Source organism: Astatotilapia calliptera, chromosome 22 (assembly GCF_964374335.1).
Source record: "Astatotilapia calliptera chromosome 22, fAstCal68.1, whole genome shotgun sequence".
Taxonomy (NCBI): domain Eukaryota; kingdom Metazoa; phylum Chordata; class Actinopteri; order Cichliformes; family Cichlidae; genus Astatotilapia; species Astatotilapia calliptera.
Window position 1 is genome coordinate 7685019 of NC_137442.1, and position 72089 is coordinate 7757107.

Sequence of the window (72089 nt, forward strand, 5' to 3'; positions counted from 1 at the left end):
ATAGGTAACGCCCACAAAGAACGGGCTGTCAGAGTTTCTGACGTCATGGCCTGATTCTCTCTTTCCTTTAATGTTTGAAAAAGGCCCGAAAACCATTTTCACCACTTACGCAAAAGCTCTTCTCTGTGGTAGAAAACCTTTAGTTTCCACGCTCTCTTCACTTCTATCCGCCTCTATCACGTCTTTTTGCCCACTCCCAGATTATTGCCTGTGGTCCTGTGGCTTACTCATAATATTTCAAACAAGCGGGCGCACTGATCTATTAATGTTTCCGACACACAGTTTACTTGAAACTGCGCTGATTTTCAACAATGAATAAATGACGTCTTCGTTTTCTGTGTTATAATGAAAAAAGCTGAACTCTCCTCTGTTTAGAAAAGAACGCAATTTTTTAAATCAGCCTTAAAACCAACCACACCGATAAAATATATTTGCTGTTTTAATAACGTTTAATTGCCACTGTATGAGCTCATCTTGTGTTACATCCTTAAGAGAGAGACCTGCGGCTGCCTCCTTCCTTTGGCTCCTTGGGTGTCTTTATCTGAGCATCACTTTTGCTTCCACTATGACGCCCCTGGTAGCAACATTTAACTTTCAAGGCTGTTTACAATCAGAAAAAAAAAGTCTCCGTTTTGAGCGCAATCAGCTCTTAGTTATTCTGACCTCACCACAGCGCCATCGACAAGACGTCTGTGTGCAGACTCATGACCGTCATGTCACACGTAGTAGAACACATGAGAGAGATGCTGGTTCATCACAGCCATAAATATGTTAAAAATGAAGACATTTCACTATGTTCAGATACCGGATTTAGTGCTACATGAGGTATTTTAATAGAAAAGGCTGCGAGACAGTGTTTGGATCCCCGTTTTTTCATGTCTGCAAATCTCAAAAGTGAGTGTTAAACTTTAACCTTACCTATTCGCTGCAATAAAAATACAGATTTGTTAAAAAGTTATGTTTGTTATAACAGTAAGAATATGCTTACCTAGTTTTGCTATGAAAATTTGTAATTGTCATGGTCCTGGGTTGCTGAATCAGTGTTTTGAGTTTATTGTTTTTATTTTCTAGTTTCTTCTGTTTTTGTATTCGTTCTTAGGGGCTGGGTCTTGTGTTTAGTGTTTCTGTCATCCCTACCTGTTTCCTTTCCTGGTGTTTTTACTTTGAATGGTAAATGGCCTGTATTTGTATAGCGCTTTACTTATAGTCCCTAAGGACCCCAAAACGCTATTCAGACATCCGCCCATCCACACACACATTCACGCTGATGGAAGGTCTGTGTCTCGTTATAGCCATTAGTTTCAGCTGTGTCCACCCCTGCGTGTCTTTTCCTAATCACCTGGTGTGTATTTCTACTGTGTGTTTGCTTCTGCTCGTCGTCGCTCCATCTGTGTTGTTTGGTAATCGCGTCTCTCTCTCCAGTCTCCGCTCTCATCCCCATATCAACTCCATATGTTTTCCCCCTGTGTCTTATTCCGTGAGTTATGGTTCCCTCTAGTGATGGCCAAATGAAGCTTTCCGAAGCACTGAAGCTTGTATTGAAAAACGGTTCATTACTCGAAGCTTTTCAAAACAGTCCTCTCCGGTGACATCTGGTGGTGAAAATTTTGAAGAGCAGCTTGAATCTGCAAAATAAAACGGACTGCTCAATTATCACTGCTCACTCAAGAGTGGAGTTCTCTCTGATATTGGGCCACCGTTCCGTTGCTTTGAACATGTAATTGGTTTTGTTTTCTCGATTGGGGGGCTGAAAAAATGTAATGCGTATTTGCGTAATACATTTTGATCAATAAACTTTCCCTATTTAAACATGCACTATGGTGTGGCCTTTCTTTGCTCATAACTCCTTGATGTTGGTAAATACAATAAGTGAGCTATATATAATATACATATGAGAATGCACAGCACATTATGGAGTATGCCCCTGCTGTGAAGTCCTGCCTCCATCTACTTGTCGTTTAATCACTGGACAGCTGGACAGGTTCATACAAAATATTAGATGAGGCCAATTGTCCTATACATATTTTTGACCTAGGGGTGGGATTGATTGTGAACTGGAAAGGGAAAATGCTTAGGGAGCTGAGTACGGCTGCATCGTCACTGATTTGTAGAATCATTTTTGATTCGATACAGGATCCGATTCAATTTGATTGGAATCTGGAAAGTTTTGCCTCAGTCAGAAATATTACAAGTCTGATCATTTAACAGTATATATCCATAATTTCGTATCTATTAAAAGAAAGCTGACACATGTGAGACTTAATTAGAGATGTAAACAGAGAGTTATGAAACCTGCAGCTGCAGAAGCCAGCGGGGAAAAAAAGAGGCAAACACAGCGCGGACCCGACGACACACCAAAATCTGACTCTGACGCGTCGGGTCCGCGCTCTGTGTTCACGTTTGTATGCAGAATCCGTAAACCTGCTCCCAGTTACTGTTTTAGCTGCATGGTGTTTGACGACATGTTGTGAGGTTTAACCTGAGATGCTGGCGTTTCAGGCATAATAACGTTAATTTACAAATCGACACGGGATTTTAATGAATCAATATCACTTTATTCAATTTAGCATGGATTGTAATCAGAAAGGCGATAATCAAAACCCACCCCTAATCAAGAACTTGCAAAGTAAAAACATGCTCTATGTCAGGTAGCCCTTTTGTTATTTACATTTAAAAAGAGGATTAGTGTTACTGTGCGCTGGCTGAGTCTGTTTCTTTTCTTAGAAATAGTTTCTCCTGCCCTGGAGAAAATCCACTTGCATGGAACAGAAGAGGCTGTGGAGTGCAGGAACCACACTGCAAGCTGGTAGATATGCAGGTATTCCTGGGTCCTGCAGACTATCACCTAAAAACAATAAACAAAATGATTTTCTAAACTGTAGCAATGTCATGTACGTATAGTGTCAAATACATTTTTGTAGTCTTCATTAGCTTTAATTCACATGGAAGTGTTCCTAAAGTCATATGCTGTAATGATATTTCCATTATGAAAACATGATTTTGGACATTTCAAGTTTTTCACTTCGGCAGATAAAATGAATTGAGCAAAATCAACTCAAAATATTCCCACACGCCAGAATGTCCTCTCTTCCTCGCTGGCTCCATATCTGTCAGTGGAATGATCACCTCTTCGCTCTCTGTCACCATCAACACACTCCACGAATCCCGTGGATGATTCACTTCCTTATATCCGTTTGAATCAGGTACCGAAGCAGTTACGTGCGTAATGAAGCTTCGGACGTCACTGGTCACGTGACTTTTGCCAAACGAAGCAAGCCTCGACACAGTGCTTCTGAACCAGTGTGTTGTTTTTTTCGACACACGCTCCGGAGCGTCAGCTTCAAGCGGGCCATCACTAGTTTCCTCAGTTTAGGTTTATGTTTAGTTCTGTCCTCGCTTTTGTTATTTTCACCGTCCACAATAAAGCTCCCATGCATCACAGCAAGTGCCTGCATTTTGGGTCCTTCTTTGCAACACCACACGACTGCTGCCCCAGCCATTAATTTTACTTTTGGAAAAGGTTTGTAAAAGTGATTAGTTTGTTTACTTCTGGACCCTCTCATTAATTAAGGGATTAAGAGCACCCTGGAGGGTGTGGTGGAAAAGTTTTATTTACCAAATATCAGCTGGGACGACGGGAGGGTTTAAAATTATTTTATTTTATTTTAGCCACTTTTTGAACTTCTCAAATCAGATTAAGTTAACTTTCGTTTATGTTTGAAATTATTGGATTGATTTTTGTTTATATTTTTCAACGAAATAAACGCCAGAACTTAAAAGGCCGTGACACTGGTACTCATCTCTTCTCGTCTCACTGCCCTCGTTCTTTTCGCCTCCGTGCTACCCTGGTTCATCTTCGCTCACTTCATCTGCACTTGGCTAGTTTTATTCTTCTTCGCTTGCACAGCCAAGACGAACTTCATGGAAAGTCCTTGTGGAGAATGGCTTCATCGAGCTACTGTTGGCCTCATTTGGTATTTCGACTGGTTTCATTTTGCCGAGGTGAAGACGCGGTACAGGACTGCGCCGTTTCACCTGTTTATACTGAGTGATATTTGCATCCTCTGTGCTGTGTGGTGCTGGAAGATGAGCACACATCCTCCTGATTTTGTGAAAGAGCCCATGTCAGCTTTAATTATTGCTGCCAGAATCTCCTCCAATGATTACATCCCGCGGTTAAAGGATTTTTCTGTTGTTTATTGTTTAGTTTAACTGTTGTTAGCTTGCCACATTCTTGCCTTAGTACTAGCAACTGGGAAGATACAATGGGGCAAAAAAGTATTTAGTCAGCCACCGATTGTGCAAGTTCGCCCACCTAAAATGATGACAGAGGTCAGTAATTTGCACCAGAGGTACACTTCAACTGTGAGAGACAGAATGTGAAAAAAAAAATCCATGAATCCACATGGTAGGATTTGTAAAGAATTTATTCGTAAATCAGGGTGGAAAATAAGTATTTGGTCAATAACAAAAATACAACTCAATACTTTGTAACATAACCTTTGTTGGCAATAACAGAGGTCAAACGTTTACTATAGGTCTTGTTAAGGTTCACAATTGAGGAGGGAGAGTACAAACCACTCTTGGTCCAGAGGATCTTGGTCCAACAATGATTTTAATGAACACACGTGTGGGAAGACACTCTGTACGCAGACAGCCAGTAGTCCTCGACTTAATCAAAGCATGAACAGATATTTTATAGCATCAGGGTTTGATTTACTGACGCCCCTTCATGCGTCACAGATACATTTTATACATAGATCAGATCAACACCAGAATGACTTTTCACCTAGAAGATCATCTTCTATTTTTACGGCTGGTACTTTCCGTTCTTATCTTAAAGTGAATTGTTCCTCTTTTTTGTCTAGACATAACTAATCTCTCCTCTAAATAAGTCTGACTAATGTGTGTGTATGTGTTGACCTCACATGCTCTTTGTGTCACCTCTTAACTGTCTGTGTCTCGTCCTCAAATGCTCTTTCTCAATTCACCTGTTGCACTTCTGACCTTTCACTAGACCAGAAGCTCACTGAGACTATGTGTATGTCTTCTACTAAATAAATGTTTTAACCAAGAACCTCTACTTAAAAGCTTAATATAAAATGATCTGATATATAAGTGTTTTGTAAGCATGTATTGCAATTCCTTCTATGTTCTAGTTTTCCCTCAGCATGGATCATCTAGACACTCTCACTAGATGAAGCTTAAGACCTTTAAAGAACCTGAACATCAACTCAAATAAGCACAGATATGCAATATGTATAAAATAGTTATAACTGCACCTGGAATACAAAGTTAATTTAATACCTGTGTGCATAAAACCTTAAAGCCTTCTTAAAGCTATCTGTTACATTGTTAAAGCCTCGTCTTAGCCTGCTGCTCAAAATAACTTCCTGCTTTCACTTCTGCATACAACTTCCTGTCAGCCTGCAACTCAGTCTTTCTGAAAGAGACACTGTTTAACCCCTGAATGCAATATAAACTCCAGATTATATTATTAATGCAATGGTAATGATGACAATTATTTAACAATAGCAGTAAAATAATTTCCCTGCTCCACAGTCTTTACCAGGTTTGCACACACAGTAGCTGGTATTTTGGCCCATTCCTCCATGCAGATCTTCTCGAGAGCAGTGATGTTTTGGGGCTGTCGCCGAGCAACACGGACTTTCAACTCCCGCCACAGATTTTCTATGGGGTTGAGGTCTGGAGACTGGCTAGGCCACTCCAGGACTTTCAAATGCTTCTTACGGAGCCACTCCTTTGTTGCCCGGGCGGTGTGTTTTGGATCATTGTCATGTTGGAAGACCCAGCCTCGTTTCATCTTCAAAGTTCTCACTGATGGAAGGAGGTTTTGGCTCAAAATCCCACGATACATGGCCCCATTCATTCTGTCCTTAACACGGATCAGTCGTCCTGTCCCCTTGGCAGAAAAACAGCCCCATAGCATGATGTTTCCACCCCCATGCTTCACAGTAGGTATGGTGTTCTTGGGATGCAACTCAGTATTCTTCTTCCTCCAAACACGACGAGTTGAGTTTATACCAAAAAGTTCTACTTTGGTTTCATCTGACCACATGACATTCTCCCAATCCTCTGCTGTATCATCCATGTGCTCTCTGGCAAACTTCAGACGGGCCTGGACATGCACTGGCTTCAGCAGCGGAACACGTCTGGCACTGCGGGATTTGATTCCCTGCCGTTGTAGTGTGTTACTGATGGTGACCTTTGTTACTTTGGTCCCAGCTCTCTGCAGGTCATTCACCAGGTCCCCCCGTGTGGTTCTGGGATCTTTGCTCACCGTTCTCATGATCATTTTGACCCCACGGGATGAGATCTTGCGTGGAGCCCCAGATCGAGGGAGATTATCAGTGGTCTTGTATGTCTTCCATTTTCTGATGATTGCTCCCACAGTTGATTTTTTCACACCAAGCTGCTTGCCTATTGTAGATTCACTCTTCCCAGTCTGGTGCAGGTCTACAATACTTTTCCTGGTGTCCTTCGAAAGCTCTTTGGTCTTGGCCATGGCGGAGTTTGGAGTCTGACTGTTTGAGGCTGTGGACAGGTGTCTTTTATACAGATGATGAGTTCAAACAGGTGCCATTCATACAGGTAACGAGTGGGGGACAGAAAAGCTTCTTACAGAAGACGTTACAGGTCTGTGAGAGCCAGAGATTTTCCTTGTTTGAGGTGACCAAATACTTATTTTCCACCCTAATTTACGAATAAATTCTTTACAAATCCTACCATGTGAATTCATGGATTTTTTTTTCACATTCTGTCTCTCACAGTTGAAGTGTACCTCTGGTGCAAATTACTGACCTCTGTCATCATTTTAAGTGGGGGAACTTGCACAATCGGTGGCTGACTAAATACTTTTTTGCCCCACTGTATGTGCTATTTAGCCAACTTCTGGTCTTACAGCGACCCCTTGTGGAACCTACCAATTATAGTATTACCTGTTTCTGTTTCCAGACAACCATGCTTATAGTCACCTATACTGCATCTGCCACGATTATAAGTGCATATCTGGCTGTATCACGGTTGGATTAATCATGGCAAGCCCTGCTGTAACCATTTCTTCTGTGAAGCTTCATTAAAGACGGTGAACTAAACTCCTGGACTGCTGCAGTCTTTCTGACCGAAGACTTAGGCCAGACTTGTATACCCAGCACTTCCAGTACATATATATTCTACACAAATGTTTATCAGTTGAAGAATCAGACTCCCTTTAAACATTATATTTGTACTAAATGTGTATGTAAATATGGTGTCTGTATATTTAATGCCTATATTTGTGACTGTGTTTCTGTTGTAGTTTATTCCTGTATGAATATTAAATACTTGACTGAAAGTATTAAAAATGTATTTGCATTGCTTTACAGAAAAAGGGAAAAATCGTAGGACTGTGGGGGAAAGAGTGATTACCTCAGTTAAACAACTCGTGTAATTATATTAGTTTCATCTTTAAGGAACATTTTTAACCATCATGAAGATTTTTATAACTTTAGTGGATTTGAAAAAAAAAACCCAAGACAAATAAAAAACAGATGACCCTGTTGAAAAATTGATAGAAGCATTTCTTTTTCTTTTTCCTAACAGAATCAAAGCCATGTTCCCAACCTGAAGTAAAAATAAGTAAGCTATGGATTTTGTTTTGACATGTGTGTATCCTCTGATGCAGACCTGGATTTACCCCGCTTTAGGCTGAGTAGGTTATAGATGTGCTATCCTGATCAGTAGGTTGTTGGTCTGAGTTCCTGTTTTGATGATTTCTGAGATTATTGTTTTTACACAATCTCCAACAAAAAAACATATAGTGAATAAAAACTTCACCCAAATAATATTTATATTATACAATTTTTTTACTGATTTATTGGGTCCACATATTGTAGCTGTACAATTTGGGTGTCTGTAGCTCAGGAGGTAATGCAGGTTATCTGCTCATTGGAAGGTTGGTGGTTTGATCACTGGCTTCTCCAGTCTGCACACCAAAGGTATCACACAAGATGCTGAACCCCAGTATGTGGATGTTAGATAGAATGCACTAGGTGTAGAAAAATGTGCTGATATGAATGGGTGAATCAGGCATGTTGTATAAAGTGCTCTGAGTGTTCCAACAGTTCAAAATAAGAATATATATATATATATATTTACATACATACATACGTGTGTGTGTGTGTGTGTGTGTGTGTGTGTGTGTGTGTGTGTGTGTGTGTGTATTATCAGAAACACAGTTAAGAGACAAAGATGAAGGCTCTCTGCACAGTGTGTTACTTCTTTGAAAAGAAGTTCAAATACTGCTGGAATGAATGTGGTCACAGTCAAGCAATTTTTTTTTCATTGTTTCACAAGCAGTAGGGCTGTGTGTGCACGTGCGTGTGTGTGCGTGCATGTGTGCGTGTGTGCGGCATTTACTTCTTCCTGTGAATTCTGAGTTAGCACCACTTCAGATTGGTGGTCTCTTCTTTTTCCGATCTCACCTCAGATTTCACCTCTGTTCATGTAAAGAGAGTGGGTAGTAGAAAACACTGAACCAGGCACACCAAACCACATCTTAGAAACAGTACTCGTGTTTTCTGTCTAATTTTTTTTCTGCTTATCACTTTTTTCAGTTTTTTTAATACAGATTTTTTTTTTCTTTTTATTAGACTGGGTGGGCAAAATGACCTGAGTGGGTTGGCTAGGCCCACCCCTGTTCATACCTTTAACCAGCCTAGCATTGATGACTGAAGTAGTTAGATTGTAATCGCAGAACAGAAATCATTTCCTGTCACATCTAAGGCTACGTTCACAATGCAGGCGAAAGCGCATCAAATCCAACTTTTTTGACCCTATGCGACCCATATTAGATGTTTTAGAATGCAACTGCTATTTAAATGGTCATGTCGCACTAAATCCGTCTTTTACGTCACTGACACAAGACAGACGCCAACAATCAGCGCCCGAGAAGACATCGCAAACGCTTGCTGGCCATCCCGTGTAGATGTTAGTGAAACTGTTGGGAAGACAACGTGAACATTTTATTTGTACTGTATAATCTGCAGATTCTGACAGAAATCTGCAACTATCCAATAAGGATCATTATTAGGCCACATCTAAATAACAAAATAACTTTATAACTTAAAGGAAAATTGGGAAACGTAAAGTCCGAAACAAGTCTTTGTATTAAGGCCATCAGTCAAACAATACTGTTTGGTCTGGGTCTAAACAGAGCGTGTTGTGTGTGACGTCTTCTTGTGCGCATGCGGGCCGCTTTGAGGGTTCACACTAGAGCGCGTTTGCAGTCACATTTTATTTGTAGTGTGAACAACCAAACAAAAAAAATTGGATTTGTTAAAAAAAAAAAAATCGGAATTGAGCATTAAGACCTGCAGTGTGAAGTAGTCTAAATCACACAAACATGCACAGTTCTTTCTTCCACCTAAATGAAATTTTGTGCTCTAACATCTTCAAAGATGAGCCATGTTCTAAATGTGGAGAAGGCTGGGAGCACCATGGAGGAAAGTGCTATTATTTCTCCATCAGTAAATCATCCTGGACTGTGAGCAGAGGTGAATGTAGATCTAAAGAAGAAAGAAAGAAAGAAAGTGTACTTTATTGGTCCCCGTGGGGAAAATCCCTCTCTGCATTTAACCCATTCACTCAGTGAAGCAGTAAAGGAGGAGACCTGGTTAAGATAGACAGCAGGGAGGAGCAGGTACAAGAAGCTGTTGCAGGTTTATGTTCTTACGTCTATTTTATCACATATTTAGAAGTCTTGTAAGGTAATTTTCATCTGAATTTCCTATTCAGAAATTCCTGGATCAAAGACTGAAAGACATAATGAATTATCCTCAGGATAAGTTCTGGTTTGGACTGACTGACTCAGCAGAAGAGGGTAGATGGTTGTGGGTGGATGGCTCGCTACTGGACAAAAGGTTTGATTATTGGGAATATTTTTGTTCATTTACAGCATCAAACTTATCAGTTTTCACTTGAATACCTCTTTCTGTTCTTTTTTTTAGTTTGACTTATTGGGGCTACGACGAGCCAGACGATTGGAAAGGGGATTATCCTGATGGAGAGGATTGTGCAAGAATGGGGGTAAAAGATGAAACCTCTGATCTGAACAGTTGGTTTGATAAATAAAGATAAAATCATTAGTTACAGTTATGTTTCCCTTTGTAACATTTATAAAATGTTTCCTTTAAAAAAGTTCCAGTGATACAGTTTAATAATGTAGAAGAACATTTGCTTACTGGATTTAAAAAAAGGTATGCTGTGTTTACTTGAAATAACGACTCCATAAAGGCAGACAGCAGCAGAATGGGACTGCTCATGTTGCAAAATATACATTTATATTATCAGAATCTTTATTGTAATTGTGCTTTCAAACAATGAAAATTGTATGCAAACCCGTTCAGTACAAGTGAAAAAGAGGGCACTTTTAAGAGAGAGATCTATGTATGTACAATAAAATAAATAAATACATAAATAAAATAAATATAGTATTTACAGGACTGTATATAAGAATGAACAACTGAGAATACAAACAAGTAAGAATACGGTTGTTGCACAGTGATTTAGCATCTGCATTATATCATCTGCACACACAGAAGGGGAAAACTTAGTCCTGCACAGATCACATTCCTTGTTCTGTTACCGTGGAGTTTCTTAATGCATCGTGAGTGTGCCCCTCTGCCTTGAGCAATGTTGGGTGTACAAAATAACACACTATCACATTACATTTTTCAGCAATGAAGTAATATAATGTGTTACTGTATTAAATGCAGTAATCAAATGACAGTTACAATTATGCCATTACTTGCCATGCAAAGGTTCTTCAGTTATCTGAAGGCTGGGTGGATAGAAAGAATATAACATCCAACATGTTTTTTTCCCTGTGCTAAGTTCCAACAATCAGCTGATTTCTGTTCTTTTTTTTTGCCTGTTCCGTTTGGTTCCTTAGCCGTCAGAATTGTTGTCTGAAGCCCAACGAAGATACCCAGTGGATTTACTTTACCAAGTGGATCATCACGACCTTGCCGTATTGGTCCATTTAATCGACCTTTGTTGTTATTATTTATTTATTTTATTATATTTTATTTTCAGTTGTTATAGACGGGACAGACATGGCTGGGGGATAGGAAAGGGAGAAAGAAAGAAGAAGGAAAAGAAAAACAGAGGGGAAGAGGGACAGTGAGAAAGGGTGCTTAAAAAGAAAAAAATCTCCCGGATCACCTGTTAAGAAAAAAAAGAGAAAACAAGCAAAAAAAGAGAGCAACATAATAGCTGATTTCAGTAAATGTGCCATGAGGAGTAAAATGGTGGAGTGAGACAGTTTTTCAGGAGCAGAGATGTGGACACTTTTATATTTATTGCACAAAAGGAGAAGAGCACAGAAACAACTACATTATGCTGCCAACAGAACTTTGTCCTGGGAACAGCAAAGATACTGTGCAGGACCCTCAAGCCCAGGTCTCAGGTAGAGGACACAAGTTTGAAGGATAGACCGCCCGCAGGGGCAGGAGGGATTTTTTTTTTTAATGCATACATATATTACATACATATATCCACCAGTGTGTGAATGTGAGAGTGAATGAATAGTGGCATTGTAAAGCGCTTTGGGTGCCTTGAAAAGCGCTATATAAATCCAATCCATTATTATTATTATGTATACATTTGATTATGTTTGATTATTGATATTTTAATCAGGTTGGTACAAATGCTGTTGGGTTAGTTCTTAGTTGCCCTGTGGCATGTGACAATTAAAAGCCTTAGCTATTAGCACTGGTCATTGTCAAAGTATCCATTGAATCCTTGAATCTCTCTGTTGCGGTCCTGGGTCAGTGACCCAGTGTTTTGTCTTTTGAATTATTATTATTATTATTATTATTATTATTATTATGTTAAATACTCCACCTCAGAGTCCTGCATTTGGGTCACAGTGACACTCCCTAATTATGTCCCTCCATTTAATTTCTAACCACAATAATTTCACCTTCCTCCATATCTTTCTCACTTCTCCACAGCTGGTTCTAGTAGTAGCAGCTGCCTGTGGCAGTGAGGCCTGGTTACTCTTGTTGATGGCTTCACGGTGCAGAAGCCCCAGAAGCATGTTTTCACCACTTCTTCCACACCAAACTTTTTCTTTTTACAAGCCACATGAGCGCACAGCATCGTTTGAGGAAGGGGCGGTTCCCAGTGGCCCTTCAGGTCGGCCCATCAGAAACATGCCCAATATGCCAGATTATCAGTACAGCCCTGCATGTAAATGCAAATGAAGAACATGGTGAGGAGATGGAAGAAGCATCCTGTAATCATGTTATGATGCTGCATAGTTTGTCACCTGGAGAGCACTCTCCACTTCTAATTTGTTCATAGCATCTTCATATTTGTTTCCACTTTATTAACCATAGTTTCTGCTCCCTTTATACATCATTACATAAGCATTAATCTAATGTTACTAAATACAGTTGATTTCAAGCTATTGCTCTGTTATTATTTTTGGAAATTGCACAATCATCCATCTTTACCTCTTTATTTCCACATTATTGTCCTGATTAGGGCTGGGTATCGTTTAGGTTTTATCCGATGCCGGTGCTTAAACGGTGCTCAAACCGGTGCTTAAAGAATGGAGAACACAAAATTGGTCAAAAAACCTCTCATGTTCAGCTGTTTTTTTGTAAAAAGATAACAATGTTAGCCTTTTCTGCAGCTATGGGGCATATATGGTATCACTCTTGGCTGGAAGCAGTGCTTAATCAATGGAAAAAACACAAACTTTGTCCAAAAACCCCTCATGTTTAACTGTTTTCCACTTTTTCTTTGGTCATTTTAGCCTTTTTGGCCAGGGTGAAGGGAGCATCTGCCATCAAACAAGAAGACAGCCGCGTGTAGCTATGATGATGTTTGCTAGTTCACCTTACTGCATTAATGTAATAACGTGGTTAGCCTACTCAACGTAAATTACACACGAACAACATTAAGCTACTCACGCAGAGAAGAACGGCTGCTGCTGCATCATCATCCGTCATCATGGAGATAACGAGCGATCGTGGCTTAAGAGTTGGGAGTTCGCCTTGTAATCGGAAGGTTGCCGGTTCGAGCCCCGGCTTGGACAGTCTCGGTCGTTGTGTCCTTGGGCAAGACACTTCACCCGTTGCCTACTGGTGGTGGTCAGAGGGCCCGGCAGCCTCGCCTCTGTCAGTGCGCCCCAGGGTGGCTGTGGCTACAATGTAGCTTGCCATCACCAGTGTGTGAATGTGTGTGTGAATGGGTGGATGACTGGATGTGTAAAGCGCTTTGGGGTCCTTAGGGACTAGTAAAGCGCTATATAAATACAGGCCATTTACCATTTACCATCATTTCTGCTACACTGGCAGGGCTAGGGGCCAGGACTCTACTCTTCGGGTTTTTGGGGGATGTTGCTAACTCCGGGTCCGATAACAGGCACCACACCCGCAGTAGATGTGCACGGTGTGAGGTCTCGCAGCAAGCTATCAAATACGGCGCATATCTCGGCTTTTAAAAAAAACGCTATGCGTCGCCAGGTGTGTAATCGGATTTGAGGTGTTACCTCCTTTGACAGTATCACAGTATCAGCTTAAAGCACTTGTTGCAGGCAGCTGAGTTTGCATATTTTGCTGTGAAGTACAGCCAGACTTTTGACCGCTTCGCCTTGGGTGTTTTTAATCTGTAGCTCTGCTCTAAAAGAACGTACGTACCTGGACCCGCCTACTATCCTCGGAAACGTAAAATGATTGGCTAGAATCTAAAGTGTATCACATCTCAGGAAAAAAAAAAGCACCGAAATAAAGCACTGAAATATGCGCTGCTTTTCGGTCTGGTTACTATCGTTTATGTCAGAACCGGTGCCATCATGGCACCGGACACCGGTACCCATCCCTAGTCCTGATTCTGCCATGTTATTACTGAGCAATAATATGTTACCAAAATTCATTTATTTACATGTTTCTACACAAACTACAGATTGTATTTGTGTTTGAGACAAATTAATCTTTTTTTCTGCAGCACAATTGATTACAACAAAACTAAAAATTAATACAATACAAAGTTTGATATTTTTTTATGTATTACTTTTATCAAAAACCATGCACATGAGTAAAATACTGAGTGGAAAAAATGCAGTCCTAATTCGACAAACATAAACTAAACCACAGGAGGGCAGCCCACGCTTATCTGTTGGAAATTTTTGATCTATTGTTAAGGTTCAAAATATTGGGGATGGAAACAAGAGAAAAACCACAATAACAACACTGGTCCGGCCGGGTTGAGTCAAACGATGATTTTAATGATCACACGCGTGGGAGATGGACACTGATGCAGACAGCCTCAAAATCTCAAAATGGTGGAGCATTGCTCAAACTTTTATAACCTCTGGTGCCTCCACCTTATCATACAAAGCCTAAACATTCACATGCTTTCTCTCACACAGCGCCTAAGCTACGACCTTGGCTCCCTGTTTATCTGCTCCTGCTGAGATGGGGCAGAAAACTCCAGCACACTCTGTTCTCTTCTACTCAGACAAATTAGATTTCTTATAACTCAGCAGTATAATGCATCATAAAACAATATCATTCATTCACAACAAGTCAGCAGTTTAATGTAATGCAAATCAGTTTAACTAATGTAATAGTTATCAGCTTCTTCTAATTCAGGAGAATAATGCAAACTAAAACTACATAATAATTCACAATCTTTAATTAGGGGTATAACATGGCATAAAATAATATTATAATCTAACAATTCCCCCTGATGAGGTCATTAGAATAATGACCTCACAAACACCCTTCAATTTAGTGTGGCCGGGTTCATCTCTTCTCACTCCTGAGGTCCTTTGTCCCCCTGAGGGGCGAACCATATGTGGGATGACCTCTGTGTTTGCGCAATTCAGATGCAAGAAAAACTATGATTCCAACAGTAGCAGGTCCAGATGACACTCTCTCCTTGTCTCCCACTGCTTTCAGCCTTTATTCTATTGCTGCAGCTACCAGTGTCGTCCAGTTGGGTGATCCTCTGCTCTTCATTCTTCAACCTTAGGGGTTAGACAACCCTTCAGTCGTGACACAGATCAGGGGATTATTCTGCCCCGATTTCAAACAACGATCTGTGTATTCTCCAGAAAAGGAACAGGAAGGTGTCCCCTTTTTGCCCAAAAGCCTCTCGAACTTCGTTGGTCTGGTGTTCCCGGATTTCCGCCAACCCCTTCATGGTTATTGTTGTGTTTATGGGATCCATCCTTTTGTGGTGACTAGCTGGAGCCCAAACGCCATGACCCTTGGACCCAGTTGATGTCTCGGCAGTCACTGTGTCTGTCTCTGCTGCGAAGGATCCTCGCATCTCTGTGACCTCGTCTGGTGTCTGTTCCTTTCTCTGTAAGAGACAGAAAACCAAAACACCTCTCTTCCTAACCCTAATAATCTAATGTTGTTATCTACTGACCTTCTAGTGATTCAGAATTGGTCTAAAACATTCAGAATGTCCCAGGGACTTATTCTAATCATATCTTATGTGTGTGTAAGCGTGTTTGCATTTAGCCCTCTGCACTCAAGGCGTTTCCTACACTTTATCAGTCCGGACAGTCACGCCAAACGAAGCTTCTGACCTTCAAAAGGCCGAGTGCCAACTCGTTATAAGCACATTTGCAAGGTGTGTCTGAAAATTATTGAAAGACAAAATCAAACATTTAAACAATTACAATATTGTCTTTGACCTCAATAACTCACTTTTTCTGAACTCTGTATCTGTATCCCCTGTATCTCACAGATCATATAAAGCCCCTGATACTAAAAACAAAATAAACAGGTTAAAGAATGATAAGAAGATCAAAACTGCTTACTAGACTTTAGCTCCTGATGTAGAATTCACATGAATTAAATAACTCAGGGAGAAAGATACTAAAATTAAACAATACAAACATAAAAGGTACACAGCACATACAGATCTCTGTTTCCTTCATAAAAGGAAGGTCATGTTCAAGATGGCGGCGCACACTGTTGCAGTGGCTTACGGCTCTCAGTCTCGGTACTCCTTTTGTTTAGTTTGTACGTCCTGTTTGACCCACAACAACAATCTCATCATCAAGTTTGCTGATGACACCATGGTAGTCAGACTCATCTCAAACGGAGACGAGGCAGCCTACAGAGAGGAAGTCCTGAATTTGGCAGCATGGTGTTCAGAGAACAACCTGGCACTGAACACCAAGAAAACCCGAGGTCATTGTCAACTTCAGGGGGCACAGCACTGACTTAGCCTCCTTATACATCAACGGGGAGTGTGTGGAGAGGGTCCGCACCTTCGGGTTCCTTGGTGTCCTCATCTCCTCTGACATCTCCTGGACAGACAACATTACAGTGGTCATCACGAAGACCCAACAGGGGCCTTCTCCTGAGGGTCCTCAGAAAGAACAAACTGAACTTCAACCTGTTGCTGACCTTCTACCATTCGTCCATTGAGAGCCTGCTGACATACTACATCACAGTATGGTACGGCAGGTGCACTAAGGCAGATAAAGCGAGGTTTCAGAGTGTAGTCAAGGTAGCACAGAAGATCATCACCTGCCCTCTCCCCTCCCTGATGTACATTTATTCCTCCCACTGCCTCAACAGAGTAACAAACATCATCAAAGACAGTCAAAGGAGCTTGTAAAGAAAAGTATCTGGACTTCTTTAAGTTGCTTGAAGACGTTTCACCTCTCATCCGAGAAGCTTCTTCAGTTCTAAGGTCAAATGGTGGAGAGTCCCAGATTTAAACCTAGTGGGAGTTTCCCCCCACAGAGGGACAAAAGGACCCCTGATGATCCTCTAATCGCCTGAGCCAAGGTGTGAAACTGGGTGTGGGTCCCAATCAGCCAGGGTTTCGGGTGAGCTCATTGTGAAACCTGGCCCCACCTTATCATGCGAATTCCTGAGGTCAGATGGCACTGTGCAGCAGCATACAGGTGTATGCTGTACAGTGCAGCGAGGAATGCTCAGACCTCTACATTGGAGAGACCAAACAGCCACTTCACAAGCGCATGGCACAACACAGAAGAGCCACCTCCACAGGACAAGACTCAGCAGTCCATCTGCATCTTAAGGATAAAGGACACTCTTTCGAGGATGCCAATGTTCACATTTTGGACAGAGAGGACAGACGGTTTGAAAGAGGAGTGAAAGAAGCCATCTATGTCCACTGTGAGCGACTATCTTTGAACAGAGGCGGTGGTTTACGACACCAACTCTATGCCATCTATAATCCAGTTTTGAGATCCCTCCCCAGACGCCTTAACGCCCACCCACATCCTGGGCCATCTGACCTCAGGAATTCGCATGAGAAGATGGGGCCAGGTTTCACAATGAGCTCACCCGAAACCCTGGCTGATTGGGACCCACACCCAGTTTCCCACCTTGGCTAAGGCGATTCGAGAATCATCAGGGGTCCTTTTGTCCCTCTGTGGGGGGAAACTCCCACTAGGTTTAAATCTGGGACTCCCCACCATTTGACCTTAGAACTGAAGAAGCTTCTTGGATGAGAGGTGAAACGTCTTCAAGCAACTTAAAGAAGTCCAGACGCTTTTCTTTGCAAGCTCCTTTGACTACGATGACCTGGATGACTGAGAACCTTCACAGACATCATCAAAGACAGTTCCCAACTTTTTCAACCTGCTCCCCTCAGTTATCAGCACAAAGACCCACAGACTCAAGAACAGTTTCTTTCCAAAAGCCGTAACCACCCTCAACTCACACGTGCACTGATAAACACAGTGCCACTCTCCCTCAATCCAAGGATTCCCTCTATAAACCAACAAGTGCAATAATCCAAACTGTATATACTATTTATTTAGATATTTCATTTCCTTTTTTTAACCCAATTGTACACTTGCACATTTTATATTTTTCTTTCCGTAAATACTGTCCATATGCATATAGAGCTGCAGAAACTGTGCCCCCCCCAACACCCCACCCCACCATGTTTGCTGTGTATCTCATTGTACATCTGTATAGTGACAATAAAGGAGGCATTCTATTGCAAAATAAATTAGATTATCCTCAGTGTTACTGAGTGAAATGAAGTGAAAACAGTTGAAGTAGTACACTGTAGATGAAGCCCCCCCCCCCCCCCCCTCATTATTTAAACTGAACAGGAAGTTTCTGACAAATGTGTGAGTCATGCAAGTGTTGTATAGTAGCTCTTTCAAAGAAGTCTCAGCAAATAGTAGCAAGCAAGCGTATACAGTGAGTCTCAGTGCTTATCTAGCTAACAAAAACATTTCTTTACAAATTACGAAGATATATTTTTCTGTTGTATGTTAAAGCTTGAGCAGATGTTAATATTTATAGAGTAAAAGGGTTTGTTTGTGTTGCAGAGACACTTGTAGTAATTCTGAAGTTGAGATCTTGAAGCCTCAGTGTGATGAGCCGTCCACAGAGCTACACAGAAGGTAAGAACTTGATCATGTAAATACTGTTAGCATGCAGCAAAACTTTTCTTGGGTCTTGAAATATGTTAAAGTTTTGGTTAAGTTTTATGTATAATGGAGGTAACTGTAAATAAATTGCTCATCTCTGGGAACCTGAAATGTCTGCCGAGTCTGCTTACCTACCACCTTTTTCAACACTCTTCTACACTGAGACACTTTGAGATCCACTACATAAGAACACTGAGCTACGTAGACAGTAAAAGCATTAATGTGGGTAAATCAACAGAAAAGTAAAGAAAAGGGGAGCTTCAGTTATAGCTGAGTACTCATTATAACACATCTGGTACTTAACTTACATGTGTGCTTTTTATACAGACAGGACATGTAGGAGAGGTTTAGTCGTTGTGTGGTTTGACAAGTTTCAGTGGACATTTGCATGTTAGCAAACCACAGGTAGAAAAAAACAACCACAGCTCATTTAGCAACTTATTCACATCTGCCTGAGTTCCAAAATGAAATGAAGGATAAAATAAATAAAATGCATCAAAATATTATGTGTAACTCCAGGTTAAAATTGAAGAAAGTAATGATTTGGTTTATCTGTTATCAAGAAAAATACAAGGAAAGAAAAACATTTCATTAAACATAAAGTGGGCTGTAGATAAAGTCTCTTCTCCATTTTTAAATCTAACAGGAAGAGGTTTTTTCTAACACGATGGTGTGAAACATGAAGATGACATAGAGTATTTATTTTGAGAAGATGGGAGGAGGAAAATATTATATTTAGTGCTAGTATCTTTGTACCAGCTCTAAGCACTACAAACAGTTCTTACGCTGTTATCAAACCTTGAGTAAAATATGAATAGTCACAAGATAAATGTTTTTATGATTCAGTTGGACTAACTTGACACTTTGAGCTGTCCACAGAACAACACAGAAAAAGCATTTTGTCTTGTGTATATATTTGTTTCCTCTGGGTACTCCAGCTTCTCCCTTCAGTCCAAAAACACACCTTTTAGGTCAACTGGTGAAACTCAGTTGGTCTTGGTTGTAGATGCAACAAAACAGAAGGTAGACAGAAATTAAAGCCCAATTTGAATCTGTACATAAAAAAGATCGTTGTAAGTTTTAGTCTTTATTGGCAGGAAGGAGCCTTCGATTAGGATGGTTTGAAAGAGGAGTGAAAGAAGCCATCTATGTCCACTGTGAGCGACCATCTTTGAACAGAGGCAGTGGTTTACGACAGCGGTCCCCAACCTTTTTTGCACCACAGACCGGTTTATGCCCGACAATATTTTCACGGACCGGCCTTCAAGGTGTCGCGGATAAATACAACAAAATAAAACTAGTACCGGTACCGAAAAAAAGAAGATTTATTCATAACACATGTGAAAAGACCCAGGAAAACCGAGTTAACGATAAAAACGATAACAAAATAACGCTGAAAACCGATAAAAACCCTGAAAACCATACATTTCACACCTGAGCCTCAACTCTCACGGTACCAAACGACTCACGGACCGGTACCGGTCCGAGGCCCGGGGGTTGGGGACCGCTGGTTTACGACACCAACTGTCTGCCATCTATAATCCAGTTTTGAGATCCCTCCCCAGACGCCTTAACGCCCACTCACATCCTGGGCCATCTGACCTCAGGAATTCGCATGATAAGGTGGGGCCAGGTTTCACAATGAGCTCACCCAAAACTCTGGCTGATTGGGACCCACACCCAGTTTCCCACCTTGGCTCAGGCGATTAGAGGATCATCAGGGGGTCCTTTTGTCCCTCTGCGGGGGGATACTCTCACTAGGTTTATATCTGGGACTCCCCACCATTTGACCTTAGAACTGAAGAAGCTTCTCGGATGAGAGGTGAAACGTCTTCAAGCAACTTAAAGAAGTCCAGACACTTTTCTTTACAAGCTCCTTTGACTATAAATATAGTGTAACTAACTAACATCATATATTAGATGTGCTGTGTTTTTGAGTAATAAACACTTTCAGTCTGTTGACTTCTTGTTGATGTTACTTTCACACATTTTTCCACACAAACAGTGCAGACGAAGATTATGTACTGTGTGGTTTCAGGGCACACTCTCATACTTTTCTCAGTAAAAGATTCCCGCTCTGTCTTATAAATTTAAGCTAAATATACCAGATGTCTAAAAGATATCAGCTTATTGACCAACAAATTGTCTGTATCCTAAAAATGACAGAATACAAATGTTTCATTGATCTGAATTTAAGGAAAATATTTAAGCATGATGAACTCTCAGTCCTTTAAATTCAACAACACGAAGGTGAAGAAAAACAGAGCTTCAGTGAGACGTGAGTGTTCATCATCAAACAACCACCAGTCTGAACAAAACTTCCCAGAATAGAAGAAAAACATGTAATATTTTTACCTGCATAAAACTTAGTTGACATGGTGGTGCAGTGTTTAGCACTGTTGCCTCACATCAAGAGCGTTCTGGGTTTAAACTTTCCTGTGGCTCTCACTGTGAAATTTGCATTTTCTCTGCCTCCACAATCCAAAGACATGTACATAGGTTAACCATTGATTCATGAATTTGATTTCTTTATATTTTTTTTGACAGTGAGACTAGCAAGTTTTATTTATATGCCAGCAAATTGGACGGCCCTGTAGTGTTTTAAGAATACATTCTGAAATGTAAAGAAAGATTAGAACAGTCACATGTTAATAATGAGGCAAAAAGCAGCAGTGAAGGGACTGACTTTTTCTCATGTCTTTATCTGAGTCACATGATCACAGGAGTGGTCCTAGCCTGTTTCGTGCCCTGGGCAAACACTCCCTCCCTTTGACCTTTTCATGCCTATCTTCCATTGGTGTTAATTTTGCACTCCAGTGTCAACACCCATCCCCTAACAGACCTACACCTTAGTGCACCGATTCGGTTTGTATGGGTTTATTTCTTTTCTGGGATTTCACACAACCCAGGGAAAATCATTCATACATAATCTTCTTGATGCATTCTCAATCATCCAGGAAAGTAAATTTCCAAAAGTTGATTCTGATCATCTGGACGTAGCGTTTTGTGGGAGAAACGTTTCGTCTCTCATCCAGGTGACTTCTTCAGCCTCAGCTGACTGCAGGTTTCCCCAAATCTTATAAACAGTACATTTGCATAATGACTGAAACCAGCCCACTGAAGGAACAATGGGCTTCTCATGACCATTGATCAACAACCATTGACCAAAACCCCCTGATCAAAGACCACTGATCAATGGCCATGACTACCATTCACAGAGAGTTGGGGAATGGCTGCAATCACAGCATTGTAAGATGGCGAACGATGTACCCTTAGGCCTCCTCCTCGATTCAGAGATGGTCTTTCCCTTTTCACATAAATGGCCTCTCATACAACTACTTGGTGCTACTTGCAACTGCTTGGTTCTTTGTTCTTTGTAGACGCGACAAGGAGTGGACAGACGTGGCTGTCAGCTGGAGTTTAAGATGCTCAGGTCCATTCAATTATCCAATCCAGCCACAGGAACTTTTACAAACCAATCAGCAGCTCCACCAACACACACACACACCTTCGAGGCAACAGATTATCTTAGGTCATAACAAAAGACATTTCGACATTTTAAGATCTTAACTTTTAAAGGAAAGCATTGCACACTGATTGATTCATTACAGATGAAGAGAATTATTTACAACTTCTTTGTGCTTACGAACAGTTATTCGGTCTGGTCATCTCAATTACCTCTTCGTTTTTTATATATTTATTATTTATTTATTTTATCCACACAAAAAATGGATGTGAAACATTTCTTTTGAAAATGACATGAGATTGAAAAAGTCAGATATTGTGGAGTTGTGGTTTATAAAGCCCTCCCCTTTCTTCCGTTTTACAGGAAGTTGTTTTTCATGTTGTCTGTGTGTTGTGTAACTTCTCTTTCAGTCTCACTGATGGTAGCACAAAGCATTAAAATGCCTGAAGAAGAAGTGCTTTATTCTAATGTGAGGTTTATAAAAGCAAAGAGGGAGACCAATGGTGAGTCTGTATATTCATCTTTCTAATAAGTAATAAGATTTCTCAGAAAAAAAACTCAAAATAGCAGTTTCTTGTGGTTTTCTTGTTTTATTTTTTAAGTACAACCTTGTAGGGAATTTTTAAAATAAAATTTATCAACAGACAAGAATTTCTAACTAACTAAGAGTCTGGTTTCATGTTTTGTGTTGTAGAAAGAGCTTCTCCAGTGGCTAATCCCACTTTCTCTCAAGTCAATATTTCAAGGACTCAGCCGTCCACGACAGATGTGTCTGGTAGGTACAGACGAGGTTTTATTTAACAGGAGGATGAACTTTGAACAGCACTCAGTATCGATCAGGAAGCAAACAGCCATCAGATAAATCTATTTTGTATTTTTTACTTAAAAATAAAAACATGTTCTTAAGTCACACAGAGCGCTGACTTTGGAAACAAAAAATGAGAGTGAATCAATGAAAAAAAAAGGGGGGGGGGGATGAATTAATTTGAATCTCTCCAAAAATCTTGCTGTATGTTACTGTATATAGCATTTTTACAGTTAATGTGTGCACCAAATAGATCAGTTAAATTCCATTTAGTTTTATTTATATGGCAGCATTTCACAAAAACAGCCCCAACAATCAATAAAGACTCTACAAGGAAGAACCCAGAAGAAGGGAGCAATTTGCCAATCGGCTTCAAACATTAAAAGTAGTACTGAAAAAACAGAAAGTTTTTTTTAATCTAAAGTATAATAAGGTAATAGAAGGTAATAAATATCCTTATTAAGTTAAAGAGAAATTACATGGACAGAATTTTATTCAATGGACAGCGTTCCCGTAAAAGGAAAAAAAGATGTGCATTTGTTCACTAACAAACTTACGGTGGTGTCATAGACTGTCAGTGTTAAAATGATGGAAATAAAATTGATATGGATATTGTCTACATGTAACTATAAACATACATATATATATGTATATATATGTATAAAGCATCGAGATATACTGGTGTCTAATTTTCATTTAAGTGGGTGCTGGTTTAGCTCACTGGAATGAGCTGCCAATCGTCTGCTCATCACAGGCCTTGCCACATGTCTTACCCTCTCTCTCCCTCCACTTTCCTGTCACTCTTCACTTCGCCTATTTTATAAAGCCAGAAAAAGGCCAGAAAAAAGGAAACTGAGAAAGTATCTTTAAAGGAGTTTCATCTCACTTCAAGCAGTGAGTAAAGGTAAAATATAAATATACAGGAGCTTTCAGGATCAAAATCACAAAGTGGATCATAAAAATATTAAAAACAAAATCAAACATTTACTCAGAGGTTTTCTTGTGTTCTTTTAACATTTCTCAATAACTCTTAATCTGATGCTAAAGTAGGAGCAATGCTGGAAACCACAGGAAGTGAAGCGTTGTGTTTGAGGTTGTTTGGTTGAGGAGTTCTCAGCTAAAGTTATTTCATGTCTTCCTGGGTGGTACTTAGAGAACCAGTAAACTGCAGCTCAATGAAAGTCCACATGAAGGACTACAGTCTTTATATCTAATATCAGCGACATAAAATTACCTGGGTTATTGTGTTTTATTTTCTAAACTGCCAGCTGTAAGAAGCATCTTATTTGTGACTCTTCTGAGTCAGAAATTCTTGATCACACCTTGTATATTCTAAACTCACGTTGTTGTGACAGCAATCTGTACACGTTTATCTCTCATATCTGTGACATCTCTGTCTTTGCTAACTCTTCAGAGCTTCCTCAACAAGCAGAGCTGAGCGGACATTCGAAGCTACTCTCAGAGAGAGCGGTCCTGCTGGTTGTCATTGCTCTCCTGGCTGCTGCTGTCATTGCTCTGTGTGTTACCTGTGAGCGCTACAATTTTAATTTTCTTTCATAATATTTACAAGGATAGTGTTCTAAAAAAAAATTAAATGAGGGCAAAGTGATAATCTTTCTGTTTAACATTTCTCAAGTGGATGTGTTTACTTGTTTTAACTTTTTAGGGCTCATGTCATAAAATACTTTTTTTAATTTAAGGAATTCAAAAATCTACATGTCTTTTAGTTTGCTGTTGACTGATTTCTTTGTTTTTTGTCTTACACATTTTTAAATCAGCATTCAAGCAAGGACATCACAGAGAGGGAAGAAACAAACAGAAAGGTAAGCATGTGAAACTCCAAAGCTGCAATGCTGGATCGAAGGTGGATTTTTTCAGACATCTAAACTCTCATTTACAACGTTCACAACAGCTGATCTTACATGAATATCCAAACCCTGTTTTGGCTGTAGTATAAGACTTTTGTTAATTTCTGTTCAGTATTTGAAAAACAGAGACATTCTTGATGAACAAGAGATTAATTTTAAAAAAATTGTGCTAAGATGCTATACAATACAATATAGTCCACATGTCCACAGTCTCCTGAAATGAAAAGTAAGTTTTGAATTTTGTCTTTGACATATTTGTACCCTCTGATGATGATTAAATAAACATTGATGGACTGACAGAAAGAGGAAGTTAGAATATAAACGGAGGACAGAAGAAGCCTCCTGCTGCTCCCAAACCACACGAAGACGAGTTTAAATCAGACGGATGACAGTCCGATCCCCTTTTTTCCCCAAAATAGAACCAAAACCATGGAGCACGGTGCAGCCTACATGTTCACAATGTCCTGATGCAAAAAGTAAATTTTCAAGTATTTTTTACATTTACATTTTTATATTTTCTTTTTATTACTTTTATCCTCTGATGATGCTTAAAGAAACATTGACTGTTGGAGTGACAGAAAGAGGACAAAACATGAACAATGACGTTTTCCGCCAGACTGAAGTTGTTGTTGTAATCTCTTCAAAGATCAGACGGGTTGTAAATGTGAAGATGGCTGGGAGAAACATAAAGGAAAGTGCTATTATTTCTCCATCGCTAAAACCTCCTGGAACGAGAGCAGAGGTGAATGTGGAGCTAAAAAAGGAGATCTGGTTAAGATAAACAGCAAGGAGGAGCAGGTATAACACACTGCTGCAGATTCATGTTCTCATGTATTTTATCACATCCTGCTGTTTCATCATCTCATAACAGAAACATCTCAGAATAATTTGAATACAAATTCTTTCAGGAATTCCTGGAGAGTAAAATAAAAGGAACCAATAACTCTGATGATAAGTTCTGGATCGGACTGATATACTTAGCTAAAAACAACACATGGGTTTGGACGGACGGATCACCGCTGAACACAAGGTTCAATTATTGTGAAAATATTTGTATTCATTTCCAGAATGAAAGTCACCATTTTTTACTGAACATCTTCTGTTTTGTTTTAATTCTTAGTTTGACCTTTTGGAAAAACAAAGATCAAGACTTAAAGAATGGGACAAAAGGGGCAAATCCTGATGAGCAAAGCTGTTTAAGGCTGGAGGCAAAAGGTGGAGCTAAGCTTTGGTCCTGCAAAACGCGTCATAGAAGTATTTGTGAGAAACAAACAGTGACTGAACATTGTAAATGTGCAACTGTCTAAAGTTCAGTCAGTCTATAAAAGAGTGTCAGTAAAAGATACAGACGTTGGAGTTGCGATTTGTTTACAAAGTTAATATCTAAACTGTATATCTCTTCTAGATTTGCTTTTAGTAAAAAATAAAATATACTTGAATAAATCTGAATAACATATTTTGGTGATTTGTTTTTATTAACAGTATTGTTGTGGTGTACGGCGGCGTTGCTGCTGTGGAAATGAAAAATTTGCCTCATTTTTTCATTAAGAAATTTATAAAAAAATACAAAAACTTCAGTTTAATGGAAGAGTTTGGTTACCATTTATCCAAGTTTTATGCTTTATAAATATAATATAACTAACTCATATAATATATATTAGTTGTACTGTATTTTTGAGTAATAAATACTTTCATCTTGTTGGTGTTACTCTCACACGTTTCCAGAACAGTTCATACGAAGATGATTTACTGTGTGGTTTCAGTGAACACTGTCATACTTTTCTCAGTAAACGATCCCTGCTCTAAATCTAAGCTAAATATACCAGATGTCTAAAAGATATCAGCTTATTGACCAACAAATTATCTATATCCTAAAATGACAGAATGTTTCATTGATGTGAATTTAAGGAAAATTTAACTATTTAAGCACGAGGAACTCTCAGTCCTTTAAATTCATCAACACGAAGGTGAAGAAAAACAGAGCTCCAGTGAGACGTGAGTGTTGATCATCAAACAACCACTAGTCTGAACAAAACTTCCCAGAATAGAAGAAAAACATATATCCTGGAGTAAAATATTTTTATCTGCATAAAACTTAGTTGGCATGGTGGTGCAGTGTTTAGCACTGTTGCCTCACATCAACAACATTCTGGGCTCAAACCTTCCCGGGCCTTTCACTGTGAAATTTGCATTTTCTCTTCCTCCACAATCCTAAAACATGTACGAGGATTAGCCACTGATTCTATGAATTTGCTTTCTGTACAATTTTATTTAAAATTTTTTGTCAGTGAGACTAGGAAGTTTTATTTAAGTACCAGCAAACTTGAGGCCACTTTCAGTGTTTTAAGAATACTTGGTGAAATTTAAAGAAAGAATAGAACCAGTCAAGTGTTAATAATGAGGCGAAAAGTGAACTGAACTGAATTTCCCGGAGTAACCCACCCGAGGGATTAATAAAGTTTTATCTAAACTAAAAGCAGCAGTGAAGGGACTGACTTTTTCTCACGTCACATCATCAGATAACAAAATGTTTCCATTACACATTTGTGGTAAATGTTTCCAGACCATGAAACCCAGAGCAGATAAATGTTTACTATCAATGTAAAACTTGACACGTATACTATTCATGTATCACGCAGTATTGCTTTAGTAGCAAAAAATGTCAGTATTTAAAGTTTTGAAAATCAAATTCCCGATATCTTATAGCTAACTGCAGTTGTATCTTTTAGATGAGGGATGCAAAGCTTCACTTATCTTTTCTCTGTAAAGCCTCAAATTAACTTTCATTGATTAAATATTAGGGAAACCGACATTGACATGAATTTCATCTTTGAGTTCAAAATAAACTAATATTATTTCTAAGATGAGAGAAATGAATGCAATATAAAACATTACTTACAGGTTTGTATTCTTACATTATCATAATTAACATTAACAAAAAGAAACGCCGTGCTATTAGGTCAAGCTGTCCCAAGTGGTCGTGGCAGCCTCTCAGCAATTGACATTTATTAATTCTGTCTTTTTTTCGGTTCGATCCCAAACTTCTTCACCAAACATCAGCCCAGCTGTTCATCCCTGGAAGTATCTTCCATTTGTATGTAATGTCCGAGTTCCTGGTCGAACTGGATTACAAAGATCCTCTTTTATCATGATGAATATCTACTGAGTAAATTTCAATTACTTTATTTTGGCTAAATTTACCACACTGCCTGTGCTACTAGCTTGCCACAAATTTCTCCCAACTTTCCAAACTGTTGAATCCACTAAAACATAAACATGCGGCCAAATTTAAGCTAACACCTGAGTGTAAGATTACTTTTGAAGATCTCCAGACTCATCTGCTCTTTTCACCCATTCTAGGACACCTACAATTAGACCTTCCCTTTGTTTACACCTACACCTGTGATGTGGGCCTGGGATTCACACTCATTCAGAAAATAACAAAACAAAACTGGAAGTAAAAAAGTCCTGATGACTTGAATATGTCAAACTATACTGTTCCAGATTAGCAGATTAGCAGCAAAGATTATCACCTTTAGAAGCAATAACCTCATTATTAGTAGTATATTAGCAGTAGTAGAAGCAGCAGTATGACCATCAGTCTCACTCCGCTCATTAATCTCTCACCACAGTACCACAAGCTGAGCAGGCACGTGCAGAGGGGGGGGGCTAGAGGGGCTTGAGCACCCGCCCCTTTCCTGATGGGTGCCCAAAGTGCCCTTTTGTTGAGGCAACTTTAAAAAAATAAAATAAAATTTTAATGTGTGTGTGCGTGCGGAGTCCTGTCTGTGCCCCTCAACAATAATATTTAACTATATTAATCACAGTTTTGCTAAATAAAAGGATCTGGCTTGCATCAGTCACATGATCATATTTAACCAATGATCGCCCTTGACGGCAGAACGCGCTGGTTACGAGCCGGGAACGAGCTCACAAAGAGCACGCGCATTTTTAGCGGTCCGGAGTGTCGTGGTTTTCGGTAGGGAAAGAGACGACACCTTGTAGAGCAAACAACTTCAACCTTTATTTTCTCACTTCCGGTACCCAACACACTTCCACCATAAAACCGGATATACTTAAACAGATAACACCACATCCTCCTTTCGCAGAAAACAACAACTTATTGAAACATTTACTGCATATGGGAAACTGTACTTTCGTTACTTCTTAGAACCTACTGCAGAAACATAGCTACTCTATGACAGTCCCTTCACGCCTAGTGTCTGTAATCCACACTGGTTGCCCCGGTGCGAGTGGAGGAAGTTCAGTCGCCCGATGTCCCTCGCCCTTCTCTCTCTCGCTTTTGCCAACACTGTATTCTTATTGGGCAGGCTGGGATTGAGCAGGGAAGGAAGCTGGGGAACTGGCGTGCGCAGTCTCCGTCCCATCAGTAGTTGCGCCGGGCTATATCCGTTAGCCAATGGTGTTGCTCTGTAAGCTAGAAGTGCAAGATATGGGTCTTTTGCCTTCTTTAGCAGGTTTTTCACAGTTTGGACATGACGCTCAGCCTCGCCATTGCTCTGTGCAAATCTAGGACTGCTTGTTACATGTCTGAACCCATACGTTGCTGCAAAGTCTTTGAACTGTTGTCCTGAAAACTGAGGTCCGTTGTCAGTGTAGAAAAGCTCTGGAATTCCATGTCTGGAAAAGACAGATTTTAGGTGTACTATAACATCTTCCAATCTGGTGGGGGTAAGTTTGGCTACTTCCACAAATTTCGAGTAGTAGTCCACCAAAAGCACATAGTTGCTGTCATTGAGTGTAAAAAGGTCTGCACCAACTTTTTGCCATGGCCTCTCCGGGAGTTGGCTTGGCATTAAAGGTTGTACTGGGTTAGTACGCTCTTTGATGCAAATGGTGCAGTTTTTCACAAGTTCGTTTATTTGCCCACTCAGACCAGGCCACCACACTGCCTCTCTGGCTCTCTCTCTGCATCTAGACATTCCCTGGTGCCCCTCATGTAGGGCACTTAGGACAGAGTGGCGCATAGCAGTGGGGATTACTAGTCTGGTGCCTTTCAGTAGCAGATTGTCATGTACAGTTAAGGTCTCTCTGTGTGGCCAATATGCTTTGATTGGGCCTACGAGATGGCTGTATTCTGGCCAGCTGCTCTGACAAAAAGTCATGACCTCTGAACATATGCTGTCGGTTTTTAGCTGTTCTTTTACCTGTGTGATGTATGTCGAGGTAGCAGGCATGCATTTGACAATTTCATCCACATAAATATTTGTGTCTTCCAGAAATTCAGCTGTAGCTTTTGAATCAGGGTCTTGGTTAACAGGTGCACGTGACAACGCATCTGCCGTATGGAGTGCTTTACCAGGAGTGTGTGAGATGGTGTAGCTGTACCTCATAAGCCTTAGGCGGAATCGTTGGATCCTGGGTGGAAGCTCGGTTAGGGCTTGCTGGCCTAACAGGCTGATGAGTGGCTTGTGGTCAGTCTCTAAGGAGAAGTGTCTCCCGATGAGGAAATCTTTGAATCTTTCACAACCCCATGTTAGTCCAAGCGCCTCCTTCTCCACCTGTGCATACCTCTGTTCTGTTTCCGTTAAAGAACGAGACGCATATGCAACAGGTCTCCATTGCTCTCCCTCTTTTTGAAATAGGACTGCTCCCAGTCCATAGGAGGAAGCACCTGCAGACAGTTTTAACTCTTTGTTTGGGTCATAGAGTGCAAGAATGGGAGTTGACGTTAGATCGCCTTTCAGCTGCCTGAATGCTTTTTGCTGTGCGCAGCTCCAAACCTACTGATTTTTCTTCGAGAGCAGGTCTCTTAGGGGCTTATCTTTTTCAGCAAGTCCTGGGATAAATTTGCCTAATTGGTTTACCATCCCAAGAAAGCTGTGCATTTCACTGACATTTGATGGCTCTTTCATTTCTGAAATTGCTCTAATTTTGTCTGGGTCTGGCTGTACTCCGTCCGCAGACAAGATGTGTCCAAGAAACTTCACTTCCTGTTTGCTCAGGTCACATTTCTCCAGGTTTAGTGTGACACCGGCCTCTTGTAGTTTATTGAGCACTGTGTGCAGTCTGGCGTTGTGCTCCTGCTGATCCTGTCCCCAAATGAGAATATCATCCATGTGACAGACCACGCCTGGCAGCCCATTAAGGATTACTGACATTCTACGCTGAAAATGTTCTGGGGCAGACGCTATTCCAAAAGGAAGTCTGTTGAAGTAGAAGCGCCCAAAGGGTGTAATGAATGTCGTGTAGTGTGCTGACTCTGGTGACAATGGGACCTGCCAGAAGCCTCTGTTTGCATCCAACTTGCTGAAGACTTTAGCTCCCGCCAGAGAACCTAGAGTCTGTTCAACCGAAGGCAGGATGTACTTTTCTCTGCACACTGCTTCATTGAGGTGAGTGAGGTCAACACAAATACGCACAGAGTCGTTTTTTGTTGGCACTGGGACCATACCTGCACACCATTCTGTTGGTTCTTCAACTCTGCTGATTACTCCCATGGACTCCATTCTTTCCAGTTCCCGTTTCACCTTTCCTAACAAAGGGATGGGGACCCGTCTTGGTGTGGCCAGGGAAAAAGGCACAGCCTCAGGCTTCAACTTGATTGAATAAGGTTGTTGCATTAAGCCTAAACCCTGACACAGTTTCGGGTATTTTCCGTGCAGCACATTCATGTCGATACTGTCGGCTCTACACACTAGGTTCAGCTTGACGCTTGCCGGCCTGCTTAACAGTGCTACGTGCAAATCTTTGATAATGTACACATTTTCCTGTATTCCCTGTTCACCTTTGCAAAGTGTTTCTCTGCTCATACCCAACACGTCAAGTGGGGAACCACTCGGACCAAACAACGGTCTATCTGGTTTGCATAACCCTGTCTCGTTCTGGTTTATGCTGTAAAACGTCTGGGCAGGGATAACAGATACGTCAGCTCCTGTGTCTATCTTAAATCTGACCTTGTGGTTTCTGATAGTGAGATCTGCATACCAAGGATCTGAGCCTACGTCTACAGAACCAAGAAACACGGGTGTAACATCGCTTTCTTCGGCTTCTATCACATGCACAGACTTAACAGATTTACACACTTTACTGAAATGACCTCTTTTACCACATGAGTGACAAGATACATCTTTCGCTCGGCATTGATCTTTACCATGTGCAGGGGTTTTCCCACACCTGTAGCATGATCTCCCATTAGATGTTTTGTCCTTTGATGTGTATTTGCGATCTCCACGGGGTTTGAACGTTGAATGCCTTTGTTCCTTGTGCTTAGCTGACACAGCATCTATTTCCATTTTATTTTCCCCTCTGATGTCCGACTGCTGCTTCTTGATGGCTTCTGACTGCCTGGCTTGGTTAACCGCTTTCTCTAACGTCAAATCTTTGTCCATTTGAAGTCTCTCCGCTAGGCTGATGTCCTTCAGACCCACGACGAGGCGATCTCTTATTAACTCATCGTGCAGCGCACCATAACTGCAGTTTTCAGCTAAAGCGTAAAGTGCAGTGACAAACGAGTCTACGGTCTCATTAGCTTGCTGTGTTCTCTGATTAAAGCGGGCTCTCTCATAGATAATGTTTTTCCTGGGAACAAAGTACATCTCCAAAGTGTCTCTTACTGCTTGATACTGCTGTCTCTGTATGTCAGATAACGCTTGTCCTCGGAGGATATCATCTGCTTCATCCCCCATGCAGTAGATGAGAGTGTTCACCTGGTTAGCCTCGGAGCTAAGGTGTAGGTTGCTTGCGAGTCGAAACCTTTCAAACCTCCGTATCCATTTTTCCCAATGCTGTGGCTTCAAGAAATCGAACATCTCGGGGGGCTGGATGGTGAAAGTGGCATTCGGGGGTAGGTTAGCGTTAGCATTGTAGCCGCCGTTAGCTCGCTGGTGGGGCGGTGGTGTGCGAGGCCGCATAACTGTTGCGCTAGCTCCCGCTTCTTCGTCCGACATCTTTCGTCTCGAGAAAACTCTTTACCACTCCCAAAGTCGCTTGCTGTCACTCCCCGATGATAAGGCACTTACAACGATCCCACTTCTGACACCATGTCGTGGTTTTCGGTAGGGAAAGAGACGACACCTTGTAGAGCAAACAACTTCAACCTTTATTTTCTCACTTCCGGTACCCAAAACACTTCCACCATAAAACCGGATATACTTAAACAGATAACACCACACGGAGCTGTAGGAGAAACACAAGTTAACTCAGAGACACAGACTGATGCGACAAAACCAGTAAGTAGGTGTACAGCGTACACTGTAGTGTGTAGCACCCAGGGGTATTGGCTTATTACGTACACGTTGGTAAGTTGTCTTGTTGCAACTGATGAACTGAAACAAACGAGCGTGCTGTGTGTGCAACAGCGCGACAAACATTACCTGTCCTTTTATTAACTGCACAAGTAGTGCTGGTCATAGCTGCTGGCTACCTGTGTAAGGCTGTCATGGGTCTGTAGCTCTGTCACTGTTTTAGGAGCATATTTAGTTTTAAAGTAAGTTTCCGGGCTTTTCCGGCCTTTCTGGAGGGATTATATTTCACTAAAAAATGATCTAATATGCATGTCCACATAATTATGCATTATTATAATTATAATATATTAAAAACACACGCTGTATTTTAAAGAACATACATTAAGAAGCAGATTATATTAGATTTATATTTTAAATAAGACAAAATTTGAATTTTACAGCAGTAAAATTATTGTATCTCTACAGTTTAAATATGTAATAAGCTTTGTGTGAAACAAATGGAATCATCATAAATACATTATTTCATATTTATTACTTCCCCCTCCTCATTGCTTTATTATTGTAGCTCTAGTAATAAATAATAATAAAAAAAAGATTCTGGATCAGCACCATGATGCCCATAGTATATACAGTATTCTGAAGAAGGTCTAAAATGTCCCTGTGTGTGCGTGCATGTGTGTGTTTTATTTAGATGGATTTTTAAAAAAAAAATATTACTCATGATATAACATTGTCCAGACATGCCTGGTAAGGACATGAGGAGGAAACAGCAGGAGCTGTGTGAGGCTACTAAAGGCAGTGCTATAACATTTTTCTGTCATCATTTTATTATAGATTAAGTGCAAGAGTTGTTAAGTGTGGATAATTAAATTATAGTTTATCGCAATAGCAAGTTGTGCCTTGTTCTCACATAGACAGCAAGTGGAGAGTGATATATGAAATGATGGGATGGAAGGAAGAAGAGAAGCAAAGAGTGAATCACAGGCAGAGCCTAATTTATTTCTCACAGTTTTTTGTTGCCTTATGGTTCCAAGCGCTGTCACCAATCTTTGCATTTTGTTATTATCTCATGATACTTGTTTAATCAGCTACCATCTCTCCTATGGACTTTTTACTGTCTACAGTCTCAGATCAACACAGCCCTGCCCTCCAGCACTATCAGCAGCAACCCCTTAACAGCTAAAACATTGGCTACGTTTGCTTTGCCTTGTTGCCCATATTAGATTCTTGATGAATGTGTGTTGTTGTTATTCAGCCTGGTTCAATGTGCCCCTTTTTAACTTTTAGCACCCGCCCCTTTAAACCTCTCTGCACGGCCCTGCTGAAGTGTGTAGTTTGGCTGGGCCATTGCAACATGTTGACTATTTTCCTTTTCAGAATTGTTTTGCAGATTTGCTGCTGTTCCTGGGATCATTGTTCTCTCTGCGTTACATTTGACTCTTGAATACTTTGGTGTACAGAGAAGTTCATGGTTTAAACAATGACTGCAAGGTGCTCAGGTCCTATGGCTGGAAAACAAGTGACTTACACTTTGGATAACTGTCCTGCTACATCTCTGTGCTGTATTGTTTTAGTTTTTCTTATGTTTTGCTTTCTGTTAATCTTGGTGAATAAAAGCCTGGTTAGTCTGCACCTTATCTCTGCCTCTAGCCTCCTATTTTAATCCAGCAGATGGTCTTGATTCAGTTATTAAAGCTCCATCTAGAGGACAGAGGCAGCAGCTACAGTTTGTACATTAATGGGATTGTTTTTTCAGGAGCTGGGCCCGGGCCCTTAGTTCTAGTGAAAGGAACTCTTAACGTTTCAGCATACCAAGATATTTTGTACAATTTAATGCTCTTTGTGGGAAGAGTTTGTGGCTGGCCCTTCCTGTTCCAACATGACTGCTGCCAGTGCACAAAGCAAGGTCCATATAGACATTTATAAGTGAGTTTGGTGTGGAAGACTGACAGAGTCTTGACCTGAACTCAATAAAACACCTTTCAGATGAAAATGGGATGTCACTCAAGTTCATTGTTGTCATACGCAGACAACAATGTAATGGTAAAAAGAAAACTTTGGAGAGCAGTTGTGACTTCATGACTACAGGATGCAGTGTGAGTGAGATTGACAGCTAGTAGTGAAAGAGGAAAGACAAGAGTTCAGAATACTCTGTCTCTCTTGAGCTTTCGCTGAGACCACAAGACCAGTAAAGGTAGAAGATGACCTGAAGAAGATAGTGGGTTATCAACCATGCATGCATGTATAGTTGATTAAAATGTAAAATCCACAAGTCAAAAGAGAGTCCTCTCTGGAAAATGATTATATGGTTTTTGTCTTCTGAGTTTTTCCTGTTTTATTTTGAAGGCTACTTTTTCTTTTTGTTCCTTATCCACTGTGAGGTTATATTTTGCATTTAGTAGCTCTCTATGCCTAATTCCTGGTGATGTCAGTTTTTTGTCTGAGCTCTTGGTGCTGAACAACTGGAAAGAGGAAGGGGAAAAGAGATGAAGGTTGTGAGTCCTGCAGTCAAACTCTGGAGAAGATTGCAGCGCCTGCAGGGCTGTGGTCCTTGTGCTATTTTTATTAATTTACAAAAGAACAGTAGTTTCCATGAAATGTATAAAAATGGATTTTGTGAAAAGTGTTATTCAAATATGAGGAAGTAGACTGTGGTGAAAGTCTCCTCCCTGTTATTATGATTCATGAAAAAGTTGTGAAACATGAAAATTAGGTACAGTGTTTCTTTTGAACAGCCTAAAGAGAGGTAAGAGCAAACATAGCTTCAGGAGAAATATCGCCAAGTACTTGTGTTTTTCTGCTTTTGTCAAAAGCTTCAGTAAAACATAAATCTTTATTAAAGTACTTCTATTATTCAGAGACAGCTGGACTAACGCTGAACTCAGGATCTTTAAGCCTGAAACGATGAGCCATTCAGACAGCGATGTGGGGGAAGGTAAAGACGACTCTTCTTTTGTTCTGTATAAAAGCTGTTTGAACATAATATGTTTATTCTGGAATAAAAACAGGATCATCTGCACATATCTTAAAATCTATCATCATGCTGCAAGTCTAGATGATGATATTTACTTTGCACATTTGCAAAATACAAGCATTCAGACTTTGTTAAGTTTTAGTTTTATTGATAGAAGAAAATGCCAAGACAGACATTTAATTGTAAGTTTAAAGTAACTTAGAAAATGATTTAAAAAAGAGGAACGATTGGGGCTTGTGATGTATTTAACATGTAGTTATCCCTTATTTAGCATGTCAGTGTTTCTTTGCAGCTGTGGTCCTGCAACCTTTAAATGCTATAACTCATAAATACTAGATCATTACTAATAAATATTACAGTCCTTTTACCTGTACACAGCTACACTATTTTGTGTTATTTAATTATTCCACCCTCTGTCTCCTCTAAATATTCAACAGACGAAGTTTTTGAACCTCAACATGAACAAGTAAACAGAGGGTCAATGGTCACCACAAAAATAGGGGCGGTGGTGGTTGTCTGTGTTCTCCTGGCAACTGCTGTCTTTTTGACGTTCTACTTCTGTGAGTTTAAACACTTTTATTCATAAACTTTATTTAAAATCAATAACATTTCTGATCTGCTTTAAATTACCAAAGAAACAGAATTTATATGTGCTGTCAGCTCACAAATGCACTGGCCATCTTCTGACTTCAGCACTTTATTGCAGCCACAGGAAGTCTGTGAAGAGACGATTTCACGCTCATCAAATACAAAATCACATCTGACATGAAAGATACTTGAAAGTCAATACACAAGACAATTCACACACACACAAGACATGAAAACATTGGCAAGAGTGTAGGCTTGCAGCTCACATTAAATTAAAACTAGCAACAAAAATTGTTATAGACAATATATGTGACTCCCTACATTTTTCTTTTTTTTTCATTGTGGCATTTTAAAATGCTGTTTCATCTCCCTGAAGAACACCTACTTCCTCAAAATGTCTTGCTTACCTCATGGCACACCCGTTAAGAACCACTGGGCCAACATACAATAAAGCTTAATGTCATTTGGTGTTAGTGTTGATAAGCTTACAGGTGAATGAGGGATCGCTTGGAATAACGTTTGGTTGGTGCTACATGATCTCAGTTTGAGTCACATCATTTGGAGACAGACCTGCTGCTGCTTCACTCTCTCTGGCTCTTTTTGAAGTTAAAGGATTTGATGGTGTTAAGCTGTGCTGAGTTATTTCGATTGTGTCACTGATTCTGCTTATAGCTCTTTTATTATAATAACTTTTATTATGCACAATACTTGTGCATAATAAAAGTTGGATTGTACCAGCTGAGGTGACACTTAAGTCTATATTAGTGTTTAGAAAAGAACACTTAACTACAAAAGAGGGTGCATGGTTGTGGGTGAGCAGCTCATCACTAATAAATAAGTTTCACTGTTATTAAAATAGTTTTTTATTCCCGGAATTAAAAATACCAGTTTTCACTGAAGCAATTATTGTTTGTTTGTTTTTATCTCTTAGGGTGATTTACTGGAACAACAAAGAACCAGACAACTGGTTCCTCATACCAGCAACTGGTATGAGGAAAATCCTGATGGGGAAGTCTGTGACAGGACGGAGGTAAAAGGTGGCGCTCCTGGCCTGAAGTGTTGGTTTGATAAATGGTGCACTATACCTCAAAGAAATAACTTAACTGGACAGTTTGTATTCAGTTTACATCAAGTTCAGCGTACAAAACAATCTAAGTACAGGGTAAAGATAGTGAAATGACACTTTTCAACTCTGATGTCACCAACTCTTAAAAGAAACTACAAGGACAAACTTAAAGAGAAGTGTTGAATAATATAACATGGAAAACCTATCCTTCTAATTGCTTTACCTGCTTAATCAGGTTAAACATTTTGGTGGGGGGAGAAGGAGGGGGAGGGGTGTAGTCCCAAGTGTCAGAAGGCGAGCGGAGGAGTACGCCCTCAACAGGTCACCAGTTACATGCCAGATATATACTTGAATAATATTTCGTGTCTTATATCTTTTGTCTTCATTCACATTGTTATTATGAGCCGCTGTTCTCGTGCTTTCTGTGAAACAGTTTCCAACCATTTATTTTGTTTTTTTCTATTTTTTTAAGCTTTTGCAAAAACTATTTCCTGGAAGAGTTTGAATGACACTGATCCAGAAAAAACTATTGTGCTTGATGGAAATAAACACCTCCAGTCTGCTGACTTCTTGTCATTGTGTTTTCAATATTTGAAAATAATGTGGTTACTGATTGCTGTCAGACCTGTTGAATCAAGAAAATCACTTAAAGCCATTGACATCTGTCAGTCTGGAAATGGTTACAAAGCCACTTCTTCGGCTTTGGGACTCCAGTGACCACAGTCAGAGTCATTATACACAAATGAAGAAAGCAGTGGGGAATCTTTCAATTAGGGGCCAACTTACCAAAATTACTCCAAGAAGACATCAACGACTCATGCATGAGCTCACAAAAGAAGCCAGAACAACATCTAAAGAAAAATGAACTGACGAGACAAAGGCTGAATTTTTCACACAGGGCCAAGTATTTGGCACAAAGTTTTTAAAAAATAAAGTATTTTTTTAACACGTCCATGTAAAACATAAATTTTGAACCATTTGCAGCATTTTAAATGAGGACAATATTAACTAACATTTCAATAAGCAGAGATCATTAGAAGCAACTGAACATGATTTATTGATATACAGAAATTAATTAAACTATTTGGTGATTAGATTCAGATGGGCCATGACAGCAAAATTGAATCCCAGTGGTGATAAGAATTAGGGAAGTACTTCCCACAGTCTAGACGCTAGTGATGGCGATGAAGATGGAGGTTTGGATGGAGCCTGAGTAACATGGGAGAGGAGGTGGGTTGCAGGGAGGCGACTGCAAGGGAGAGTGACAGATGAGCAGTGAGATTTAAAGCATGCCAAGTGGAGGCTGATTGGCCTGAAGAAGGCAGGCAGAAAGATGATTGGATGTGAGCTTAACAGCATGAAAGTGATGCAAAGCATCCAAATCATCCAGGAAGCAGATCGATGTGTGACTACAGATCTTCCTTAATGAACTTACGTATAAGCTTCGTTTTTGTCTGGTAAGACAGTGAAATTGCCATGTCACATCAATGACCCGTCTACAAATTGAACAATTTCAGAGTTCCTCAGTGAAAAATTGAGAAGATTTTCAATATCTTATCTACAGTACATAAATCAAACGATTCAGACAATCTTGAACAAACTCTGTCCACAAGTGGCAAACCTGAAAATCCATGCATGGACTCAGGAACCCTTCCAGAAATCACTGTCTGTAAAAACAGCTAACTGTGCTATCCGCAAATGCAGGTCAAAGCTCTGTCATGTAGAGATGATGCCATGATGATGGCACCATAACCCAGAAACCAGAAACACCACCATCTTCTTTGGGTTAAAGCCCATTTAAAGTTGACTGAGGCAAAGTGGAAAACTGTTCTATAATCAGACAAACTGAAATCTAAAGTTATTTTTGGAAAACATGAACCCCACATCCTTTGGACTAAAGATGAGAGCGATCATCCAGCTTGTCTTGAATGTGTGTGTACATCTGGAAAGCCACCAACAATGCTAAAGGTAGATACAGGTCATTGTTCACAAACACTGATACATTTTGAAAAGTTAAGAAAAAGCTAAGTCATGCTCCATAGATAGTGAACAATTGTATTTTGGCCACTAAGTTCCTCTTTTATGCTGCACAATGACTGTTTACATTTATGCACCTAAAGCCTGTTAAAAATAAGGGAAAAAAACATATATACTTAAAAAATAATCCACAAAAAAGAAATCAATCCTCACTTGATGCTTCTGCAATTCACATTAGATGTTATATATTGTACATATATTTATTAGTTTCAGATGTAGCCATTCTTGTATTTTGCTTGTTTACATTATTGTATTTTGCACAACTCTGTTGCTTGTGGGGCTCGCACACAAGAATTTCACTCACATGTGCTGTACCAATGTACCTGTACATGTGATGTGACAATAAAAGTGATTTGATTTGATTTGTATGCGTTGTATGTTGACCATGATTCGTTTCTAAAGTTGTTGTAATTTAACAAAATGATTACAGGTAACAGCAATGAGAACCAATGGGGATTTTCAGGACTAGGGGAGGCACAGGCTTTTTCATACTGTTTCTATGTAAGTGTTTTCTAACATTCACACTCTGATGGATGCACTGGAATTAGTATCTTGCTCAAATATAATTGCCTTGTAGACAGGGATCAACCCACCAGCCTTCTGATTAGTAGGTGAGCTGCTCTACCTCCTGAGCCACAGCCACCCCAAGAAAAGCAACTAGCTCTTGCAGCAGCAGGTGAGGTAATGATGAACAGGGATCCACTTCTTGTGGCCAAAGGAGGGATCCACACTGGGAAAACAAGGAGAGATGATATTAGTACTCTGAGGGAGCAAGGTACACAAGGAGCAGCTAAAGCATGCCTGATAAGTTGAATGAACTTGTCATTTCAGCAACACCAGAGGACCTGAAAGCCCACAGAAGATAACTAAAGTGGATGATGACAGAATAATTTAGTAAGTAAGAAAAACACTCTCATAACATCTAACAAAATCACATTCAGGGAATCAGGCTCATCATTGTTCATTTACTGTGGGTGTATACGCAGCTGTTCAGAGAAGGGACATTAAATGACATGTTTACTAAAATACATCAGTTTAGCAACATATTTGTGTTTATTATTTCACTGGCTTCAACTCTTTCAGTATAATTGACAAGAGGTCATGATCACAGTCTGTAAAAAAGAAAAGTTTTCTCTCTTCTTCTTTTTATGTTAGACTGAGGCCAGACTGGACACTACATTGACCCACTATTACTTTCATAATGCCATAGAAGAAGAAATTGTCTGCCTCTTTGTGAATTAAAGCACAATTGCATAATACTGCCACAAGATGGTGCCCCCTTCCTTTTAGTTGTGTTAAGCTGGAGCATAAGGCTGTACTACTAAAAGAGATTAATGGGTTAGCATGCTATTTTGCTAATGTTCCTTTGCACTCTCCGCTAGTCGGGAACATTCCCATAACATTGGCAAATGCAGAGGTGGCAAAAGACCAGGCATTCTTTACTTAGGTAGCAGTACAGATACCTGTGTAAAATTGGCTCAGTTGGTGGTTTGAGGCATGATATAAATCAGGGCACACAGTTAGTGGGTGTTCTCCATTGCCACCTAGTGGGCATAAGAGGTGTTCACTCTGCTGACCCACAGCACACCCAAGCTGCAAGTCAAGTCGACCACAGCACAGAACAACCTAAGCGGGTCTGGTAGTGCAGGGGCCCTCTCATCGCTGTTTACAGCTTCAATTTTTTTTAAATCCCCTCTCACCCTGCAGGCGGTCTTTTATCCTTCAAGCTCAGGTCCTCTACCAGAGGCCTGGGAGAGACTCCTGTGCTCTTCTGGACAGAGACAGTTCAAGCTCTTCTCTCAGCCCTTGGTACTTCTTGAGCTCTTGTGCTCCTTTTACCTGATGTTGCTATCACTCGGTATAGCTACATCTATCACTGTGGTCGTGTTCTTTGTCCGGTTGGTTAGTCACCATCGGTTTGTCCATCTGTCTGGAAGTCATTCTCAACAACCCTAGGGGGTGCGCCTAAGGGTGGGTTTTAAAAATTTATTTTCCGATTAAAATTAATTTTAGTTTAAATAACGTGATATTGATTCATTAAATCCTGAATCGATTTTTAAATATAAATGTATTTTGCCACAAACCCCAGAATCTCAGGTTAAAACTCACAAAACCATTTCAACAACCACCAAACAGCTAAAACAGCAAATGAGAGCAAGTAAACAGATTCTCCACAAAGATGTGAACACAGACACAAACACATCCCTCCGTTCACCCGACGACACGTACATATACATGCCGTTGGGTGTTGGAATCCGACATCTCACAGATTCTGAAGCTGTAGGTTTCGTCACTCTCCAACCAGAATTCACTGAACCAGCAGCAAAACAGGATGAAAAGTACACTTCCTACTTTGTCTGTTTTGTGATTTTATTGTTTTCACCACAATAAAATGGCACTTCCTGCACAGCTCTCTCTCTCTCGCCCTCTCCCTCTCTCTCTCTCCCTCTCCCTCTCTCTCTCAGTGTACTTCAAGAACAGTTTCCCATCTCAAATCTCTGTTTTCTGAATTATTTGCTTGCTTATTGCGCACCAGTCTACCATTGTTTACAGCGCTGTAGGCCACTGTTTAGGGGTTGTTGTTGTTTTTTTCAAAAATGACCTCTGACAAGAAAGCCTAATTTCTGCTGTTCAGTATGAAGAAAACTTTTACAAACTATACCAAATTGCAAAACACTTAGCTGGGTCTCCAACAAAACCTCTGTAAATTTGCTCTCAGCAGCATCAGGTAATGTTCATATGTTGTTTCATGGTTTTCTTCCATTTTTTAACAACTGCAGAATATTTTTAAGTAACATTTTATCTGCTATAAAAAAAAACAGGCCAGGAAAATCTCCTTCATGTTTTTCTGTTTTCTCCTCAGTTACGTTGACACAAAGGTGTCTGCTGTGATGCTCACACCTCTGATGAAGTCTCACAAGTGTCAGCTTTGTTTTTATATAAAAATATGGATATGTACTGATAAATGATCAAAATTATAATATTTCTGACTGTCTGAGTCAAAACTGAATCAGAATCAAATCAGTAAAATCCAATGTGAAAAGATACAAACAAAAGTTTATTCTTCAGCTTGTAAAATACCCTTTAAAGCAAACGTATTCACAGTTTTACTTTACCAAGTCAACACGAATGCAATAAAATAAATTTTGATAAAGTTTGATTATGCCAGCTAAATATAAGCTTTATCACTTCCACTTTGCCACACTGTCAAGCTGTTTGTGTCATCACTGGTGTAGTCCAATCACCTTATCCCGGCCTTTTCCAGGCCAATCAGCACTCATGCCACGTACTTTATATCTCACTGCGCATCTGTCTTTCTCCTTTGCAGATGCTTTTGTGCAACCCACCTCCTCCCCATCTCCACCTCTCATCTCTCAAGCCACCTTCATCATCACCATCAGCGTATAGGCTCGGGTCCTGCTCTAATCCCTTTCACAGCTGGGGTTCCGTTCGGCTGAGACGGGCAAACCGCCAAACATTTATCTATATTTTGTTCATCAATGAATCATGTTTATTCCTTTGAATGATCTGTCCTTACTGAAATGTTTGTATAGTGTTAAACAAGCAAGAGTGAAACATGTTTTAAAAAATATTTGGTAGTTTATTGTAAAAAACTAAAATTACAAGTCTGTGCAGCAAAATAAAACTTGACTCACGCAAGAGAAAACCTTTAGCATGTCATAATACACTAATGTAACGTCAGGCATAGAAACTAAAAATAATTACTGTATTATTATCAAACTTGCTGTATTAATAAATGTACAAAGACGTATTATTTATTTGTTTCAAAATAGTTGAAGTAAGCAGTAGAAAGACCCTCCTCCCTACCTATCAGGAAGTTGGTTTTTTTACAGAGAGCTGTGAAAGGTGTTGTGGTTCACTTGAAAAACCTGAAGTGAGGGTCGCGGAGGTGAATCTTGATGCTAATCTTTCTTTTAAATATAGAAGGAACTGATTCCATATTAGCACAAGTTTGCTGTTTTGTTTTTGTGATTCAGACACGGTTGGACTAACTCTGAGGTCAGGAGTTTGAAGCATCAGCATGATGAGCCGTCCACAGAAATACAAAGAAGGTAAGAACATTAATGTGGTGGTAAATCAATAGGGAGGAGAAAAATCTACACTTTGTATGAACAATGCTGTTTTCATACAATGTGATATGTAGTGGAAAATGATCCCAATGTAGCTAAAATATTTTAAGCCTGTGTTCAGGGTTTTATCAATTTATGAAAAAAATAAGAAAGTGTGTTGATGTCTAATATACAGTGTGTCAAGATTCCCGTTGCGTTGAGTTAGCACTATTTATTAAATGTTTATGTACTCGTGTGTTCACTTTCTGTCTCCTCTAAATCAGGTCAAGCTCTTGATTCTCAACATGCAAAATCAAACAATGCGTTAAAGCTCAGAGTGGCCGTGCTGGTTGTCTGTGTTCTCCTGGTATCGGCTCTCGTGGTAACTTATCTCTGTGAGTTTGTAGTTTTATTCATGTAGCATTATGTAGCTTTTCATGTGTCTGGTTTATCATAAATTTACATGAGAATCAGGATCTTTAAAAAAAAATTGTGATTTATGACTTTTTAATTAATCTACATCATACTTTTATTTTAAAATTCTAAAAGGCTTCAGGACACATTTGTCCTGTATTTTAATTAAAATAAAAACATTTTTAACAGTAATTTAGCTGTTAATAATGTCCACAATAAGCATCAAGTTCTTGCTCCTGTAGCGCTACAGAAGCAACATATACAGTCAAATTTGTATTTATTAAAGTTATTAAAACCTGTCAGAAATAGTCAGTCATAATGTTTTACTTTACATTAAATTATTTTTATAGTAATTTATGTTAACATATTTAACTTGTTATTTTTATTTGTAATTGACATGTTAAAAATAATCTAACTTCAACTCAGACATTCTTCTTCATGAGTCTCAGGCAACACACTAGCCATCAGTGAAAGTTGTCTGACTAAATGTCTGACTTGCCATTTATTTTAACATATTAATTATATTAATTTTTAATATTAGCATAAACATACTAATTATATAAAATTTAAAACATATGATTTTACCATACAGTTATATAATAAAATACTTGATTCATACTGCATTCAGTTAATGAAATATCAATTCATAACTAAAAAAAGATGAAAATTGTGTTATAACATATCTATAATAGGTTATGACATAATCAAAATATGTCAGAAATTTATTACCGGCTTTAGTGCAACCTCATGAATGTAATTTTGACAGGATGTTTTGTTAAATATTCTTTATCACACTCAGACCAAATCTGAAGGAATTCACACCTTCTTTGTCACATATCAGTGATGTCCAAGACAAAAATAAACACATCAATTAAAAAAAAGAAGATTTTAAGCTGAACCAAAATCAGCCAAGTTACTCTACTCCATAGGTGTCAAACTCTGGCCCGCGGGCCAAACTTGGCCCGCAGCCTAATTACATTTGGCCCGCGAAGCCATACCAAATTACTATTAGAGCTGGCCTACTGGTATTATACAGCTAATATATATATTGTTTAGTATTAAGCTTTGCTTTTCCATATTCAGTTTTTCAGCAAAACTTGTTTGAGTCCATAAGAAAAGATTCATTCTTATATCTGGAGGAAGATTTTTTTTTTTCAATAAATATTAACGTTAGCCCGCGACTTTGTTCCAGTTTTGAATTTTGGCCCACTGTGTATTTGAGTTTGACACCCCTGCTCTACTCTCTGTTTATATGGGTATATTGTTTACCTGCATGCTACCAAAGCCTGCTCATGTGTGAACAAAATCGTGACTACAAGTTTGCTGAAATAATAGCAGTTCTAGTAACAAGACCTTCTCCTTGGCTATTGACTCTGGAAAATCAAAGGCAGATATTCTTTACAGAGATTAAGTGAAGCCAAAAACAGTACTGACTGAGTTACATTTTTTTTCTTATTTAAGTGTTTGAGCTTTTGAAAACCAAGGAAATGCTCAGAAAAATTGAACTGGAGCGGGAAACTGTAAAAATTCATGTCACGGGTAAGAAAATGAGACTCCTACACTGCAATTGTGGACTTTCAATTTTGTTTATGACCTCTGGAATTCAATCACATAACACGACATTTCTCCTAAACTTTTACTTTACTTTCCCAACATTCATTTTCTATTCTGTTTTTTTGTTTGTTTTGTTTTTGTTTTATTTTTTTTTCAGAGAAATTGGCTGAAATCAAACCATGCAATACAGTGACGCCCACATGTCCATTGCAGCCTGAAATGAAAATAAGTAAGTTATTAACTTTTCGCCATGACTTGTATCTGCAGAAAGAGATGGAATAAAAACATATACAGGATCAAAAGAGCATCCTGCTACAAAGAGACGATTGTGATGAAAAATTTATTGAGTAAACTTTTTTAAATTTCTTTTTCATAACAGTAACACAACCTTACAGCACAATAAAGCCTACAACCACAACCTCACAACGTCCTGAAGTAAACATGAGTAAGTTTTAGATTTTGTCTTTGACAATGTTTTTATCCTGTGATTGAAATAAAGTTGATGGACTGACAGAAATGATAAGATAAACTGTAACTGCAGCACAGAGGCACCTCCTTCTGCCTCCAAATCTCACAAACATAAACATGATTTGTTCCACCTGAAGAAATATCTTCCTGTAATCTCTTCAAAGATGAACCATGTTATAAATGTGAGGATGACTGGAAGGAACATGGAGGAAATTGCTATTACTTCTCCACCAATTCATCCTCCTGGAATGAGAGCAGAACTGTATGTAAAACTAAAGGAGGAGACCTGGTTAAAATAGACAGCGAAGAAGAGCAGGTATAAAACATTTCTGCAGGTTCATGTTCTCATCCTGATGTTTCAGTATCACAGGACTGAAAGATTCCCAAAATAATTTAATCAAATGTTCCTGTTTAGAATTTCTTGAGGAAAAATGTTCAACAAAAAATGGAGATACATGACATCCCTTTCTGGATCGGACTGACAGACTTAGCAGAAGAGGGCAGATGGTTGTGGGTGGATGGCTCCCCACTAAATGAAAGGTTTAATTCAATCTAATTAGATTATACAACATTACACACACACACACACACACATATATATATCTATATATCTATATATATATATATCAATCGATAGATAGATAGATCTATATAAACGCCAACATCATCCTAGTGCACAGACAAGTTGAAGCAGACAAAAACAACAAGCACGCATGCTACAAACTTTACCCGAGTCATTTAGACAGCCGTTAGCACGTGATTCTCCTTATGGGGACCTGATATGTTTAATATGCTGCTGAGAATATAGCCCAGAAGAAGCGTATAGTATAGCTTTTATTTTGGAAAGAGCCATTTCTCTGTAATAAACTCTCTTTTCCAAAGATGAGTGATTCCTCGATTAGATAGATTTAATTATTTTTATTATTTTGTTCTTTCAGCAACATTAAATTTAAAAATTGTACTTTTGAGTTAAAGTATATATTTATAATTTTAATAAATGACAAATTAAAAAGGCATGGACATTTTTTTTATCGAAAAAATATTGAACCGTATCGATATATATGTATATATTAGGGGTGCAACGATTCACAGAATTCACGGTTCGGTTCTATACGGTCCAATATTTTTTCGGCGTAAATGTGCAGTCATATTCGTTGTGTTCCCACTAGTGCTGTCAGTGCTAATCTCGTTAAAATTACATTAACGCCACAAATCTCCGTTAACGAGTTACCGCGCATCGCCCCGTGCGTGGGGCTGGACGGCGTCAACACGTTAACAAGCTAACTGGGCTAACGCACTAGTTCCCACCAATTGAGCATTGCGTGGTACATCCGACATACTGTTTTACTTTTGTCCATGATGCGGTCATGCTTCACATGAAAACCAAGATAGTTCCAAACGCCAGATCTGAATGAGGGTGGGGAGGTTCAATTTTGGATAGCGTTGGGGCAGTTGCCATGTTGCAATGAGCTTAGCTTCTGTCTTGCTAGCTTGCGCTGTACTCAGTGGATCTGCACTCGACAGTGCAGCCTAGGCGGAGTAGTCGAACGCAGATCCACTGAGCGCTCAACACAGACAGCATCGTCAGAAGAAAAGTTGATAAAATAAATAAAAAATCTTGTATTGTTCGATACATATGCATACCGAACCGAAAGCACTGTATCGAACGGTTCAATATCGATACGAGTATTGTTGCACTCCTAATATATACATATATAGTCACCTTAAGGTGCATTATACTGTGAGGAAAAAAGGGACCGCAAAAATCAGACAATCCCAGTAGCATTTTATTAAAGTGAGTGAGGAGGTAAGTGGAAAGTGAAGAAAGAGAGGAAACACACACAGAGACCAGGACAGAACACAAACACAGGGAAAGAGAAGACAAGTTTTATGACATCCAATAGTGGCGTAAAAAAGACTGAACACATTACAAAAACACTTTTGTTCATTTCCAGAATCATAGTTCAGCTTTTACTTACTTACTTTACTTGACTCTTAACATTCTTTCTGTTTTTCATCCTTTAGTTTGACATTTTGGAGGTTTTTTGAGCCAGATGATTGGAAAGGGAAAGATCCTGATGGAGAGGACTGTGGTAGGATGGGGCCAGTGTATTGGTTTGATAACTCCTGCAAAAGATCTCGTGGAAGTATTTGTGAGAAATCAGCAGTGGTCGGACACCATATATTTGTATGTGTCTAAAATTCAGGTCAGCATGTATTTTTTTAAACAACTTGAGCAGAGTATGTAAAGCTAATACCACAAACATTTAAAGCTGCCTTTCAGAAATGCTCAGTGAAAAAAGAAATTCTGCATCGTGTATAATAAAATAAATGTGAATAAATATTATGTGCTGCATGTCGACATCTGAAACGTTTGCCTGTAAGAAACTTAAACTACGTAAACAGACTTCAATATTACTCAATCAACTCAGGAGGGGAAAGTAGTGCTTAGTGTTCTTAGATTATGTGATAATTTAACTAGTGGTTTCCTCAGTCACCCATGTTGTTGTCTGGTACACAGTGTGCTCTGTTTCCTGTTTGGTTCATGCAGCTGTGTTTGTCACAGCTATCTGATTTACCATAAATAAGAGGAAGTGAATGTTCACGGAAAAGTTGTGAAATACTGTGTGCATAAACATCATGGCCAGCTTATGACTTCTTTGTTTTAAATCAGTTGGCACAACTTTAATTTCAAAAAGAGAAAAAGAAACAAGCTACAAGACAGATGAATCCAGCATCTAAATTAAGATAAAAATATATATCTACTATTATCTGAGTTTACATGGCAATATTTGCCAAGCCCCTCCTTGTAGTGTTGTTAGTCTCATTAGTTAAGACCTAATTTATAATTAAAGGTTTGCCCTTTTGTTATTATTATAGTTTTATACTTTTGATTTACTGGAGTTGATGGTACACATGTCTGAAAATGTTGAAGGTAAAATTATTTACTTTTTTTTTTCAACAAACAAGCAAATTGTTTGTTGGATATAGTGAATTCAATCAAAACTGAGTGAATTCACAAAATGTCAGAGGATAGCGGCTGGTTTTAATATGCCGTTTTTTCAAATATTATACTTTGTACCATTTTCCTGAATGCAAACACAACCTGTGCAAATGTTATTGGTGAATAAAATTAGCACTAGAGGCAGAATGAAAATAGAAACTAAAAAAGTACTTAAAAAAATTAACCTAACCCCCAACTAGTGAGTTGTAGAAGCAGAATTAAAACAGATGCTAGAAAGGTACTAAAGAAATAGGTTGAATTGCTAATTTTTAATCTGATGTATTTTTTATCAAGTTTAGTGAATCTAAAATGCTATAGATTTGCATTAAATTTCTTAAACAGTTGTTTGAGCTAAAAAAAAAAAAACCCACAGAAAAAGTCACAAACCTTGAAGTTTGTAAAACTGCAATATCACGGGTAAGAATGGGATACTCCTATACTATACTATAAAACTGGATTAAACTTGGACCATCAGTGCAATTTGATATGATGGCTCACATCCATTATTACCCAGCTTTTCTTATTAAGTTTTTTTTCTCAAAACATTTATTACTTTTTCAAAGAAAGTTGGGAACAAAACTTAGAGTAAACTGCCATTATTACTAAATCATATTTTGTTGTTTTAAATCATATTAACTAAAAATGGACCACCAGAGCTTAGCTGACCATGATGATACTGAAAATAATTAATTTTATAATTTTAAATGAAAGACAAATTAAATTGTTATTGAAATGTGGAGTGTGCAGTGAGAGAAATCTTAATAATTGACAAACACATTTAATGTCATTGTAGCTCCATAAAGCTACACTGTGAAGTAGTAAAGTAGTAAATAGTAAACAAGCAGGACAGAAATGTCTTTTCATAAACATTTGAAAGTTTATTGTGAAAAACTAAAATTCAAAGTTTCTGACAAAAATCAAAACACAACTTGAGTCATGCACAAGAAAATGTTTAGCATGTTAAGCCAGAAAGGCATAAAAGTTCCTATCATAACATTTATTCTTATTGTTAAATATACAGTAACTGGTCTTCTGTTCCACTTTGTTATATTTTATTGTTGTGTTTAAGGTAAATAAACACAAATATTGATGTTTTAATGATAATATTTGTCATACTTGTAGCTTAACGAACTGAAACTAGTTTTCGTACAGCTCATTAGTGTTGAGCAGGTTTTTTAACTGATGTTTGAAAAGCTTTGTTGCTGAAATAATTTGTTCTGCTCTAGTATCTCTTTGAATTTGTCTTGAAATAGATGAGCTGCGCTGTAGATAGGCTCTCCTCCCCATCCTTTAAAGTCATCAGGAAGTTGTTGTTTTTTTTAACAGAGCTGTGAAAGGTGTTGTGTTTCACTTCTCTTTGAAAAGCCTGAGGTGAGGGTCGTAGAGGTGAATCTTGATGCTAAATTTTCAGTAAATATTGAAGGAATTGATTAAAATAATTGGTTTGTTGTTTTTTTATTGTGATTCAGACACAGTTGGACTAACTCTGAAGTCAGGAGCTTGAAGCCTCAGCATGATGAGCCGTCCACAGAAATACATAGAAGGTAAGAACATTAATGTCAAGTCAAGTCAAGTCAAGTTTATTTAACCAAGGCTGACCAAAGTGCTGTACAATAAAATACAAATATAAAATACAATTAAACACAAGTACATAAAACACCTCACTGATAAAACAATAAGTTAATACAGTAAGTTAAACCTTGCTAAAAGCCAATGAGAAGAGGTGAGTTTTAAGAGCAGTTTTAAAAGTTCCTAGGCTTGTGGAGAATCTGATGTGAGGAGGAACTGTTCCACAGTCTGGGTGCAGCCACAGCAAAAGCCCTCTCTCCCCTAGTCTTTAATCTGTACCTGGGAACATCTAAAAGCATCAGGTCTGCTGACCTCAAAGATCTCCTGGGGCGGTAAATGCTAAGAAGCTCTGCCAGGTAAGGAGGTGCAGTACCGTTAAGAACCTTAAAAACCAGCATGTGGTGGTAAATCAACAGGGAGGAGAAAATACACACTTTTTGTGAACAATGTTGTTTTCATACAACGTAACGTGTTGTGAAATTAAACAATACTCTTTTGGGTAAAATATCTTAAGCCTGTTTTCTGGGTTTTATCATACGAAAATGTGAAAAAACCTCATGTCTGTCTATCTTGCGTGCTGCACAATATCGTTTATTATTTAGTATCTACTGATATCTACTGCTAGCTAGTTAATTGTGATGGTGCCGTTTTTTTTATTATTATTATGTTGCTCTTTGTTGTTTGCTTTCTCTTCTGGTTTTTTTTTTCTCCATACAGGTGATCCAGGTGTTTTTTTTTTTTGTTTGTTTGTTTTCTTTCTTCCCCCCCTTCTCACCGTCTCTTCTCCCCTTTGGTTTTCTTTCTCTCCCTCTCTTTCTTTCATTCTTTCTCCCTGTCCTATCCCCCAGTCATGTCTGTCCCATTTGTAGCAACTGAAAATAAAATTAATTCATAATTATAATAAAGGTCAATCAAATGGACCAATATGGCAAGGCCATGATGATCCACTTGGTAAAATAAATCCGCTTGGCATCTTTCTTGGCCTTAAGACAACAATTCTGATGGCTAAAGATCCAAACGGGACACAAAAAAAAAAAAAAAAGAAAAAGAAAAACCTCATGTCAGAGATATACAGTTATCAAACAGTTAGGTGAATAAACAACACTGAGACACTTGGAGACTGTTAACGTGCTGGACGGGTGAGGGTTCAGAGAGGGACTCACACCGAGCTACAGCAATCGTCTTTATTTATAGCAGGGTGAAACAAGCATAGCAGTTTCCTTTAATTTTGCATATATGTGTGTGTGTGTGTGTGTGTGTGTGTGTGTGTGTGTGTGTGTGTGTGTGTTAATCTCTTGTGGTAAATGTCACAGGGTGAGCTTCCTGTTTCTAGAGACAGAGCGAGTAGTACATTTTGTTCTTTTCCTATTAAGAGTAAAATATGAACATATACTTTAATGCAACATAAAACTCATAAAAGCGTTTCTTCCTTAACACCTCATTTATGAAGAAAAAAATAACAAAGGAAACCATGTTGTTCTGTAATATGCAGTGTTTCATGTTTCCCGTTGGTCTAATCCAGCTGTGGTTCTCACCAATTTTAAACTTTTGTACTAGACAAACACTGAAATGACATTAAGCAGTGTAATATCTTTGCATCTGTCCTCAGATGCACTAGAGTTAGAACTATTTATTAAATGTTTATGTACTTGTGTGTTCACTTTCTGTCTCCTCTAAATCAGGTGAAGCTCTTGATTCTCAACATGCAAAATCAAACAATGCGTTAAAGCTCAGAGTGGCCGTGCTGGTTGTCTGTGTTCTCCTGGTATCGGCTCTTGTGGTAACTTATCTCTGTGAGTTTGTAGTTTTCTTCATAGCTTTAATTAAATAAGTGTCTAATTTACCATAAATTTATTAACAATCAGAATGTTTACTATAAAATTGTGAAGGAAAAACTTTTGAGTTGTGACCTAAACCAGCGGTCCCCAACCCCCGGGCCTCGGACCGGTACCGGTCCGTGAGTCATTTGGTACCGGGCCGCGAGAGTTGAGGCTCAGGTGTGAAATGTATAGTTTTCAGGGTTTTTAGCGTTATTTTGTTATCGTTTACTCGGTTTTCCTTGGTCTTTTCACGTGTGTTATGAATAAATCTTCTTTTTTTCAGTACCGGTACTAGTTTTATTTTTCTTGTATTTATCCGCGACACCTTAAAGGCCGGTCCATGAAAATATTGTCGGGCATAAACCGGTCCGCGGCGCAAAAAAGGTTGGGGACCGCTGACCTAAACCATAAATTGGATGGATAACACAACCACTTTTGAATGTGTTTTACTCTGTGGGGAAACTATGCTTTTTAGCTCATGATTTTTGTCATAATTAATATGTTATTATTTTTATTTGTACGCTAAGTTAAAAATCATAATTAAACTGTGACTCAGACATTCTTCTTCATGAATCTTAAGCAACACACCTGTAGCCATCGATGAAAGAAGAATACCTAGCTAGCTTCTTATTTTTAACACATTAACTTTATTAAATGTTAAGGCTAGCATATATATAAAAAATTATATTCAATTAAAAATTTAATATTAGAGTAGCCAAAGATTTTAAGATTAAAAAAGTTACTTTGGTCTCTGGTTATATGCACATATTCTTTACCTGCATGCTACCAAAGCCTGCTCAAATGTGAATAAATCAGCACTACAGGTGAACTGAAATAAGAGGTTATGGTAACAACAACTGTCTCATTGGCTGTGTAGATAAAGAGATAAAGTGAAACCGAAAATATTACTGATTGAGTTTTGTCTTTTCTTATTTTTATTGTTTTAATAAGTGTTGGAGCTTTTGAAAACCAGGGACATGCTCAGAAACCTTGAGATGAAGCAGGAAACTGTAAAAGCTGATGTCACAGGTAAGAACATGAGACTACACTGTGATTTTGTACTAAACTTTTGTTTGTGACCTCTGGAATTTAATCACATAACACACGTTATTATTAATATTATTAAATGTTGCTTAGCATTTTTTTTCCCAACATTTTAATATTTAAGTTATGGTGATTCTCATAACTGATCCTGATGAATAATTATTGTTTTTAAGCCTGTTTTTTAATTTGTTTTTTGTTTTTTAGAGAGACCTCCTGAAATCAAACCATGTAGTACAGTGCAGCCCACATGCCCAGAGCCTGAAGTAAAAATTAGTACGTTATGAATTTTAAACACATTTGTATCTGCAGAAAACAATTGCATAAACAAATATACAGCTGCATGACACAAGGACCATCCTCCTGCCTGAAAAATCGATGAAAATCAATTTTTTTATCTCTTTTTTATAACAGTAACACAATCGTGCAGCCCAATACAAACTACAAGCCCACAACTTCTTGAAATAAACACGAGTAAGTTTTATATTTTGTCTTTGACATGTTTTTTATCCTCTGATTAAGGAAACGGGATCAAAGGAGCATCCTGCTGCTGTCAAATCAAAAGTAGATGATCATGCTGAAAATTTTGCAAATATTTAAAAAAAAATCTCTCATCTCTTCTCTATAACAGTAAAACAATCACACAGCACAATACCGACTACAACCCCACAACTTCCTGATATAACTATGAGCAAGTTTTATATATTTTCTTTGATATATTTGCTATCCTCTGATTAAAGAAACATTGATGGACTGATATAAACAGTACGTTAGACTGTAACTGTGGAGTAAGTCGTGAACAGTGATTTCTTCCGTCTGACTGAAGTGTTTGACGTAATCTCTTCAAAGATGATTCATGTTATAAATGTGAAGAGGGCTGGGAGCAACATGGAGGAAAGTGCTATTATTTCTCCACCAAGTCATCCTCCTGGAATAAGAGCAGAACTGAATGTATCACTAAAGGAGGAGACCTGGTTAAGATAGACAGCAGTGAGGAGCAGGTATGAAACACTGCTGCAGGTTCATGTTCTCACCCTCATGTTTCATCATTCCGGAACAGAAAGTTTCATAAAATAATTTGATCAAATGTTCCTGTTTAGATATTATTGCAGAAAAAAAATGGAAAATTCTGGATCGGACTGACAGACTCAGCAGTAGAGGGCAGATGGCTGTGGGTGGACGGCTCACCACTGAATGAAAGGTTTGATTCAGTACACACACACACACACACATAACAAATTCTGAATTTGTCCATTTTCAAAATCAAAGTTCAACTTTAACTTTTACAGTTAATGCCCATTCTGTTCTTCATCCCATAGGTTGACATTTTGGTTCTTTACTGAGCCAAATAATATGCCCGTGCAAGATCCTGATGGAGAGGACTGTGCGATGATGGGGCACAATGGGATAATGTTTTGGTTTGATTATTCCTGCAAATTAACTCTTAGAAGTATTTGTGAGAAAGCAGCTGTGGCTGTGTGCGTCTAAAATTCAGTTCAGCATTAAAAAAAGAAAACAGTGGAAGTAAAGGACACATTGAGACAATTTTTCCAAAGCTAATGCTGCAAACATTTAAAGCTTCCATTCAGAAATGTTTAAAGAAAAAAAAATTATAGACACTGTTTATAATGAAATAAATGTGAATTATTATTATTCACATTATTTTGCACTTGATTTTCTTATTCATGTATTATGTGCTAAAAGTTACCAGGGAATTTTTTTTTTTACATAAATAATTTCCTGGATAATGTGTTATTGAACTGTCTTTTGACACTAAATATGTTTTGTGTATCTATATTAAAGAAAAGTACTACATCTAAAGACAAATGAGCCTGGAGTCAAAACAAACACTGATGAGGCAGATGGTGCTGCAGGTCAATATCTGAAAATTTTGCCTGTAAGAAAATTAAATTAAACTACATAAAGAGACTTCAGTGTTACTCAGAATAAGTAGGTTTTTTTTTTTTTTGGTTTTTTTTTTGGAGGGGGGTTTGGGTTTTTTTGCCTGTCCCGTTTGGCTCTTTTGCCATCAGAATTGTTGTCTAAAGGCAAAGAAAGATGCCCAACGGATTTACTTTACCAAATTGACCATCCCAGCCTTGCCGTAATGGTCCATTTGATTCACCTTTTATTGTTTATTTTATTTTCACTTACTGAATACGGGACAGACTTGACTGGGGGAAAGAAGGGGAGAAAGAAAGAGGGAAAGAGAAACAGCTGAGAAGAGGGAGAAGGGCAAAAAACAAAAACCAACAGAATGAGAAGAAAAAAAAAAGAAAAAAAAGAAATAAAAAATGCATATATCGATCACCTGGATCACCTGCTGAGAAAGAAAAAAGAAAACAAGCAGAAGAGAACAAGAGTAATAGAATAAACAACATCACAATGATATATGGGAATATGACAGTAAATACTAAATATTAAACATTATTGTGCAGCACATAAGATCAACAGAACACAGTGTGCTTTGAGGTAGGAGCCAAAAAGGGTGTAGTTTGTGGGTGTGATCACCCGTGTGTACACCTGTGAGCATGGACGCGCTTGTTTTTTTTTAAAAAAGGTTCCTTCATGTAATGATCTGCTAGAGGGTGTGGGGGGGCCACAGCCCCGTCCTCCAGGGCATGAAGCAGGTATGGAGGAGATCAAAACTCCAGACATCCAGAGGCCCCCAGAACACAAGAGACCAAGGAAGACCAACAGAGGGGCAGCCGCGCCACTGTCCCAGAAAGAGCTGAGGAGAGTCCCAGATGAGGGCTCACTCAGCAGCCGCGGAGCAGAAGCCAGGGGGAGTTGCAGTGACGCGCCCGTGAGCTCCGCCGGCAGCCAGCCGTGCCTGAGTGACCGAGCCCCAGGCCGAGAGGCCGGGGGCACCCCACCCCCGAAGTGGCCCGAGCGAGCCCCAGGCTCCAGGCCCCGATAAGCGGCCGCCAAGGAGTGAGCCGGTGTGTACCTGGACGCCAATCTGGAAATTTCAGATTTGTGAATGTAGACACCCTTTGCTTTGTTGACTGCGCTGCAAACCCTTGCCCTTCTCTCAATGAGCTTCATGATGTTGTCACCTGAAATGGTTTTGCTTCACAGGTGTGCCTTGTCAGGGTTCATTTGTGCAATTTCTTGTCTTCTTAATGGGGTTGGGACCATCAGTTGTGTTGTGCAGAAGTCAGCTGACAGCCCTATTTGACAACTGTTAGAATTTATATTATGGCAAGAACCAAGCAGCTATGTAAAGAGAAACAACAGTCCATCATTACTTTATGAACTGAAGGTCAGTTAGTTCAGAAAATTGCTAAAACTTTGAATGTGTCCCCAAGTGCAGTCACAAAAACCATCAAGTGCTACAATGAAACCATCTCACACGAGGACGGCCCCAGGAAACAAAGACCAAGAGTCATCTCTGCTGCTGAGGATAAATTTGTCCAAGTCACCAGCTTCATAAATCACAAATAATTTCCCCCAGGGATCAATAAAGTATTCTGATTCTGATTCTGAACAGCACCTTAGATTAGAGCCCAGATAAATGCCACACAGAGTTCCAATAGCAGACATATCTCTACTTCAACTGTTTAGAGGAGACGGTATGAATCAGGCCTTTACCGTCAAAGGCTGCTAAGAAACCATGACTAAGGAAAAGCAACAACTAAAATTGATTTGTATGGGTTAAGAAACACAAGGAATGGACATTAGACCAGTGGAATCTGTCCTTTGGTCTGAGTAAGAATTTGAGATCTTTGGTTCCACCCACTGAGTCTTTGTGCAGCGCAGAAAGGATGAACGGATGGTCTTTACATGCATGGTGTGATGGTGTGGGGGTACATTGCTGGTGACACTTTTGGGTATTAATTCAAAACTGAAGGCACACTGAACCAGCATGGGTACCACACCATCCTGCAGCAACATGCAATCCCACCTGGTTTGCATTTAGTTGGGCCATCATTTAGTTTTTCAACAGGACAATGACCCCAAACACACGTCCAAGCTATGTAAGGGCTATTTGACCAAAAAGGAGGGTGATGGAGTGCTGCACCCGATGGTCTGGCCTCCACAGTCACCTGACCTAAACCCAATTGAGATGATTTGGGATGAGATAGACCGCAGAGTGAAGGCAAAAGCGCCAACAGGTGCTCAACACTGATTGTAGAGAGTTAGTTAGGACTGACCAACAGCTTTGTTTTGTCTTTTTTTCTGTTTTTATAGAAACATTTCCCATTTTCCATAAAAGATGGCAATTATTGATGTGTTAATAATAGAATTTGTCGTGCATGTAGCTAAGCAAATGTTTGAAATGAGTTTTCAAACATTTGTGTTGAACAGGTTTGGGGGTTTTTTTAACTGCAGTTTGAGAAGCTTCTCTGGCGGTAATATTTTTTCTGCTCTAGTATCTCTTTGGTTTTGTCTTGAAATAGATGATCTGCGCTGTAGATAGACCCTCCCCCCATACTTTAAAGTCGACAGGAAGTTGTTTTTTTTTTAACAGAGAGCTGTGACAGGTGTTGTGCTTCATTTTTCTTTGAAAAGCCTGAGGTGAGGGTTGCAGAGGTGAATCTTGATGCAGAATTTTCAGTAAATATTGAAGGAATTGATTAAAATAATAAGACACAGTTGGACTAACTTTGAAGTCAGCTGAAGCCTCAGCATGATGAGCCGTCCACAGAAATACATAGAAGGTAAGAACATTAATGTGGTGGTAAATCAACAGGGAGGAGAAAAACTTTTTATACATTTTTGTGAACAACACTGTAATAGAACGTAACGTGTACTGAAATGGAAATATCTTAATCTTTTACTTAGAATTTTAAAATATAAATATATCAAAAAGGTCATTTGAAGAAGTCAGCCTTATTGTTATGTAATATACACTTTGTCATGTTTCTCGTTGGTCTAATCCAGCTGTGATTCTTACCTGTTTTAACTTTTTTCTTTCATTTTAAACAAGACAAACATATATCTTTACATCTGTCCTCAGATGCACTAGAGTTAGAACTGTTTATTAAATGTTTACGTACTTGTGTGTTCACTTTCTGTCTCCTCTGAATCAGGTGAAGCTCTTCACTCCCAACATGCAAAATCAAACAATGTGTTAAAGCTCAGAGTGGCCGTGCTGGTTGTCTGTGTTCTCCTGGTATCGGCTCTCGTGGTAATTTATCTCTGTGAGTTTGTAGTTTTATTCATGTAGCTTTAATTAAATACGTGTCTGATCTACCGTAAATTAATTAGCAATCAAAATGTTTATTATAAAATTGTGAAGGAACAACTTAACTTATGACTTTTTAATTCATCTGCATCATATGAAATCCTTTCATTTTAAAATCCAGGCTTCAGGACAAATTTGTCCAGCATTTTATTTAAAAGAGAAATAATTATTAACAGAAAATCAGCTGCTAACAAAGGCCAGTGAGCTATACTATCACCTGCTTTGCTATGACAATCAGCATCAAATCAAAAATTTTATTTATTAAGGTTAATAAAAGCTGTTACCAAATTCATTAATTGGATGGATAGCACAACCACTTATGAATGTGTTTTTAGCACATGATTTTTGCCGTAATTAATATTATTTTATTGTTATTTATTATGTTATTTTATTTGTAAGCTAAGTTAAAAATCAGACATTCTTCTTCATGAATCTCACGCAACACACCCGTAGCCGTCAGTGGAAGAAGAATGCCTGCCTTGCGTCGTATTTTTAACATTAACTTTATTAAATTTTAATATTAGCATATATACAAATTATATTCAATTAAAAAATCTAATATTTAAAAGCTTCATTTACCTATACAGTTTTATTATAAAAACTTTAGAATTGGTAGCATTACGCATTCAGGTCAATAGCCAATGATTCTATGATTAACAAATCTGTATTTTTATTGCAGCGAATAGGTAAGGTTAAAGTTTAACACTCACTTTTGAGATTTGCAGACATGAAAAAACGGGGATCCAAACACTGTCTCGCAGCCTTTTCTATTAAAATACCTCATGTAGCACTAAATCCGGTATCTGAACATAGTGAAATATCTTCATTTTTAACATATTTATGGCTGTGATGAACCAGCATCTCTCTCATGTGTTCTACTACGTGTGACATGACGGTCATGAGTCTGCACACAGACGTCGTGTCGATGGCGCTGTGGTGAGGTCAGAATAACTAAGAGCTGATTGCGCTCAAAACGGAGACTTTTTTTTTCTGATTGTAAACAGCCTTGAAAGTTAAATGTTGCTACCAGGGGCGTCATAGTGGAAGCAAAAGTGATGATCAGATAAAGACACCCAAGGAGCCAAAGGAAGGAGGCAGCCGCAGGTCTCTCTCTTAAGGATGTAACACAAGATGAGCTCATACAGTGGCAATTAAACGTTATTAAAACAGCAAATATATTTTATCGGTGTGGTTGGTTTTAAGGCTGATTTAAAAAATTGCGTTCCTTTCTAAACAGAGGAGAGTTCAGCTTTTTTCATTATAACACAGAAAACGAAGACGTCATTTATTCATTGTTGAAAATCAGTGCAGTTTCAAGTAAACTGTGTGTCGGAAACATTATGAGTAAGCCACAGGACCACAGGCAATAATCTGGGAGTGGGCAAAAAGACGTGATAGAGGCGGATAGAAGTGAAGAGAGCGTGGAAACTAAAGGTTTTCTACCACAGAGAAGAGCTTTTGCGTAAGTGGTGAAAATGGTTTTCGGGCCTTTTTCAAACATTAAAGGAAAGAGAGAATCGGGCCATGACGTCAGAAACTCTGACAGCCCGTTCTTTGTGGGCGTTACCTATTTTCAATGAGCCAATATGGAACGTTGTTGTGGGCGGGGCCTGGTTCAAAGATGAAAGGCAAGAGAACCAGGCCGTGACGTCACAGTCAACCCAAGTCTATAAATTGCAGGTGAAACCCACACTGGACCAGCACGTTTCTTACAGTCACGAGCGATTCACTGGATGAGATTTTGTTCTGCGACCCTCAGTCTTATTTGATTCATTGTAACATCGTAGCTTAAATGTCAAAAACGAGTGACCAACAAGCAAAACCAGAATTAGTGTGCACTCTGCCAGAGAGTACACTGGGCGACCTGGAGGTCGAGGAGGAAGAAAATTAAAAAAAGTCCTGGAAGAGCAGAAAATGGTGAAGGACACAAAAGAAATGCAGAACAAAGTGGACGAGCAGACAGAACCATTAGCCGAGGCTGAGACAGAGAAAAAAGACACGGCAACCCCAGATTCCTCCTCAAAGTTGTGTGTCAACAAAGCTGTTCAGTTGATGGTTTCAAACGCCACAGAAAAAGCTGAACTGAACCAAGTGAAAAATGCACTCGAAGAAACGACCAAACTGGCAAAGAAAGAGTGTGAAGAGGCCAAAAAAGCAGTGAATGAAGCACAGGCAGCACTGTCAGAGGAGAAGACAATGGTAGAGGACGCAAAGAGACAAACTGAACAGGAAAAACAAGTGTTAGAAGAAGTGCAGTTTGTATTCAAAGATGAGACCAATCGGGCTTCAGCTTCAGCTTTGGAAAAGACACTGAAGCTGCAGAAAAAGGTGCGCGTCAACTGGGTTATTCAGTTGGTGGTTTTACTGGCCAAAGAAAAAGTCTCCTCCAAATACAAGATCTTCACAGAGCGCCTCACTCCTAACTGCATCAGCCATCGTCTGATTGAGAAAATCTGGCCTGAAGTTGAGGAGAAACACTTGAATTTATCCCACGACAGCATTTTCAAAGTGGGCAAGGCCATTCTCAAGGATCTTTGCAAAACACACAACTGCAAAGAAAACCTTTTGATTTTTAATCTGAGGGAAGAGCTTGACAATATTACCGTCTCAATCTTCACCAAACACCTCTTGGCATTACCAGCAAGAGTACTCAGTGTCTCTAAAAACAGGCAAGAGTACAAGGAAGTTGTAAAAAATGTGACCAAAGATCTGGTAATGCACGCCATGAGCGAAGGAAATGAGACGATGACACTGAATCCAGTAGCATCCGAGTTTATTGTAGAGAGGCTTTTCCAGAAGATCTGGGACAAAATTTTGTCAAAAAAGTACAAAATGTCCTTGGAGAACATTGGAGAACTCGCCCTGACAATATACAATGAACTCCATGACAGGTGGGATTCTCCAATACTCTTAATGTGGTCAAGAAACCCAGTAATGGATGAAGCAATCGTCAGCAGCTTCAAAAAACATGCAAAATTGAGGAGCCAAAACATCATCTTTAGGGCTTTCTCATGTGCACGCTAAAATCGAACCAACACGTGCATGTGAATATTCATTTCAATTGGGCTTTCTAAATTTAATTTTGAAACCAGAGTGGTTAAAAATCACTACTCTTCTTCTCCCAACTTCCTTCCCTCATCACCAACTGGCCGAGGCAGATGGCCACCCCCATCTCAGAGCCTGGTTCTGCCGGAGGTTTCTCTCTGTTAAAAGTGAGTTTTTCCTTCCCACTGTCGCCAAAGTGCTTGCTCTAGGGGATTGGAGTCTTTGTGCATTATTGTAGGGTCTTGACTTTACATTATAAAGCACCATGAGGGAAGTGTTGTTGGGATTTGGTCTGTTTCTTAACTCAAAAAGTCCAGTTACAACAGGACATTTTGAGTTAAAAAACAAAAATAAAAAAAATGAAAAAAAAAAAAACTTTGAATTTGTGCTTTGTTTCATTTACTATTTAAGAAGTTTGTTCTTCCTGCAACTTTTACAAACCACAAACAACAAATAGCTGAGCTGTTGGATTTACTAAGTGCATCCAAGAATACAAACAAGCAGTCCTCACACACATTTGAGAAAAACTGAGAGACCTTTGAATCTTTATAGCTTACTGAATATTCATCTCTTTACTTTGTCTGCATGTGTCCACTTTTTTTCTTTTTCTATTTGTATTATTCTCATTTCAAAGACATTCAAAGCTATTTGGAGACATGCAGAGTTCCTTAAAGATGAACCTAATATAATTACACGAGTTGTTTAACTGAGGTAATCACTCTTTCCCCCACAGTCCTACGATTTTTCCCTTTTTCTGTAAAGCAATGCAAATACATTTTTAATACTTTCAGTCAAGTATTTAATATTCATACAGGAATAAACTACAACAGAAACACAGTCACAAATATAGGCATTAAATATACAGACACCATATTTACATACACATTTAGTACAAATATAATGTTTAAAGGGAGTCTGATTCTTCAACTGATAAACATTTGTGTAGAATATATATGTACTGGAAGTGCAAACTGATGGAGGTCAAATAACAAAGTGTTTGTGAATAAGAGCAGAAATGCGAATAAACATGAAAAAGACTTTGAGGTTTACAAAAAGGTTTGACAGCTGTTGAATGCAAGGAGAGAAACATTTTGGACTTTTAACTGTTTCTTAAGTGTTACAGCACGAACTTCTCTTATGGCTGTTCATGCTTTCGCAAAGTAATTAAGTGAAAGAAAAACAACTAAATGACAGAAAAGTTCTCTTTATTTACTACTATAAAATACTATACTATAAAAAATGACAATGGGTCCAACGTAAGAAAAAGTATCTGATGACCCATCATAGAGGAAGGAGATCCTAGCAGGGACAGGAGTTAGAACAGGATCCCCAAAGAGTGAATAAGATCAATCTTACTGTTTCAATGAAGTCTGACTGTATATAATATAAAACACATGAATTATTAACAGCAATATTTCCAGAGGAACTGAATATAGAGATAAAACCAACTGAACTGAATGACGGTGAGGCGAGGGAACTGAAGCAAGTGTCCTGAAGCAAAACCAAACACAGGACAAGGCTTTTGTTACGTTCCCCCCGAAGGGGTCTAGGCATGTGAGAGAGGGGACCAGTAACAAATGAGTCCGGAATCAGAATGAAAGGAAAACAGACCAGTGTTTTCAGTAAATAAAATAGTCTTTATTATAGATCTTAACAAAGAGCCGGCAACGCCGTTTTACCAATAACACTTGGAAAAAGAGAAAAAGGGTTGCAACAATAAAGAACACAACAACCAAACAAAAACTCCACACCACGAGGAGGTACTTCCAGGGGCCCACAAGCTCACCCTGTCACTAACAGCAGCTGGCTTTGCTGCTGCCAAACAAAAACTCCACACCACGAGGAGGTACTTCCAGGGGCCCACAAGCTCACCCTGTCACTAACAGCAGTTGGCTTTGCTGCTGCCAAGGCTCACAAGCCCACACTACTCACGCAAAGCAGCTATGCTGTTTCCACAACTCCACACTTTGAGCAGGCTAACCACACACAACACAGAGACACCAGAGAACACCCCCCACCCTGTTCACAGCTCATCCCCAGCTTATATGACCTCCGAGAGGTGATTGCTGACTGGGCCCAGGTGGTAAATGAGTCCAATGAGCAGCAGCTGTGTCCTGGGGAGAGAGAAGAGCAAGAGAGAGACGGGGGGTGGAGCAAAAGAGGAGGAGGCGGAGAAAAACACCACACCCACACAAGGGCAGTATCAGGAGGCCCAGCTAGGGCCGTAACACCCCCTCCCATAAATACAAACCAGTGGTTTGTCATAGAACGTCCTACCCAGCTTTTAAACATATCACCTACCATCCACCATAATAACGGTTAGGCATACCCTGCCGAATCTGCCAAGACCTTTTTGATGGGTTGAAAACACTGCACGGGGTTGGCTCAAGTCCCTCAACATAGTGTCCCAAATGACAGCCAAATGTTTTTTGAGCCATCACATATGGAGAACCCATCAGGCAGCTAGAAGGCCTTACAGCAACACTTCTCTGACGCTTCTTCGCTAGGTCATGGCAAAAGGCATGCTGGTTAGCCAGAGGTGCAGGTTGAAATGGTTGTGTCACACACAATCTATCACACTGTAGGTCAGCTGGACCCGAGAGACCGTCATCAGGTGGCAGATTACAATTAGTTGATCTCTGACAGTGACCAAATGACACCACTGAGCAATTATGCTCCAACTGTTGCCTAGGACTGGCAACTTTGTCGGTTTGTGAACCACAGTTCACTCTTGAAAGCAGATCGATTTTGCTTTGAGTTTGCTTTCAAACAGTGAGCAACCAGGTGGCCAGGTTTGTGGCAGAAGAAACAGAGCTTTGTTTTGGCTCTTGAAACCACGCCTGTATCGGCTTTGTTAGCTGGCACACTCCTAACTCTCAAGACTGACTGTTTCTGTTTGTAGGCTCCACAATTTGCTATTAAATGGCCAGACTTTAAACAAAAAAAACACTTTCGTTTCACACTGGAATGGGACACAAGTACCTCACCCTTTCGGTACTGTGTAGCTGGCACATCACTAACCTTCACTGGGGCATCGCGCCGGTCATACCTACTGACACTGGTTTTATGGACGAGCGCGAACTCATCAGCCAGCGTCGCAGCCTGCTGTAGCGAGGAAACCTGTTCATTAATATATACCGCGATGCGCTCAGCAATGCAGTTCTTAAATTCCTCTATGAGCATTAGTTCCCAGATCGAAGCCAGGTCAGTGGCTTTGCAGGCCGCACACCACCGATCGAAAAGAACACCTTTTTCCCTGGCGAAATCAAGATAGGACTGACCCTGACCTCTTCTCAACCCCCGGAAACGCTGCCTATAGGCTTCTGGGACCAGCTCATAGGCCAGCAGGATAGCCCTTTTCAGCTTGTCATAGTCCAAGCTGTCCTCAGCTGACAACGAGGAACAAACTTCTTGAGCCTTACCCGCCAGCTTACATTGGAGCAAAATGGCCCATGAATCCCGTGGCCAGTGCAAGGCCGTGGCTATTCGTTCAAACGACTCGAAGTAGCTGTCGACCTCAGTGTCACGGAACATCGGAACCAGACGACTGTTTTTCCCTACGTCAAACGGGGTGTCTGCCTGACGAATGGAGGCAGTCGGAGGAAGGGAAACCTGCTGGAGTTCCAGCTGTCGCAACCTCACAGCTGTCTCTGCCTCCACCTCCACCTTCCTCAATTCGACCTCTCTGGCTCTAGCAAGCTCTGCGTCTAAACGCCTAAGCTCCAGCTCTTTCTTTAGCTGGAACTCCCTCTCACGGTCCTCCTTTTCTAACTGGAGACGAGCCAGGCGTACACGGAGCTTAGCATCCTGCTTCGAACCTTCACTTGATTCAATGGAGAGGGGTTCGAAGCGAGGCACTGTCATGGGTTTGTTCTCAGGCAGCCCCTGATCAACAGGTGTCGACACCAATGGACCTACAGCTTGAGCTGGCGCCTGCAGAACGGGCTGAGACGCCGCACCACGCTCACCCTTAAACACTGCAATATCAAAGGTAGCCATTGACTCTAAAACAAAAACTACCTGAGGCTAACAATAACAACAAAGAAGCACCACCTCCAATACACAAATGAGAAACAGGCGGAAAAAGTGTGGCCACAGGTTAACCAATAAATAAAAGTACCGCCGACCCTCTCCCCAGACCTGCCTACTAAAATCTTAGCCTAGTTAGCTTCTGGAGTGTACCAGGCTCGAGGCAACTTTAAAGGCTAAGCATCAAGTGCACAAAGCACCGACAAGCCTACCCCCGACAGGGAACTAATCCCCACCCGGGATTACTCCGAAAATAACAAAGGAAAAATAAAAAATGAGTGCCTGAAGGAGGAGCTTATGCTCAGCTAGACACTCCCCTTTGCTAACTGGAGAGAGAGCGCAGCAGATACCATACAACTAAACAAGCCACCGGCAAACAACTCACTAAAACTCAATTGTTGTTCCTTCCATTCATATCCCGGACGAGCCCCCACTTTGTTACGTTCCCCCCGAAGGGGTCTAGGCATGTGAGAGAGGGGACCAGTAACAAATGAGTCCGGAATCAGAATGAAAGGAAAACAGACCAGTGTTTTCAGTAAATAAAATAGTCTTTATTATAGATCTTAACAAAGAGCCGGCAACGCCGTTTTACCAATAACACTTGGAAAAAGAGAAAAAGGGTTGCAACAATAAAGAACACAACAACCAAACAAAAACTCCACACCACGAGGAGGTACTTCCAGGGGCCCACAAGCTCACCCTGTCACTAACAGCAGCTGGCTTTGCTGCTGCCAAACAAAAACTCCACACCACGAGGAGGTACTTCCAGGGGCCCACAAGCTCACCCTGTCACTAACAGCAGTTGGCTTTGCTGCTGCCAAGGCTCACAAGCCCACACTACTCACGCAAAGCAGCTATGCTGTTTCCACAACTCCACACTTTGAGCAGGCTAACAACACAGAGACACCAGAGAACACCCCCCACCCTGTTCACAGCTCATCCCCAGCTTATATGACCTCCGAGAGGTGATTGCTGACTGGGCCCAGGTGGTAAATGAGTCCAATGAGCAGCAGCTGTGTCCTGGGGAGAGAGAAGAGCAAGAGAGAGACGGGGGGTGGAGCAAAAGAGGAGGAGGCGGAGAAAAACACCACACCCACACAAGGGCAGTATCAGGAGGCCCAGCTAGGGCCGTAACAGCTTTATGATGGAAATGTCTTTTTTTATCCATCCATCCATCCATTCGCTACCGCTTATCCTTTTCAGGGTCGCGGGGGGCGCTGGAGCCTATCCCAGCTGTCATAGGGCGAAAGGCGGGGTACACCCTGGACAGGTCGCCAGTCTGTCGCAGGGCTAACACATAGGGACAGACAACCATTCACACTCAGATTCACTCGCACATTCACACCTAGTGGCAATTTGAATTATCCAATTAACCTATCCCCACAAGTTGCATGTCTTTGGACGGTGGGAGGAAGCCGGAGTACCCGGAGAGAACCCACGCAAACACGGGGAGAACATGCAAACTCCACACAGAAAGACCCCGGCCTGATGGTGGAATTGAACTCAGGACCTTCTTGCTGTGCGGCAACAGTGCTAACCACCGTGCCACCGTGTCTTTTTTTAATAAAAGCAAAAAGCAAAAATAACACAAATATAATCTAAAAGAAATGTTCATTCTTTTATGCTCACAGTAGGCTGTAACATTGACACTTTCTGATGTCACCATTGGAGGGGGCTGTGGTCCAGCTGGTCTCAGCTCCAGCTTGGTTTCACACCAGTACTGGGCTCCATCATCTTCTCTATTGGAGGTGATGTTCAGAGTGAAGGTTTCATTCACGGGTTTCTTCTGTTCACTGTTGGACTGTAGGTGACCCAGTGCTGTGTTTCCTCTGTAGAAGGTCACAGTGAGGCTTTGAACAGGAGCTACGTTCTGTACGCTACACTGCAGGGTGTAGGCTGATTCTCAAACATCATCTCAGTGTGGTTTACAAAGCTGATGGAGGCACTTTCTGGAGACTCTGAGACGACAGGGAAAGAAACAAAAATGTAAAGAACAACATGTAAGCTAGAGGCTTGAAAACATCAGCAGAATGACTTTATATTTACACATACAACAGAAATCAAATTCCGATTATAAATATAAAACTCACCAGCAAGTGTCACATGAACATACTTACGATACACATTTATACTGGGAGTGCTATTATAACACTGATCACCAGCATCAGTGTTATAATAGCACATGACATATGTTTCCCATTCAGTCAGTTTGTCAACTGTCCAGAACAAGGTGGTTATATATTCTGTGACTTTTCCCACAGCGTGCTCCAAACCAGAAAGATTTCCATGGCATCCCACCTCACATACAACACATGTAGCATTGGCTGGGTCACCATACTTCACTATCAGTGCAGGTGGAGTAAATACAGGATTGTTTGTGCAGCTAGAATCTGTAAGAAACACATTAAATGTATGAGACGGCACAATTAATATCAAACCGAAATGCTGCCAACACTCACCATGTTGTTATTTTTTCGTAATTTATTACAGATTTTCTTGTAGATAAAAAAAATAATGTGCACTTTGCAATTTAACTGCTTATTTCGTTCACCAGACACTGACACCTGAAATAAAAGCGAGATCAATCCTTACCGCAGCTGGACACTTGGTGGATGCACAGAAAAGTAACTGAGGAGGAAACCAGACGAAAAAAAATGGTCAAATGTCATGATGAAAATGTTCAAACACAAAGTCCAAAGGTGGTCAGAGAGGGGATGGGCTGGTTTGTTTTTCTGTTGCAGAAGAACAATATTGGCAGTCTGGCCTGTTTTACAATGACACACCGTCTCTCTTTTCTTAATCTTGCAAATTGTGAAAGTCAAAGTGTAGCAAGTCACCGACCGGTCAGGGAGCCTGAAAGAAGCAGGTCAAGCCTGTCTCCTAAGGGGGTTCCCATTTATATTTCCACCCACAGTTCATTTTAAATTGACTTTACAGAACATAATGTGAACAAGTGCAGAGTGCTGTAGAAATCTCCCCCTGACATACACAGTACATATAAAAATAATCTTCAATAATAAAAGAAAGATTAACAAGTCGTTATTATTCGTTTAAGAATCAAGAGTGTGAGAGGCAGGAGGTGCTAATTTGTATTTGTATTTGTATCTTTATTTATTTCAGACATAATAAAACAAACAAAAAAACCAATATATACTCATCTACATGTATTTTCATTTACGAATATGAATATATGTGTAGATATACACACACACACACACGTATTTGTACAGACAAACAAGAAAAATATAATAAAATAAAACACATTCGTCTAACATGAGATAACAGTTGTTTGGTCTGAAAAGGAGTAGGAAGAAGTATGCACATACTTATTAACTCCTACCCCTGCTCAACATCTTATTAATCCCACATATTTACCTAATTCTCCTCATCACATATTCCACACAATACACAAGAAAACTTATATCAACAAGGCTGGCACGATATTTATAATTTAAATACGAGTTGACATATTTATACATACAATGGGTGATTGTCTTTTTCAATATCATATCCTTCCAAGAATCAAATGCACCTGAATATTTGATCATCAACACGTGGGATCACCTGTGTAAAAGCAGAAGCTTTATGCTATATGTTAGACTCTACAGGCTTTAGTTAGAACATTAAATCGCTTTGCAGTCACCGTGAGTTCCTTTGTATACTCTGACCGCTTGGCTGAAAAATACCTCTATTGGAGTAAAGTCACTTAGACACATTTATTTATGTAAGGCAAGGCAAGGCAAGGCAAGGCAAGTTTATTTGTATAGCACAATTCAACAACAAGGTGATTCAAAGTGCTTTACAGAGACATTAGAAACAAGAACAAATAAAAAGCATGTATGTATATGTATGTATGTATATAAATTTATTTGTGTATGATTATAGGTAGTCCAGATTTAGAGGCAACAATACTGAATGTTTGGTAGTTCAGGCTTAAGGAAGAAAGTTATGTGCTCATACGTCACAGTAAAAATGAATGGGCGGTACATTCCTTTCCTCTTCCCTTCCTGGAGACCTTTATCACTGTTTTCTAACACTCCTCGGATGCTGCCTATTGTAAGTACCAAGTTCCAGCCTTGCATAACAGTAACAACTGTATCAGTTGTCCAAGGAGCTTGGAAAGAACAGCGTCTGGACTTCTTTAAGCAAGGCTGGATTAACATCCAGCTGAGAGAACTCTTAACAGAGTTAAGAGAGTCCCAGTCTCTCTGCTTACCTGTGAGATTTTGATTTTTGATGACACGTTCACACTCCTTTTTGAGACCTTGCAGATTTTTTAGCATTTTCTTTGTTCTAATGTGTTCAAAAGCTGATTAAAGGAAATCAAAAGTTCATGTTAGTCGACAACTCTGCTAAGAAAGAGTAAAACACATCAGCTGGACTAAAACAGCTCAACCAACTGAAACTTTCATCATCATTAAATCTACAGTAAATCAGGTCATTCTGTTGAAGTGAAACGACACTCACAGAGATGATAAATCACAATGAAAGCAACTGCCAGGAGGGAACCGAGAACCAGCAGGGCAACTTTCTCTGTTGTGACCTTTGACCCTCTTTTTGATTTTGCATGTTGAGAGTCAGGATCTTCACCTGATGAAGATTTAGAGGAAATAGATGTGCAGAAGTTAGACAAAATAATAACCAACTATTATACCAGCTTTTTTGTAAAGTACTAAACAACCACAATGAACCAGAGTGCTGTACAAAAGAATAATTATATAAAAACACAACTGTGACACATGATCCCACCAGACTCCAAACAGCTCCACTGACGTCACATCAATATATCTGTCTGTATTCTGTAATATATTTGGATTTCAGTTTTACACAAAGTTTCTAATGTGATTTAAAAATTGCTTAAATAATCTTTCTTACAAGGAAAGGAAAACCACAGTTCAGTAAATGACAATGTGCTCATAGCAGTCACATCACACATCCTGTCCCCCTCCTTAAGCACCTTGAAATCATTTGATGTCTTTAACTGTGTGTTTATCTATTATTTCTGGCAATACTTCACCTTAAAGTGTCAGTTTACCCTGAAAATAAGTACAGGCTACATATTTTTTCCTCCAGCCTGTAGTAATATTTACACAAGGTATGAATTTATATTTTGTAAATGTATTATTAGTATGAATGGCCAGATCCTATTAGTATTTATAGATATTTAATTCATGGTTGACATACATTGTAATACAGTTAGGTGCATATACCACAACTCTAGTGCAGAGAACCACAACTACATTAGACCAACAGGAAATATGACTCTTTTGTGTTCTTTCATAAACCTTCATGAAGCTTTCTTTGCATCTCTTACTCAGTTAATGTTAAAGTTAATGTATTAAAACATACGTAGTCTCCAGTTTGGCTTCAATTTATATGAAAGGACCACTCGGATCTGATTAACTGATTTACCACCAGATTTAATGTTCTTACCTTCTATGTAGCTCTGTGGACGGCTCGTCATGCTGAGATCCTGACTTCAGACTTAGTGACTAAGTCTGAATCCAAAAATACAACAGCCTGGTGTTATTTCTCCTGTATCTTTACTGATTCAGTTTGCATAGTCAGAACATCAAATAACCTTGTGAGCATCAAGACACATACTGAATGTCCTCTGCACCTCACTGGTTTGGGCTTTCAGAACAAAAAAAAAAAAAAAAAAAAAAGAATTGCAACACTTACAACACTTCCTGTGGAAATGTGGAGATGAGCAGGCTTTTTACTACAGCCTGGGTCCTGCATTTTGATTTCTCATTTTATTCAGATTAACAAATAATTTCTTTTGACTTGAACTGAGGTCACAGATGATGGTTTCCTGTGTTTTCATTTATTTGATTTAAAGATTGGTTTTATTTTCATAGATGTGGACATGCTGCCCTCTGTTGGAACGGCAAGGGGGGTTACTGCCTCAAAAAAAAGGTATTAAGTAGGACTTTGAGTTCCAGACAGAGAAAATGGCCAGTAAAGCAGGGATGAAATATTGCGGTTCTGGACTGCATCAATATTAGTCTTTTCAGTTTTGTATGTAGAAAATGGCTTTATTGGCAGTAAGTATTTAATAGATGGTTGTAACATACACTGCAGTTGAGTGCAGATACAAGAACATGTATCTGTTACTTCATGTATATTTGTCACAGTTCTACATGCTTTCCACAGCTGTATTACACCAACGTCTCATGTGCCAAAGTGCAGGATGCAGGAGAAATAACATGAAAGCACTTTATTACAGTTAGGAACTAGGAAACCTAATGCTAAGGTTACATAAATACATAAGAAGGAAATGGGCAAAGTGGAGATACCTGTGGAGAAACAGCTGAACTGAATGCACTTAATGACACAAGGGGAAGCAAAACTGAACATGATGCACTTAGGACAAGAGACTATCACAATAAAACAGGAAACACAGGGTATGACACATG

The 72089-nt window shown here is 39.5% G+C and overlaps 2 protein-coding genes and 1 long non-coding RNA gene across 4 annotated transcripts; all 3 read left to right on the forward strand.

Annotated features, from left to right (window-relative positions):
• Window positions 1-22208: 22208 nt before the first annotated feature.
• On the forward strand, window positions 22209-26049 carry LOC113015048 (uncharacterized). 2 transcript variants are annotated; one of them, XM_026156954.2, is made up of 8 exons: window positions 22209-22423; window positions 22615-22695; window positions 24140-24253; window positions 24504-24548; window positions 25013-25069; window positions 25240-25391; window positions 25502-25623; window positions 25714-26049. In XM_026156954.2, exons 1-8 carry the CDS (start codon window positions 22297-22299, stop codon window positions 25898-25900), a joined length of 885 nt encoding a protein of 294 aa, XP_026012739.2. In that variant the 5' UTR covers window positions 22209-22296; the 3' UTR covers window positions 25901-26049. The 2 variants fall into 2 exon arrangements, with proteins under 2 accessions (XP_026012739.2, XP_026012740.2); XM_026156955.2 differs by lacking the exon at window positions 25013-25069 and having other exon boundaries at window positions 22220-22423.
• Window positions 26050-35625: 9576 nt separating this feature from the next.
• On the forward strand, window positions 35626-38026 carry LOC145423664 (uncharacterized). The gene is made up of 3 exons (XR_013904722.1): window positions 35626-35735; window positions 36212-36334; window positions 37294-38026. It is a non-coding gene; the product is annotated as an uncharacterized LOC145423664 (long non-coding RNA).
• Window positions 38027-50438: 12412 nt separating this feature from the next.
• On the forward strand, window positions 50439-55062 carry LOC113015013 (C-type lectin domain family 4 member E-like). Its single transcript, XM_026156903.2, has 8 exons — window positions 50439-50519; window positions 52227-52337; window positions 53316-53393; window positions 53613-53681; window positions 53820-53879; window positions 54255-54406; window positions 54506-54606; window positions 54725-55062. Exons 1-8 carry the CDS (start codon window positions 50489-50491, stop codon window positions 54891-54893), a joined length of 771 nt encoding a protein of 256 aa, XP_026012688.1. The 5' UTR covers window positions 50439-50488; the 3' UTR covers window positions 54894-55062.
• Window positions 55063-72089: the final 17027 nt, after the last annotated feature.

What these genes read in the sequence shown, in the direction of transcription:
- LOC113015048 (XM_026156954.2), top strand. Translation starts at nt 22,297, where the DNA reads ATGTTGTCTGTGTGTTGTGTAACTTCTCTTTCAGTCTCACTGATGGTA. An exon ending in CATTGCTCTGTGTGTTACCT is followed by an intron (nt 24,254 to 24,503) that starts GTGAGCGCTACA and finishes TTTTTAAATCAG; the next exon opens with CATTCAAGCAAGGACATCAC. An exon ending in TAAACAGCAAGGAGGAGCAG is followed by an intron (nt 25,392 to 25,501) that starts GTATAACACACT and finishes AAATTCTTTCAG; the next exon opens with GAATTCCTGGAGAGTAAAAT.
- LOC113015013 (XM_026156903.2), top strand. Translation starts at nt 50,489, where the DNA reads ATGATGAGCCGTCCACAGAAATACATAGAAG. An exon ending in AGAGCCTGAAGTAAAAATTA is followed by an intron (nt 53,682 to 53,819) that starts GTACGTTATGAA and finishes TTTTTATAACAG; the next exon opens with TAACACAATCGTGCAGCCCA. An exon ending in TAGACAGCAGTGAGGAGCAG is followed by an intron (nt 54,407 to 54,505) that starts GTATGAAACACT and finishes GTTCCTGTTTAG; the next exon opens with ATATTATTGCAGAAAAAAAA.